Source organism: Cricetulus griseus, chromosome 10, assembly GCF_003668045.3.
Source record: "Cricetulus griseus strain 17A/GY chromosome 10, alternate assembly CriGri-PICRH-1.0, whole genome shotgun sequence".
Lineage (NCBI taxonomy): Eukaryota > Metazoa > Chordata > Mammalia > Rodentia > Cricetidae > Cricetulus > Cricetulus griseus.
The window spans coordinates 8,747,081-8,819,169 of NC_048603.1; the positions used below are offsets into that span (position 1 = coordinate 8,747,081).

Consider the following 72,089-nt stretch of genomic DNA (forward strand, 5'->3'; position numbering starts at 1 on the left):
CACGGTATAAGAAAGGATTCTTTGAATGGTGAATCATATCAGAGATGGATAATCTTGGAGCAACTTAGTGAATGTTCTTTTGCCCTCTGAAAAATACAAGCACACACACACACACACACACACACACACACACACACACACTCTCGCACACTCACAATGGAACATCTGTGTTCCATTGTGAAAGAATGGGGTCATTCAAACAAAGCTGAGAAGGACTTAAGCATGAATTTCCCCTCATATGTCCAAATGCTTTTTTATCTGTTTGCTAGTGGAGTGTTCCAGGAACTGGCCAAGCCTGTTTCACCAGTTCCAGGCCTGTCTGAGATTATTTGGAATTGAAAGAATATCAGGGTAATCTGCTTTACACACAAATAGTTAAGTATACTTTGCTATTATTGAAAAAGCAACAATAAGACATATTTGAAGCAACTACTCCAAGCAGCTTCCCAACTTTCAACTATTTGTTAATAACTGTAATTTTCTCCCATCTAATATTAACATGAAATGAACTCATTAATGTCAGTGTAATCATGGATAACATGATGAGTTAAGTCATTTCTGTAACAATCCACATTCAATTTCTTATTAAAAATCGAAAAGTATCTATTTGTGCATTTACTTATAATTATCTGGGAAAACAATCGGTGGTACATACCAGATAGCAATGTATCAAAATGAATTGTTTGGGGGCAAATGGTTTAGAGTCAAGCTATACCAAAAATGGGATGATTTCAAAGAAAAGAAACCACAGGACCTGGCACCTTTCAGTTTGATGCTTTATTGCTCACCACAAACACACAGAAACAGGACAGTTTCCCGCTGTAGAGAGGACTCATAATACTGCACTTCCTTAAAGAAACAAAGGTCTTTGTTCACATGGACACAGTGGTTAAATTCCAAGCTTAGGGGCGAGTCAGCCTATAGCTCTCTCTCCACAACTGTTGTAAAAGGAAACCAAAACATTCAGAGGCTGCCTGATAACAGCAACATGCAAGTCAGTAGGTTGAGCGAGTACAAAACTATTCACTGCCTTTCAGTTTAATAGTTTAATATGGAGGCTTAGGTTAACAAAGGGCCTATGAGCTAGCTTTGATCTCTATGTTTAACTGGATAACGTCATGGCTGATAAGGACCTCTGAATCCTATATACAGAAATAAATACTTCCCCACATATGATGACAATGTGCTATAGAAAAGATATACACAGATGCAATATAGTTTTTACTTGGAAAATTGTGACTCTAAGAATACTTTCAGAATTATTATGCATAGAGGACAAATCATATACCATATTTTCTGTAGATAATAAATGAAATTTACAGGGTTTAGAAAATATACAGTAGCTTACTTTTATATACACATCGACCTACGGTGTCTAAGCATCAGGAAATACTTCATTTCTTTTCTACTAGTTGCTTGCCTTAACTAATTCCTGATGGCTATCCTGCACTGGAAATATAGTCTTAATATCCAGAGTTGATTCTTTTTACCAAGCACTTACTCATCTCCTTTCTCTTAATGTGGATTGTCTTTTCTTAACTTCCTGAACCAAGTCTATCCTCAAAAGAAATCCAAGCTTCTTTCTAAAGTCCTTCCAATGACTGTAGGACCTGCTGGTATTCTTGTCCCCAAGAGGAATTCTAATGTGTGTAGTACGAAATCATATAACTTGTCTTTCTACATGTACTCTGCATGTTTTATTCACATTTCAGTGACAATATGTTGTCACTCCCTGAACACACAGACAATGTAATAATCTTGATCACCATTAAATTGGGGACAAATGTGAGGGTGCTATTGAAGTTTGTACTCATAATATATACACAACGGATGGTTATCACCACCGTCTGACACAATTATAGAACATTTTAATGAGCCAGGAGAATGGCTTCAGACAATAAAAACAAACTATGAACAAATTACATAATTGCAAAGGTAAATCTACAGGAAAACCAGGCATAATGAAGATTTTAGGTTATAGTTCTTAAGTTGAAGATTTGCTTATTGATTTGCCTATTCAGTCATTCAACAGAAAGTCAATGTCAAGGTCACAGTCAGAGTGTAATTTGTGGAGTACAAAGATGAAATGAACTTGCCCTAATGGCATTTTCTGTTTATTTGCTTATTCAGAGCTGTTCAGCATTCAAGATTCTTGAAGGATATACGAAGAGGCTCAGAACTAAGTGGTTTTCAGGCTGTTCTCAGAGTCATTAAATAAATGACAATTTCTTGAGACAGAGACAGACAAAGCACATATTAAGATAAACTCTCTGGTAATTTCTATGTCTATCAACACAGGAGTGGCTTGTACTCATGACTAAAGATTAAATGTTTGCTTGCTTACTGTGCCATCATGTACCACTTTAGTAGCATGATGTCCTTACTGAGTCTGAATGAAGGCCTTTGGTCAGCAGGAACCACCTTATTCTGAGTCATATTGTACTTGTTTCTTTTCTGGAAAGATTTCACCTTTATTAGTATCCACCCAAGATGTTCTTGAGGATGTTCATATTTCCTCCTGTTTGGCGGCCAAAGAATAGTCATATGCACAAGAATGGGGTCCATTCTTCTGTAAAGAAAGAGAGAGTCATTTACAGGCTTGCAGGAATGCTGACTAACGCTACTGGTTATTCCAGTCTCTTTGTATAACTTTCAATGTCCTTCACGTTTCCCCCATTCCAGTTGAGTCTACAGTTTGAACCTCTATCAAGACTTTAAAGTCATCATTATGTGAATATGTGATTTATTAGCCACTAAATTCTTTTGTCTCGTTACAACCATTCTATTTGGTTAGCATGAATTTGCTTCTTGTAAAAGGAATGCAATTTACATCTTGTTTGATCTGACAACATTGAGTGCAAACATCCATGATTACTCTTGTCAAAGGAGATTATTTGGGCTTTGAATTAAGAATGATATGGATGAGGCTTGTCAGTCAATGCAGTCCATTTGCTATTGAAAATCTTAATAGTGAGCTGTTCCTAGTATGCCACTATCCTGGATGACATCAACTGCTGAGTGACTTGACGTCATAACTATAAAATAAATCTACAAGGAAAACATTCTAGGGTCCTTGTGGCCTTCTTTCTTTTTGTGGTAAGTGAAAATTAGAGTTAAAAAAGTTATTTCTCAAGATACCACTACACATAGTCCACTAAAAATAGAATATATAAATAATCCTTCTATCAAGTCATCTTAAGTATTTGCAAGTAGACTATTGATACCTGCTTTGGCTGTAGTACTTATGACTCTAATCTGTATTCTAAATACTGCCTGAGAGTTGCTTATTGAGGTTATATCATACAGATCTGACTCATATTTCTCTCATAAAATTTAGCAATGGCTTTATACACATTTAAAGTTCCTTTTCTGGTTTCTGACTGGAACTTGTGAAATGTCAAGTCTCTGGTCTGTGAAGAAAACAATCCATATTAAACAAGTCAACTCTACACTATTCCTACTGTATGAACCATGACAGAGCTAAGTAGGGATTTTAGAGGCAACAGACTAATTTTTTCATTAATTAAAATAAATTGTTATATTAAAAGACATTTTTAAAGAAATCAAATCTTGTGCATATTCAACAGAACATTTGTACTTTCCCTTAAGATACTTCCGTCCAATTTACTCTTTGAGGAAGTTAGCCAATTTTTCCTGATCTGAGGGAAGTGATACTTGTGGAAGGATCAGAGTTTGAGAGGAGGGAAAGGGGAGACAACATTACCAAAAGAGGAATCTACAAGATTTCTTTGTGTGTGCAAGTGTAAAGCTTTATGTTTGTATGGTTCAGTGTTTGTTTTGGTGGATATTTATTCATTACAAGTTGAAGAAACCCAAAATAGATTGCCTCAGGGGCTCAAGTTTGTGACCTTGTTGCCAGAGTGATTCTTAATATTTGAAATATTTCTTCGACATGGGGCTGACTAGATGCTTCTGAGTCTTCTATTGTAATATAAGTAAAGCAGAGTGTGAGAGAAAGACACCATGCAATAGGGTTCAAGCAGAGGATTTTTTTTTTTAATTAGGGAAAAGGACCATAAAAAGGAGAAGGGGGAAAGGGGAAAAGGTATGGGGAGACCAGCCTCTGAGACAGGAGCAGCAGGAGAGAGGACAGAGGAAAGAGGGGAAGAGAGAAGGAGAAGGACCTGTAGAGGCAGAGGAAGAAAGACAGAGACAGAGAAGCAGACAGGGAGAGAGAGAGAAAGAAAAAGAGAGAGGAGGATGGGAGGTGGGCGGGGCTCTTTTAAAAGGGAACATAGTGAATGTGCACAGGTGGTGCTCTTGGTGGCTGTAGCTGAGGGCAAATCCTGTCAGAACCCCAAGGACAGGCCGGTACAGATTCCAGAATACTAACATCTTCTCTCAGTCACATATGGCTTCCTGACTTTACATACAACATCCCATTCCCTCTAGGAGTTGAGTTGAAAGGAACAAGATATTAAATTTTTATTTGTAAAATTAATAGATTATGGGTTAATAATTTATTTTCCTCTTAAAAGTTAAAATTTCTAAAACTTATCGTTTTTACAGATTTAAAGTAATTTATGATGACATCACTAGAGAAGAGACCAGACAGTGTAGCTCTTGCTTTCCTAAGACATATACTCTCCAGAAAGCAACTCCACTATCTACTTAAAACTTAGATTTCACATGTCTTTACAGGGATTTACTAAGTCATTTGCACAAACTACCCATTTCCTTTGGTAGATTATCAAAGTGTATGCATGATTCTGTATATTTCATCTACTTAAAAATGTTTGGGGGGCTGGAGACATGGCAGGGGCCTGCACAGATGACTTGGAGGGCTAGAGAAATGGCTCAGCAGTTAAGAGCACTGGCTGCTCTTCCAGAGGTCCTGAGTTCAATTCCCAGCAACCACATGGTGGCTCACAACCATCTGTAACAAGATCTGGTGCCCTCTTCTGGCCTGCAGGCATATTTGCAGACAGAATAATGTATACACAATAAGTAAGTCTTTTTTTTTTAAAGAAATATTTATAGAATTCAAATTTGTCCTATTTATCTTCAGCATGTAGAATACTTGTGATCTACACCAAACTTTAAAAGTACGGAGGAAGAAACCCTAAGAGGGAATTTATGTTTGCTTTGTTATTCATTCATGTTTGCCCACTTTCCGGGTGTGCAGCCTCCCCAAAGTCCCTCAGCAATTAACAGAATTGCAAGTAATATAACAACTCTGGGAGCTTTCAGGAGTCCCTTAATACGATTATTTCATTATACCAGCAAATTTTAATTTTTAATTTAGCCCTGCAGTGTCCATTGGACGATACATAGTTTTGATTATCTATGGAGATACTTTATGAGTTAATGTAGCAAGGTATTGGAAGCTTCAGAAAGTTATACCACCTTTGTGTAAATTTAGCTATCTGTTGGGCATTACACAGAAACATGGACTTTTATAATGGCATTTTCTTTAAAGTTGAAACATTAAGGACCGAGTTCCTGTGAATTTCTCATCTATTCCAAGAGCAAGACTAGCAAATAATTTTTCAAAAATTAAGAGGGGAAAACGGAAGCTATATGTTACACGTTCAAAGGTCAAAAGAGTGCATTTTATCTCGTGTCTATTATGGAAAACCTTGTTTTCAGTATCTGATATTGGTATGTGTATGTGTGGCCATTGGGTCACAAGAATTTAATTGTCAACTTTACAAAAGGAAAACAATATTTTCTGTGTAGTGGCCACAGTCTTTAGGAAGACAGCATGGATAGTTGTCAAGACATGGTAACTGACATGGTGCTTAAGTATCCACCAATATGCCATGACACAGTAGATACTCAATAATATTATTTCTCTTCCCTAACGTAGAAGGTTTAATATATTTCAATTCTCTTTGTACATAAATCTATGCACATGTGAGTGTGTATTTCTTTGTACCCAAACACTATTTCCCTATCTATATTACTCCAATAATAATAATTAATCCAGAATAGGAATTAAATTAAAATAGATTGCTCAGTGTTATGCAGATAGACTTCTGGTACTTTCTGTGAATATCCGGTTACATCTTTTTACTGAGGTCATGGGAGGAGAAAAATGTCTTCCTGGAGTAGATGAGGAAGATTTCATATAAGCCTACCTGGATGGCAGGTTCTCCATGAGGCCACTATATTCTCTATTAGGAAGGTTTAAAGGGTTAATTATCCTTATCAATTAAGTTTCAAGGAAAAAACCATATACTAAAGACATAGGCTGGAGAGAGGAGAGTGTCAGCTTTATGGGGCACTTAGAAATACGGCTGTTTCGACCCAACTATTAAAAATTGATGACTATGAAGCTATCGCCAAGACCAATTTATAGTCTTCAATATCTGTCTGGCTATACCCCAGCAGCTGAGTCACTTAAGTAGGATTAAAATAATACCTATAAGCCTCCTGGGTAGATGCAGGTTCACACCTGTGTAAGGATAACTGGGACACTAGGTCAAAGTTCAAAGTGTAAGGACGAGCTAGCAACGATAGGAAGACGTCGGATTTAAAACAACCTCAGGAGGCTTGCCGAGCTTTGATTTAGGATCTGTAACCAAAATATGCTAAGCACCTAAATAAGGTAAGTATGAAAAATGACAAGGGGGAGCGATGCAAGACAATTGCAGGCAAGCTAAAGCCTGAGTCAGAGTGGGACATCCTCACCTTGAGGCAAAATGGCCAGCATTTGGCTGACTTCAAACAACAGCTAAACCTTGGAAACTGCTTCAGATTTTTAAGCTTGGTTCAGCTGGAAGAATTCACTTGACACAGGTCAATAGTTTATGCACAAGAGTGTTTAAAGGAGACTTTGCAAGTTTCTGTGTATTCATTTGGGCCCTAACTAGGGCAGGCGGCTGGCGTGAAGCACACGTGGCGGTAGGGCTCAGCGGCTTTTGGCAGAAAGATTTATTGTTACATGAAACCATGTTTTAAATACTCAGCCTAGTGCTTGCTACATATTTGAATTTCATTGTATGTTAGCTGGTATCTTGATAGTTGTTTAAGCTGAGTATGCCTTTATCTCATCCATTATTTAGGAAACCTGAAGAGCTGATAAAACTTATGTTCACTTCAAAATCCATGTCTATAATTTTGGGGTATTTTGAGTTTCTAGTCCTTTTTTTTTCCTTAAAAATATTTATGAAAGAGTACTGTACTTTGTTAAATGAAACAGTAAATTAAAACATTTAAAAATCACAACTTGTTGAATTCTCAAATGTACAGCTATTTGGAGCATATGTGTGTGTGTGTGAAATCACATTTGATAAGGTTGCTGTGGAGAATTTAAATTGTCACCTAGATTTTATGAAAATGTTTTTACCCCAGGAAAGAGAATTGATTTCCCACACTAAGAAAGCCAATGGTCTTTTTGTTTTCACCATTTATTCCCCTCCAGAGATAGACCCCATTTTTAAAGCGATTCTAGTTTGGAAAGAAGGAAAGTGAAAACACTATCAAGGTTTAAAGCATACAGGGTTCAAGATTTGTAGGAGCAAAGCCAAGACTGTCTGCTATGCTTCTAGTGTAGGCATTGACTGTTTTCTCTCTCACAGATAACAGCACAGCTTCTCACTGACTGTGATTCACTCTCTTCTCATTCGTGAATCAGCCCTGACTAAAGGTTACCTCAGAAGCCAAGCAGGTGTCATCAAATGACACTTTGGTGGTTGACACATAAGTTTCAGTGACGGTGATGTCATCCTGCTCTGTGCTGAACCGGTCTGACTCCTTGATGACGCTGTAATTTAGGGCCACGCTGTAGCTGGCAGGTTTCTCGGCGGGCTTCTGCTTGCAGTTACAGAGCTTTCTGAAGGCAGCACGGAATTTCTGAGACATGAGGTTGTAAATCACCGGGTTGATGGCACTGTTGAGATAAATGCAAATTCTGCAAAAGAGCAGGAACCAATTTTCTTGGAAAGGGCTGGAGAGAAATGAGTTGACCACCACGAGAGTCCGGTAGGGCATCCACAAAAGGGCAAACAGAATGACCACCACTACCAACATCTTGGTGACCTGCAGAGAGACAGAGAGAAATGCAGTGCAAACACCAACCACCAACGGAAGCAAATCAAGGCAACCCTACCACCATCTTCCCTATCCACGTCTATGTTTTCCAAGATGTAGTCTAAGACTGTCTTTCAGTGAGTAGAGTACTACCCTTTAGCTATCATGCCCCGCCTTCCTTCCACCATCTAAAGTTACTGCTACTTGGCGTGATACTCCCAAACAGTTATTATCTATTTCAAATATTTCATATGAATGAAACAGTCAATTGAATACCCCTTGAGAAATTCAGCATATTGATAAGGAGAACCATTGATAAGCAGCATATATTGGTTATTTGTTTCTTTACATTGCTGAATAATATTTCATAGTGCATATATATATCACATTAGATTTATCTATTCTTTGAATCTTTAGTTGTAATCACTAAAACTGCTCTGAAACATCGGAGTCGAAGCTTTAGATTGATTGTGGCTATTTCTCTTATCTTTTACTTGTTTAATCTAGAGCAGTGAAACTACTGGTTTGCACATTTTTACAGTCGTATTTTATACACTAATATGAAATACTACTTCAGCCTTTGAAAGATATTGGGAAATAATTCTCATTATAATACATAGTGAAAAATGCTAATCGACTTTACAGAGATATTTAGAACTCAAGAAAGGCATAGAGTAAAATAAAACTAAAATAGTTGGGATGCATATTTCTTATTCTGTTCTTGAAAATAGAAGAATAGGGGCTGGAAGGATGGCCCAATGGTTAAGAATCTTTGCTTCTCTTCCAGGGACATGTTTCCAGCACCCTCATCAGGTGACCCACAGTCCTTTGTAACTCCAACTCTAGGGACTCACAAGCCATGTTCCTTTTCTAGTTTGCCCTGACACTATGCACACACACACACACACACACACACACACACACACACACACACTTTCTCAAACATGCCTGCTTAGAGTGCATTCAAAAGAGAAAGAGAGAAGTGGGTGTAGTCATGGAAATATTTGTATATATGTATTTTTTTTCTGGCAAGAAGAGTGAGAAACCATGGCTTAGTGGAGAAGGTTGAGGAACATCAGTTTCTTTCTTTCTTTTAAAGATAGACTATAGCACAACACTTTTGTTTCCTTAGGAACCAGTTCCATAATGAAAAACAGATTATGACCCAGGAGAGGATGAGGAATAGGATGCTCGAAGGAACGGTGTTCAGGATGGAAATGGTATCCCGTCCACCATCAGTGGGGATAGGATCTCCTTCAGCCACATTTAAGAGATCAACAAAATGGATAAAAAAAAAAGCCAGCTAAAAAATTATTTTTAATCATTCGGTAGAATCCAAGAGCATTCTAGCATTAATTATTTGCTGAGGTCTTTGGAATTAACAAAATTCTATCGCATCACAGGAGCCTCTTGGGAGAAGGATTGCTGTTTCCATTTTGTTGATGAGTAAATGGAAAATAAGCTCATAGAAGCCAAGAAAAGAAGCATCCAACTCATCTACAGGTGACAGAGCCACTGTTGTGCCAATGCCCTTGACTAGTTCTCATTTCTTTTCAAGGTGATGATGAATTTAATAGATTTATTAAACCAAGACATGTGCTTGCTATAAATATTGTAGGTGAACTGTCTGGAAGAGATGATATTGTTACCAGACATCACTGATAACCCTGAAATCTGCATCCCGTCCACTCCATGGCTTTTGGCTCCAAATGGGAGTCTTTTTTTTGTGTGTGGTTTTTCGAGACAGGGTTTCTCTGTGTAGCTTTGGAGCCTTTCCTGGCCCTTGCTCTGTAGACCAGGCTGGCCTCGAACTCACAGAGATCTGCCTGCCTCTGCCTCCCAAGTGCTGGGATTAAAGGCGTGCACCACTAACGCCCGGCGAGTCTTGCATTTAGAGTCCTGATTAGGGAAAAGACAGTTGTCACAAGGCAGTCAGGAGTCATTCACACTTCCCAGGGAAACAAACACACAAGAAAATTGAAAGGAGGGAAATAATCACAAAAAATAAGGGAAACTGTGTTTCTTAGGACACAGTCCAATTAATTACAAGTTGTTTATTAGGTTCTGATTTCATGGGACCTGGGGACATTTTAATGAATTGTCACAGATCATCTTATTAGTCTTCCTGGGAAGTCATGGGATTTTGATTCATACCTTTGTTCCCTAGGAAATTCAGTTGGGATTCTTGTGTTGGTTCAGAAACATACCTGAGCTTCGATTCTGTGAATGATTCAGAAGGGGAAAAAATTCTGTGTCTGGTCACGGGACTTGCTGCTGTCAGGTAACAAAGAAGATGGTGTCGCCTTTACCTGTTTGTTTAATGAATGGTTTTCCAGGAGTCATAGCAGGAAATCTTAATTAGTGAGCAGGTTCTTTACCAAATTTGGATTCCCTGTAGTAGAAGTTCAGTGCTTGGCCTCTCAAGAAACATAAATCAAGAAGATGCTTCCCAAGAACATCGTGGGGACAAAAGGTTAGGAGAAGTCGTCAGTACAGAAACTTGATACACAGCAAGTGCTCAGTGAGTGGTTGTATTGCTGGGTAAATGTTTATTCTTACCAAATATGTGCAAGATAAGAGTCCTTTAAATTAGCAAAGTGCTGTGGTTCTTGCACTTTTTTTTTTTTTTAATGACTGGGAGATTCACTTTCAGAACACCTCATTCTGGAAACAACTGTTGGTTAATGAATACAAAAGAGTTAGCCTTTAATATTCTAATGCCACCCTTTAAAGAGCAACAATACATTCTGTGTCTGGATTCTATCCATGTTCTCTGGCTTTCTGCATATTAACAAAGTGTTCTGAAACTGGATATATTTTGCTCTCAGCCCTCAGCAAAATGACCAATGACCTTTTGCATTTTATTATATTAATTGAGGCAGTTGAAGGATGAAGTGACTTGATAATTAAACAGCTCTGAGGGTCGCCAAATCTCTGTGCTGATTGGGGCCCCTGGGGTTTCTTCTTGTAGAGTGCTCTGCTTTATTTTGACATTTGTTGGGATAGTCAGACTGCATGCCATAGCGTGAGGTCGTTAGTGGTGCTTAAAAATTGAATGATGAGACTGGACAGTGTCTTGGAATTGGCTCACAATCAGTGAAACTATCATAAAAATGAGTAAAGACTGAGTGTGATTCATGGCAAAGAGAACACAGGCTGTCCGTCATTGCAATCCACATCACTTATAGATCTCTTGACTGGAAGCCATGCAGAAATGCAATTCCATGGCTTTCTTGACTTCTGTCACCCTTTATTGAATGTTCTATTCAGAATCATCGTATTGGCAAGAAGTAGACAGAGTACATTATGAGTTTTATTTTGATTAAAATGTCTATGAGTTTGTAAAGGATTCGTAATAGAAAAATTTTAAATTGTATTTGGTAATTCTTTCTCAAGAGACAGGCTTGAGGGAAAGGGGCCTACTGGTAGATGATTTTAAATATATAGGATTACGAGAGGGGTGCATACAATGAGTTTTTTTTTCCCTCCATGGTTCTAGAAGCAGTTGAGGTGGGTGTTTTCCTCAAATACACAAACAAGAAGATGAAACTGAACTTTAAGAGTCAAGAGGGCCGCAGGGTTAGTAGGGCCGCAGGATCGGCCATTGGAAGATATCAGAGTCAAAGTTACATGCAAATGTATTTCTATGCAACACAGAGTGTGACTCTTCCTCTGTAGCAACCACAGTTGCCCAGGAAAATAGCCAAGTGTCACCCAACGCAAACACGCAAGCCTTCCTATGCTAAACGGGGCAGAGCTTTACCCAGAAGTCTGTTACCGAATGAGCGCGAGGCAAGAAACACACGAAGAGAGGATGGGGGTGGGACTTGGAACTGTGTGAAGCCGAGGTCCAAAGATAACTGACACCGAAAGGTCTTAGCACACGAGAAAGCCGAGGACCTTTTTTATAGGGAATGTACAGTCATTTCCAAACATATTTTCATATAAAACGGCAACACAGGATGCTGACAATATCCTTCTCTAGCAATAGGAATGAACCTATTAAAGGGGAGAAAAATCATTAAGACATCTGACGTAATCTGTGCCGGCCATCCCATGTCACATGTTTGTGTATGTTCTTGATAATCCGCCCTGCCTCACCTGCATTGTGAAGGATAAGACTGTTGGCAGAAAATTAATGCACTAATGATGGAAGGCTACCATGAGAGGATATGCAGAGTTGACAGCATCCTCTTTTTCCTCTTTATGAAATACCTTACATTTGGAGAGAAAATATTCTTTCCCGATGTTTTCAAGGCAACAGACAAACAGAAAGTTCCGGCTTCACGTTGGAATTGGTGGAGGCTGTGTGTTAGAGGGATGCCAGCATGAAAAGTTATTTCTCAACTGAGCCACATGCCTGACAAGGCTCTTGCTATTCTCACTGTGACACTAAATCCTGTTGGGACATGTTTTTCTTTTCTTTTCTTTTCTTTTCTTTTCTTTCTTTTCTTTTCTTTTCTTTTCTTTCCTTTTTTTTTTTTTGAATGCTTCTTGTTTCAAGGTTCGTCTGTTACAAGTAGAAGCAACTGTGTTCTAGGCAACAGCTGCAAAACTTCCCAGAATAGTCTCATGGCTGTTTCAGGATCGATTGCTTTAGTCTTGCTAGCGCTGTGTGGTGAAAGGCCAGCTCCTCTCCTGTTGCTAGGATGTTTTCTTGTTCACAGGAGGTGACTATTTGGAAACACGCTGGGAAAGGGAAAATCTCAGCTGGCACCATTGAGATTCAAATTACAATAACATCTGAATTTAGAAAATAAAATGTCATTTGGATTTTCTTTTTATGAGCCACACTACAAAAGTGCCACATTTTATCTGGTTTGCTATTGAGCCTTGCCCTGTGCTATCTTTTCCGGGTAATTTACCAGCAAACTGCTAACTGAAGAGAAAGGCTGCCTCATACATCTTACTTCTGTTTTCTTAGTTTTGCTCTTTAGGGTATGGTTACTGATTCTGGACATTTTTCTTCTAGGGACCAGCTTAGGAATTCTAAATGGTCAGGCATCTTGGCTAGGCAACCGGGATTTTGGCTGCTCGCTGTAACTCTTCTCTGTAGGTTCTTTCTGAAGGTGGTATCTCCCCAAACTTGTCCCTCTCCCTTGCTTTTCTGTCTATACAGCTATGTTCTGGAAAGGGGAGATATTGTAGACTAAGAGACATACCAGACATCTGTTGTCATTTATTCATCCACTAGAAGGCTGGAAAGCCGTCTTAAAAGTCTAGAGTCTGAATGGCAGAGGAGAAGAAAAGTGAGGTGATATGTAAAGAGGGGTAAAGCTCTCAAAGTTGTCAAGAGTTTTGCTGGCATTTAGTTTTTTTTTCCTTCTAAAAGTCTTGGACAGCATCCTTTATCAATGGACTGGCAGTGTCTGGGCAGCATCCAGCTCCTTCTGTACCGTGTCTCACTCAGTCTGGACCTTGGTGAGACTTGACATGGGCTACAGAGCTGATTTTCTTGCTATCCTGGAAGACTCCACAGAAACAAACTGCAGGCCAGCTCTATTTCATGCCTTCAACAAATCACAAAGCACCCTGGTCTCATATTTGCTTTCCCACTTATTGTTCTTTATCCTTCCAAGAACAATAGCTGGGAGGTGGTGATGAACGCCTTTAATCCCAGCACTTGGGAGGCAGAGGCAGGCTGATCTGTGTGAGTTCAAGACCAGACTCGTCTACAGAGCAAGTTCTAGGATAGCCTCCAAAGCCACAGAGAAACCCTGTCTCAAAAAACAAAAACAAAAAACAAAACCAAACCAAACCTCAAAAGAACAATGGCTCCCTTTCCTACCTAGAATGGCGAGTCCTACTCTACTCTGCTTGCATGAAGCAATATGACCAACATGAATGTCTGGCATGAGAGACAGGTAGAACAAATATTCAGGAAGTGAGTGGGGCGTTTTGTGATGCTGTGTAAAGCCTTACTGCCTCCATGGAATTCCAGAGGCTGGTTCATACTCCCAGCCCCAATCACACACGTCACTAGAATGCTGTGTTCCCTCTCTTTTCTGGTATGTAAGAATTTGATGGCAGGAGTAACATTGTGGGCATATTTTTATCTCTATCCTAAAACAAGGTCTTGCACAAAATGTTTGATATTAAAAGTTGAATTTAGGAAAAGAGATTCCTTCTCAAAAAGAGAGATGATAGATCAATTTATGCTGATCCCCCAAAAGTTTTTTGAGGCAGGGTTTTCATTCTGTGAAAATGAGGCATTATTGGGTGTATTGTTATAAAAAATTTAGGAAGACTAAAGAGTCAAGGAGATTCTTACTTAATGTGATCTACTCATGGATCATGTTCAATACCAAACGCTGATTGATGCTATGTTACCAAAAACTTAAGCGAGATGGGATTTGCCACAAAAAGTCTCAATTATCATCCTGACAGCTGTTCTTGTTCTATCATATCTGCCTGCTGTCACAGTCAATCAATTGGGGCATCCCTGTTACTCAGAAATTGTAGCAAATTATTTCTCCTGGTGCCATCCTGCATGTAGAGATTATAACTTCATCTTCTAGAGTTTATTAATCTGGGATTCTCTACTACAGTGGGCAAATCATCTTCCTTAGGCAGATTCAGAGTTAAGTTTAAGGAAATGATGTACACACTAACTGGCACTGAACTTTTTTCAAACTAGTGCTGTGACATGTGGGTGATTTTTCAAGTATTTTATCTAATAACTCATGGGTCTATGACATAGATTAATAATTGCAGACTGAAGTTTGACATTTAATTTTTGGCATTGATTTTCTAGCAATTTGTAAATGTTGTCATGGCAAAGCTGTGCTTTAGCACAGCTTTAGCAAACATGGAATTCAGTTTTCTAGGAGAAGAAGAACCCTAAGAATGGTTAGACCAGCAGCTGTGTAGAGACAAGCACAGAATGCCTTGGAAGAGACACAATTTCTCTGTGAATTCTCCCAGAGAATGGATGGGGGTGACGTCCTGCTTCTCAGCTTTCCCAGCAAGTTCTCTTAACTTACCAAAAAAAAAATTTCACCTAGTCCATAGCAGTCACTCTGGGATATATCTTGACCAGAGCATATAGAAGTTATGAGACCCGGGCCATTGCTATTTCCAATTTGCATCTTTTTCCTCAGTGAAATGGTGACAAAAATTTCATCTCACTCCTATGGATATTGTGTGGAGAAGAGCAGTAACAGAAGAACTCATGTCAGTCCTTGGAACAGAATAAATACTGGAGAAGCCTAAGATGCCTTTAGAAAAAATGTTGTTTACTGTGTGTGCTCCAAGCAATGTTGGAAATACATCACTTATATTGGTTCATTTAGTTTCTACAATAGCACATAGGAAAACACTCTGACTACTTTCATTTAGAGAATAAGGGAACTCAGGCTCCAGTTCCACTCATGAATGGTAAGATCAGTATCTAAGTCAGTCAGAAGAGTGCCATGTCCCATCTCTCCTGAAAATGTAATTTCTGTTCCTCAGGTTGAGAGATTGCCATCCTTTCTTCCGAAAGTGCTAACACAATGTTTGGATAAAAGACCACGTATCACAACATCTCTCAACCATCATTCTACCTAATGGTCCTTATGCCGTCATTGGGGAATGTTTCCATTCTTCATTAGAACACATAAGGCATTTTGTTTTAGAACGAATGCTAAATTTTATGAAATAAAAACCTAGTGGTATTACTAATGCCATATTTCTTTGCTTAAAAGTTTAACGACCTCTGTAGACCAACCTGCTGTTTTGATGTTGAAGCAATATGAAAGACTTGGTTGAGTTTCAAGCATTGATTTCTTCCCATGTGCCTAAAGAATTATAATTTCAGGACACTTTAAAACTTGTCATTTTTAAAATGACAAATCTCCTACTCTGTCATTTTCTTATTACCCTTTTATTCACAAGTCTTCTTCAAAATTTCATGTGTTACATCTTGGCATAGTACGCGTGTTTACTAAGTTTCTTATTCCCTTTCCTAATAGAATGTGAGGTGCATGGGGTGAAAACTTGTTCCTGCTGGGCTCTCAAGTTTTAAATTAGGCCCTAGAATATTTAAGGAGATATTCAACACATTTTGTTTTGACTAAATAAATTAAACTATATCTATAAGGAAAAGTTTCATTCTTCTTGGGCAAACATAGCCCACTCCATCTTTGCCTCATGTTCAACGCACTGATAGCATGGACCGGAATGTGAGGTTGTGAGCTCAAAGGCTGTGAGTACAAATTAAAATTAGACTTCTTTGAGGACCTTGAAAACTGTTAAGCCTCTGATCTCTATTCTTTAACAGTAATACGAGCAAATGAGAGGGCGCGTGAAAGCCCCTGAGCACCGCATCTGACACACGGTAAGAACTGAACCATATCACCTGCCATAAAGCTTAAAACGTGCCTGTTACCGGAGCAACTGGACAGATGGTCCTGCACTGACACTGTCAGGAAGACTAGAGGAGGAGTGTGGTGTCAGCCAGTGAAGGAGAGGGTAAGCGGGCATGTTTTCACAGTGGTTCTCAAACGGGGACCAGGAAGTGTGAGGAGGGCTTTAAGACAAAATTGGAAGGCTCTCCAAAAATCTGTATGCTCCAGGAGAGCCTACAATGTTGCCCCACTTTCAGAACTTGAATCAATCACCAAAGGGACAAGTCTCTGTGTTTCCAGGGGTTTAGGATGGAGGAAATGGTGAAAGCAAACGCATTGCTAAGACAGAATATTTTCACATCTTTATGATGAGTGTAAACATGTCAAACACAAAAACCATTGGCTGGCGAGCACACAAGAAAATCACTATTTATTTCAGTCTTATGCATTGTAATTCCCACAACAATAATCTGTGATCATTTACCAGGCTGTTTTACTTCTCAGTGCTGACATTAAATTTCTGTTTAGGGAATGGGTCTTTGAGAATTTTATGCTTGCTGGTCATTATTCTTCAAGGTACTTTTATCACAAAAAATTATGGGTGTTTCTGAAAGAATAAATTTCTCATTGTTACAGAATATCTCGATTCTGTACTCTTAATTTAAAAGAACATGTTGGGTCAAGTTTAGGTCAGTCAAAAGGCGGCCTTCCGGAATAAATGGGAGCCTATTGCTGAAAGTTTGGCTTTTTAGATAGCAGAATTATTTGATTCCAGACATTTGCAAAATTGCTACTTCTTTTTTAAATGCCTTTAAGAGGTCTTCGAAGACCACTAAGATTCATTTGAGGTAAATTAAGTCTACCACAGCCCAATAGTTGGTATACATGACTACTGAAGCATACTAAGAAAATATGTTTCCTTCTAGTACTTGGGCAATGATTGCATACAATACGGTTTCAAAATAGTAAGTGTCTTATAAACTGACAGTATGCATACACACAGATATTTGTTCATTTTAAAATATGATTATGACAGGGAAAATAAGCCCAGTGCACTTCAATAATACCTCTTGAGCATTATTCTGAGGAGGAATAGGCTGGCGATAGAGACTGTTTCTCAGCAGTTTAAAAGGTGTGACCACCACAGCAGTTCCCTAGCCTCCAGAGTTTGGGCCTGCACTGGATTTTGAGTAACTGACACAAAAACCAGGAGCATTTCCCTAAGGAATAAACAGACATCCTGTGGTCCTGAAGTATGAGAGTGGAACACAAACAAAGAACTCCCGGCTTATGTCTCCAGTGAGCTCAGAGCTTTTTGTGAGGCAAACACACAGAATACTCTTGTCTGTGAACACCGAGTGAAGCACTCTTGAAGTCAGCTTGCTTTATTAAGAGCATTTGTGTATCACGGTGCCGCGTACCTCTGAGATGAAGTCAGCAGCAAAGTCAAGAACCGTGTGCTTTTATCCCGAGTCTAATTTCGTTTAAGTGGGTTTCCTGGATTCTTTAGAGACAGAATGGGAAGAGCCAAGACATCTGAGTTGAAGAGAGACATGCATGCTGGAGATGCCGAGAAAAGGAGAGACCTCGATGGCCCTGTGCCTCAAGATCCTCGCATCATACAGTGCCACAGATGAAACAGTACTAACTAGTGTGTTCCCACTGCAGCACCAAAGAAATCGCCCCCAGGAGAGTACATCTGAGCTTGCAGGGAACAGACTGGTTCATCCAAATATGGTTTAGCAAGAGTGAGTCCAGGAGAGACTCACTGCAAAGTGAGCGTTTACATGGCACTCATAAATTCAGACGTCCGGTAATTGGTGATCTTGCCAGCTCGGTTCTTCTAATCACGAATGGGACTCCACCCTGTTATCATTCCTATTCGTTACCTACCATCCTATTCGTTTTCTACAGCAATGGAGAGCTGTGTGACTCCTCTCCATGCCGTTTCCTATACCGGTCCCATCAGGAAAACAAAGACCAGCTTGCAAGGACTCGGTGCTTTGCTTTCTCCCGGGTAACTGGACTTGACCTGCAGCCATGGTAACCCTCTCTTCTCATTTCACACACGGTCCTGCTTCCATCCACTCCTTTATCCATCTGTTTACTGACAACTTACTGGACACGGCCTAGTGGACTGTGCAGTACCAGGCACTGCGATTGGTTCAGTGAATCAGACACACGATTCCTGCTGAAAGGACAAGGGCGATTTTTCTGTTCCCCTTCTTATCTCCTATAGCATCAGTATTAGGTCTTGTTCTACATCTACAAATAATTCTTTCTACTCTACTGGCTCTTTGTCATGAAGAGTCAAAAAGGCTCGGATTCATCTACCGTCAGAGGTAAAAACTGAACAGAAACACCTGGCCTAATGAATCCACGTTACGGCTGTTCTTTCACCATCAGGCTTGCCCATGGCTACTCTTTCTGGTTCTTTCTCCATCCATGATTGATCCTCTCCCTGCGGCATTATTCGTTCCCCTCAGTGCTTTACAGCGGCTGCACACACAATTTACCGCCAGCCCTTTGAAATCTTATCTTTACAATTTCCTAGGGATCACTATTGAAACAGTATCCTTGACTTCTCTAGAAGCTCACATTGGGGCATTTTCTTCCCTCACCACAGTTTCTTTATCCCCAGAAGTCTGGCTATTTTAAGGTTTCTTTACTGTACCACAGCATTTCCTCCATTGATTGTGCCGCCCTCACCATCGACATGCTCAGAACTCCGTATTTATAGGATAACTGTATCTTCTGAGACCCCAGTCTATGTTATTAATTGTGCCTTTGTGGACTCTAAATACCTCAGAGGTGAGGCACATTCACCTCCCTCTGAAATCTGTTGTCCTCTATTTACTGTCCTCTTTAGGGTAACGTGCACTCCCAATGAACAACTGTGTCAATTTATGGTTATTGTTTCCATATTCCAGGTACTATGACAATTGCTTAAACGGGTTTTTGTACTAATCCTAATTACTTAAACAAAGGCACTGCTATTATCATTTTTGACAAATGTGCAAGCTGGGGCTCAAGGTTATAAATTAAGTCATTCCTATAACTTTGGAGGGGCCTATGACCTAATGTTGTAATATTCTAGAATGCATGATCACAAATTCCATACTACTTTATCTTTCAATTGTCCAAGCCTCATTGCTGAATTATTTTTTGCTCATTTTCTACCCATCCAAGTCCATTGATTCTACTCCAAAGGTGCTAAAGGTTTTTCGAATCTGTTGTCATTTATCTTATTTGGGTACCCCTTTGTATCATGACTGACTTCGCAGCAGATCCGCCCTAAATAACGTCTTTGACACTGGATCTCAATTATTTTCCTATATCGAAGACAGAATGATATTCATAGATCTTGCTGCAATGTAGGCTTTTGCCTTGCAATCTGCTGGTGATTTTTACAGCCTTCACATCTTATCCAGCCCCCTAAACAGACTAGATAAATAGCTTTTTCAGACCATGCTGCGTCTAGAGTAGGATCTCCACTTTGCACTGCAGGTGGTTTACCCAAAATAAGTGATTTGATGGCTCTTGACATTGAGCTGTATCTAATTGATTCCTAAAGAAATTCCAGGAGATTCACCTGGAGCTTTAAGATCTCTAGTTAAATGTTTCTCCTATAATTTTATTATTACCCTGAGCCTACTTCCATCGTTCTTGATAAAATACAAAATGTATCAGGGAATTCTTTTTTTCCTGCCCTGTCTCATATCTGTGTCATCCTTCAAAGTGGAAGCTATCCGAGCTAAGCATTAGCAAAGGAACATGATTGATGGGTGTCAACCCTGAACTCTGATGAACACCTGTTATCACTTTATGATTCTCAGAACTCTTGCCTTGTGCTCACAGCCTCATAATGAGACTGCATATCTTACTAAGAGAACCACTGTTGCCTGAATAAACACACCGAGCTCACCTACATTCACAATCTCCATATCAATCAAACAGTAATGGCTCCAAATGGACAGGCATAGGGCACTTTACCCTCACAGTTACTATAGAGTTGTACCCAGGGTAGTCTGGCAGAGGATGTAACCAGAAGGCAAATGTGTTGTTTATGAGAGGCAGTAACACTTTATTTTCTAAAATGCTATACATTTTTGTTTCAACTCTACATGGCTATCTCTTTTTTAGATTATGAATTCAATTTGTATGTCTTCTCCCTTTAAATTTATTTGAGGTTTTTCTTCATACATCACAATGCTACTCTACAGGGTTGTCCTTGACTCAAGCACCGGGCCATGCCTTTTGCTTTAGATAGGTCCACTAACTCTTTTCACTGTGTCTTTCATGCTCCCCAGCTCATTATTTCTACTATCCTTTCCCTCCAAATTGGGAACTACCCCTAAAACTCTCTTTTATCTTCTGGGCATGTATTGATAGGGAAAATAGTCATTTCATCTTTAGGGAAGTCTCTCATCCTTTGTGCTCCCTAACTGTACCACAAGTTGTTAGTTTGCCCTTCCTTCTTTGAATCCAATGCTTGCCACTCCTTCTTTCCATTATTCCAGTGACTCTAATGTTCACATCTTTGATGCTGACAACTCACCATGTCATATTCTCAACCCCTACATATTACTTGGAGTCTTAAGGGAAACTTATGCTTAATGCCTCATCATTGATAGTGCTTTTGAGAATTTCACCATTTTCAACCACCTCAAAATCTGCAGAGTAATATTTGATTCTTATATTTCCTTCATCCTTCATGAGCAGGGTTCAATCATCACTTATTATGGTCATATTCATCAAGAGGCGTCATGAAATATATGGTGTGGTGGGAGAGTCAGGTATTGAATAAAATTACCAACAGCAATATGGTGAGCTATATCAGTGAAATAAAGAAAATGGAGAACCCAAAGTTCTTCTGGGAAGAACAGGAAAGCCTGACCTGAATAATGACCCACTAAAGGATGGATGGAGTCTAACACACTCAATAAGAAGCCATAGAGTGCTTAGGGATAAGGGATGACTTTACTGGTGTCAAGATGTGGTAGACCAACAGTTCCCAACATGTGGGTCACGACCTCTTTGTGTGTTGAATGACCCCTTCTCAGGAGTTACCTAAGACCATCAGAAAACACAGGTAGTTACGTTATGATTAATAACATAGCATAATAATAAAGAGTCACAGCATCAGGAAGGTTGAGAACCACTGTGGTGGAGTGCCGAGGATGGGGGAATGAGTTTGAGAAAGTAATGAGAAAACAGATCATTAATATCCCAACATACCATGATAGCATCTTGGAGTTTCAATATATAACAGATGAAAATATTGGGTGACCTCAAAATGAACATTAATGGCATTATTACATTTTAAATCATTCTAGTACTGCTCTGGGATGAGTTGGAAGAGGAAATGAAGAGGCAAGGAGATTCCTTAGCCTCCAGACCTCTATGGTTAACTAGTGGCAAGCTCCATTCTCTCATCGTCAGACAGGCCAGGTTGGTGAGAATGGCCATCTCACCTGCTGTGCATAGAGGAAAGCAATAGAGTAGGGTTTGAGGCAGCTGCTACAGGAGGGGATGTTTCGAGTGTGGTACATTTCAGAGGAAAGAGAGACTTCAAGAGAAGAGGGAGTTTTGGAAATGTCAGCTTAAAAAAATTAAGAAAAGAAATGATTATAGTCCTGAAAATACTTCCAGAGGTCACTGAAGGCCTATTTGGAAGGGAACTTCAAGAGCGAGGTGACTGCTGTCAGTAGGTGGGGTTTCTCTAGCATTGTTCAATGCTTTATGTTTGCTTTTCTGAATTCACTGCTCCACCATCAGTCTCTGACCCCTTAGTTTATTTTCCATGTTTCCATAAAATGAACATTTGTCCTATACGCCAGTATTTCTCAGAGATCCTATTTTCTTACTGACATCTCCTCTATTGATAATTAACACCATTTCACACTCTTTCTTTCCTTTATCCTAAATGGCTTCACTTCTTTCATTTTTCTTAACTATCCTTCCCAAGCCTCCATTTACCTTTCACACTCCCAGCTCCAAGAAACCTATTTAACTTCTACCAAATTAATCACTAAATTTTCCCTTACCCTTATGTTATGGAGCAGAGGTACTATGTTCAAACCCTAGTTTTATTAGTAGAGCTGTGATCTGGGGCAGATGACTAAAAATTCCTATTCTATAATTGGTTTCCACTTCTTAAGATTGTTGTGGAGAGTTACTGAGTTAGTATGTTTGCTCAAAACACACAAATAGTAAAAGACAGGGTTTCTCTGTGTAGCTTTGGAGCCTATCCTGGCACTCGCTCTGGCGACCAAGCTGGCCTCGAACTCACAGAGAACCGCCTGCCTCTGCCTCCTGAGTGCTGGAATTAAAGGTGTGTGCCACCAGTGCCCGGCCTGGCTTGGTATTCTTAATATTCAGTTAGATATGTTGACTGTCTATAATAGAAATATCAGTCTATAGTTTTGATGTTTTATGAATGAGTAAATAGGTGATATTTTAATAATAAGTGCCTGCACTAGACACCACAGGCTAGAAAATAAAAACCACAGCACCTGAAATGGATTATCTCTTTTTGAGTTGTTGACCAGTGAGTTACCAATACAGCCAAACAACTAGCCAATATTCTTGTTTACTCTCCAGAAAATGACAGTAAGATCCTATTGCTGAAGGCACCACAGATCTGAATAATAGAATAGAGAAATCAACTGTTACCGACTTAGAAGATTTTAAATTATGGTCACGTGAGTGGGTGATTTGTCTTCTTGTACGTCTATGAGTTCTTGCTGTACACAAAGGCCAGAAGAGAGCCTTAGATACCCTGGAATTGGAAGTATAGGAAATTTTGAGCCACCATGTGGGTGCTAGGAATTGAATTGGGTAGAGCAACCCAGTGGAGCAACCAGTGATCTTAATTGCTGAGGCAACTCTCCAGCCCTCTGACCTGGAAACTTCATCCCTACTGGATGGCCTTCATAGTACCAGAAGGTTCCATGTATACTACAAGAGGTTAAAAGCAATCACCAGCCTTACCAAGCTGTGAATCCTGGGAGCTCAAATAATGATTGTCCTAGAGAGACATGCCCACTGTCCCAACAGTAGCATGAACACCATGGGGATAACAATCACTTTTTGATTGGATTTAAGACCCACTCCACCAGATGAAACCCATTCCTGGCACTTTATGAGGACCAAAAACCTGTTGCTAGACACATCATAGGACCTATGAAAGAGCCTACTGATATTATTCTAAAAATGAATATTATATTACATTAACTCCTAATGACTTATTGTCATACCCATATATTAGTGCATTTCTCAACCCTCATTAGACAAAAGTTCTTTCTGCAGTAGACGATGATCAATAAATAGACCCACAATAGGTCAAGGTTCAGAGAAAAGGGGGCTTTAGAATCCTCAGCCCTAAATAGGACATCTATATCACATCTCCTCTTCCCAAGGCTCAAGGATCATCGTAGAAAATGGAAATAAGACTGTAAGAGGCAGAAATGGTGGGTGACTTCAAGAAAGCTGGTTTCTGGGAGCTCTGGAGCAGCTGCACATCCGAACTCACAGTGGTTCTGACAGTACAGACTCAAGCTAGGCAAAGCCTGATTTTGGAGGTGGGCACAGAGTCTCACCCTTCACGGAGCTGAGGCGCTCCTGGAAACTGATAACTTCTGAGAGAGGGTTAGCCAATTTTCTTTAGGAATATGGCCCATGGTTGGTTGACTATACTCCAGTGGAAGGGTACACATTCAAGAGACCCTGATTGGTTAAAAAAATAAGAAAAAAAAAGACACCAAGTTGGGGGGTGGGAAATGGGGGTATATCTGTGAGGAGTTGTGGGAGCGGTTAATATGATCATAATAGATTGTATGAAATTCTTAAAGAAATAATACAAACACACAATGTAGTTTGAGAACTTTGAAGTACTATATTACTTTGGAGCAATCTAATGAATTAATCTTGTTGATATTTTGTTCATTGATAAAAAGCATAACAAGTGGGTAGAGGAGCTTTAAGCTTGACCACTTGAATTCACTCCCCGGGACACATAATGGAAGGAGCGAACCAACTCTTGCAAATTGTTCTCTGACCACCATATGGGCACACCCGCACAGTGAATGCCATAAAACTAAGAATTTTTTAAGTATGATGAATTAACTTAGCGGAAGCTATAGAGGTAGCAATAGTAATCTGAGACTGTGCTTTTCTGGCTATAAAGAGAGCATGCTTCCCTGCTGCCTAGTATATTTCTAGTGTACAGAATCCTTTGATTTTCCTCAGCTCAAGCTGAGACCTTGAAGGCGACATCATCGAAGTGTAAAAGGAGAGAGTGCCTTACGGGGAAGGGTACAGAATCATGTAAGTGAAAAATCGCACAGCATAAAGTTGATGTGTGTGCGTGCGTGCGTGCGTGCGTGCGTGCGTGCGTGCGTGCGTGTGTTTGTGTGTGTGTGTGTGTGTGTGTCTTAGTTGATATATTTAGATCTGTAGAGAAGAAATAAATACAGATAAAAAAATGCTCTTCTGCCTGCATTCTGTGCTATGTGTATCCCAGCATTTCACTGCATTCCAGTTAAGATTCTTCCTTACCTCTCAAAATTTGCTGTTAAAGTCTACTGACTTTGCTTGTACAAATTTCTCATTTCTCATCCATAGCCCTTCCTACATATTCCACCCATTGCTTCTCATCCCAGGTCTTCTTGCTGGATTGCAATAACATCATTTCTGGCCCCTTGATTCTTGCTAACTAGATCACATCATTTGAAAGCCCAAGTTCAAAAAGTCAAGTGCCATTTTTTTTAGCCACCTCTAGGAAAGGCTCAATGACCAAGTTTAGATGCCTTCAGATGACACAAAGTGCCTGCCAGGGCCTTATTTTGGACATCTTGTTTACACAGATGACTTCTGCTTCTGTAAAAGTCTTTATTCTTTGTGTTGGCTTGGCAGACACTAGTTTATTCTTTAATAACGGGAGAAGGTCTCACTGCAGTTGAGGCTTACTCTCCAGCCTGAAGTGCCATAATCACCCTTTATCATTGCTTCTTCTGTGCACTGAAGTCTTAACTGCCTGCCTCTCTCTTGCTATTAGTGTCAATCTTTGACATCTTACAGTAAGTTCTATACAACAGTGACTATTATGGCTTCTCCGAAACAGCACCTAGCATGAAATTGGTGCTCAATAAAAGATTATTGAATTAAATAAACAATAGGTGAGCAAAGCCAGGAAACACGATAAGGTTTTCAAAGGCAGCCGGAGGAGACTGGAAACACTTTTCATAGGACACAATGTGTGTGAAGTATTTTAGGGAACAGTTACCTGGGTCTATTACTGTCTTTGCACTGGTGTGCATATTGGTTATCTTTCCTGGGCTGCCATTGCTTTAGTTCTTTGCTCCTTCTGCTCAATGTAGCTCCTCCACTTAGGAGAGGATTTTTCAAGCCTGTGGGAAGGGCAACTGGATTTTGTATTACAAAGTGAATTACTGTCTGAGTCTGCAGTGTTTCTGAGTTAGCCAAGTCAGAGTTGTCAAAAAAAAAAAAAAAAAAAAAAAAAACAAAACAACCTTCCTAAAAGGTCTTATCTACTAAGTTACTCACCATCCATTGATTAGTTTGACCTGAGTTCTTTTGGATTTTAAAGAAGGATTTAATAGAAGAGATGCAATTTTTACTTATAATTAGTGAAGGATATGGCATACATAGGTAGTATTTTTCCCATAGAGCAAAACACTCTTGGGGATGACTGAGACCCTAAGCACACATGGGTGTCCTTTTTACACTTTCACTTCAATTACGTATGAAAAGTGACGTCATTGAGGTAGAATCACACAAGCAGAAATACGCTGGTAAATATTACACATTTATCCAAAAAGGAGAGAAGACGTCATCATTACATTTATTGCTTTCTTTAGTAGTGGAGTCACAATAAATAAGGTCAGTTGCAAGCAATGTTGTGACAGTACTGGGTACAGAGGTGGAAAGAGACCGACAACCGACCTACCGACTCTTACAAAACCTATGCTCCCAGGCTGCAATGAAGCTACCATATTCCAAGCTCAGCGCCGAGACTATCCTATTAAGGATATTGGAAGGTAGAGAAGACAGACGGGTTAATAATTCTGAATGGCTAAAGTTACTAAATCAGAAATATATGCAAAATCCTGTAGAAGCAGGGGAAAAGCACTTAAGTGTGTACTGCCTTACAGGGTGCATGAGAGATTGATTTGAGATTTGAAAGACAACTGGGAAACTGCCACACGAAGGAGGATCTGGCTGAGAACAGGACATTTTCAGAGACCCGAGAAGAAGCCAGTGCCGCTGGACCATACAGTGTACGTTGAGAGGGCCGTGGGAGCGTGCCAGGATTGTATTTGTTATGGTAGGTAGTTTAAATACTAGGCCTCAGGGAACCCTAAAAACTATTTTTCATGCTGTGGCTCTGCACGAGATCATTTAATCAGCAATGTGCACAGCGTTTTGGTCGAGTGGAAGGAGGCTTGGAGAGGCTGGTGAGGGGCTCATGGCAGCAGAGCAGTGAGAGGTGGTGGCCTGGAACCATGGCCGCTGCGGGAGTGCTGAAATGGATCAGCTAAGCAAGTTACCACCAGAGCCAGGTCCTCACCGCTGCTTCGATTTAGGTCCAGGCATAATAGGAGTAAAACGTGCTTACACGGGCTCTTCGGTTTCTATCTATATGCATAAAACAGGGAAGGGAGAGGCACAGACACTGCACAGTCCCCCATTTAGCACCCACCACAGTCTGTCGTCTTTCAAAGAACACAGTGGTTATGAGCATTTACTCAGGGGGGGGGGGGGGGAGACGGGACAATAGAATCTTGAAATTCGCAGGCAAATGGAAGGAACTAGAAGAAACCATCCCGAGTGAGGTAACCCAGTCACAAAAAGACAAACATGGTATGTACTCACTCATATATGGATTTTAGACACAGAGCAAAGGATTACCAGCCTACAATCCTCATCACCTAAGTGAACTAGGAAACAGGAAGGACTCTAGGAGAAGAATGCATGGACCCCGGAGAAGGGGAAGGGGCAGGGTAGGGGAGAGGGAGCTGGGAGAATGAGAGGAGGAGAAGAGGAGGGGAGAGGAGGAAATGGAGGAGCAGGAAAGTTGAGTCAGGGGAAGAATAGAGGAGAGCAGGATGAGAGATACCATAACAGAAGGAGCCATTATAGGTTCAGTAGAGACCTGGCACTAGGGAGATTACCAGAGATCTACAAGGATGACACCAACTGACAATCTAGGCGATGGTGGAGAGGCAACCTTAAGTATCCTTCCCCATAATGAGATTGACGACTACCTTATATGCCATCCTAGAGCCCTCATCCAGTGGCTGATGGAAGCAGAGGCAGACACCCACAGCTAAACACTGAATTGAACTCTGGAACCCACTTGCAGAGAGGGAGAAGTGAAGAGCAAAGAGGTCAGGACCAGGCTGGTGAAACCCACAGAAACAGCTGACCTGAACAAGGGGGAGCACATGGACCCCAGACTGTTGCCTGGGAAGCCAGCATGGGACTGATCCAGACCCCTGAATGTTAATGTCAATGAGGAGGCCTCGGCACTCTAGGGGGCCCCTAGTAGTGGGGACTTACCCCTGGTGTAAGAAGGGACTTTGGAGCCCATCCCACATGGAGGGATGCTCTCTCAGCCTATACACATGGGGGAGGGTTTAGGCCCTGCCCAGGATGATAAGAGAGACTTTGGGGAACCCCATGGAGGGCCTTACCCTCCCTGGGGAGAAGAGGGGGTATGAGATGGGGGGGCTGGTGGGAGGTTGGGGAGGGAGACGTAAGGGATTGACGTGTGAATCAGCCTTGTTTCTAATTTGAACTAATAAAAAATAATCTCTTGGGGAAATATAATTATACAAAGTTGAAAAAAAAGAACATAGTGGTTGATTCAGGATTATTTGTATGCATGACAAACATGGAGATCCTTGGAAGTAAAAATAAAATAAAATTAACAGCTGATATCCCTATCTCCTCCCCATTTAGGGTGGTGTTAGCTACTTCCTGTTTGGGAAAGAGTGTTTAATGACATTATAGAAGGTATTGACTAAAATGAAGGAGGAACTTAAAATTTTGCTAAATGCTAATTCAGAGGTACATTTTCTCCTACTCACTAAAAAGTAAATGAGGCTAAGAGTATGTTGCGTATCAGTCTCTACTGCCTGAAAACTTGGAATTTTTTAAATTTACTGTATAGATAAATGTGGTTTGTGATTTTCAAGAATAGCTTTAAGATCTTCTGGTATATCAGCCAAGCTGAGAATTCTGCAGTGGTTCAGTTTTCCTCTTCCATAGACATATAATCACACACACACACACACACACACACACACACACACACACACACACACACACCACATATACACACACACACACACATACACACACACACACATACACACACACACATACACACACACACAACACACACACACACACACATATACACCACATATACACACACACACATACACACACACACATACACACACACACACACACCACATACACACACACACATACACATACACACACACACACATACACACATACACACACACATACACACACACATACACACTCATACACACACACATACACACACACACACATACACACACACACATACACACACACATACACACACATACACACACATACACACACACATACACACACATACACACACACATACACACACATACACACACACACACATACACACACACATACATCTAGGAGATACAGTGATTAAACTCTCTCTATATATAATATATATATATATATGTAATATATGTTATATATGGTACTAGGAGATACAGTGATTAAACTATATATATAATGTTTGATGGTGAAAATTTGGCTCAAATCTGCAAACAAACCAAACAGGGTGTACTTATCTAGGATGAAGGACTCAAAGCACACAGCTGCAGAGGTTATCATTTAATGTATTTATGGAAAATGCCCCTGAAACAATCAATGAATCAGGAAACAGGAAGCTATTTATTTTGATTTTTTGAGACAGAGTTTCTCTGTGTAGCTTTGGAGCCTATCCTGGCACTCATAGAGATCCGCCTGCCTCTGCCTCCGAGTGCTGGGATTAAAGGCATGCGCCACCAACACCCGACAACGGGAGCTATTTTTTAAATACAATCCAACTGGCATACTTAGCTACCTGTGTGTTAAGTAACAAACTCCTTTGTTTTTTGCACCGTAGATTTTTTTTACACTAGTATGAACATAGCTGAGTCCACGTGACTGGAAGAAATTAAATAATTAAGCATGGTAGACAAGTCTGTGTAAACAGCCCTAGTAAACGTGGGAAACATTTTTCAAAACAGGATTTCTCTATGTAACAGTACTGGCTGTCCTGGAACTTGCTTTGTGGACCAGGCTGGCTTTGAACTCAGAGAGCCACCTGCCTCTGCCTCCAGAGTGCTTGGATTAAAGGTGTGTGCCACCAACTTTACTGAAGGCTCAGTGCTAAAAAGCTGAATACTCATTGCCTTGTAAGGGCGATCTTTGCCTAAGTTTCTGGGTGAGACTGAAGATTATATTATTATTATTATTATTATTATTATTATTATTATTATTATTATAGCTGCATGAGTCATGCGACTTAAAAGACTTTGTGCTCCCAAACACTACATCCAGGCCATTCCACAATTATGTCTCTGTCTCTTTCCTTTGTGTTTGTTTGTTTATTTAGAGTCTTGATATGTTCATTAAACTACTGAGCTACTCCACTAGCTGGCCTTGAACTTGTCTTCATGCCCCACCTTTCAAGTACAGATATTACAGGGCTGAACCACCACCATGCCAGACTTCCTTTGTGCTTTATTCAAGATCCTTTCTTCTTAAATACATATTTTTAATTTTTTTGAGGTCATAATTACATAGGTTCCCTCTTCTCCCTCTTACTTTTCCCGTGCCTCTTCTTCACCTTGCTGTCTTTCAAACTCATGGCCCTCCTTTTCTTAATTGTTGTCGTATGTGTGTGCATATGTACCTGCATGCCTTCCTAAATGTATAAATACAGCCTGCCTCATTCCGTATGACGGTACTTATATATTGTCAGACCTGTCGATTTGTTATTAGAGAATCAATTAGTGTGTTTTTCCCTGGAGAAGAGTATTTCTCCTGCTTTCAACATGCCTTACCGGCCTGCAGTTCTTCGTCTAGCGTTGAGGCCATGTGAGCCTTCCACCCACCATGTTAGCATGGCTATGACCATGGATGTCTTCCTGGTCTCTTTGAGGAGCACGCAGTAGGAAGGGAAGACGGCTCAGATGGTAAAGAGTTTACTGAGCAAATGTGAGAACTGGAGTCCACATTTGCAGCACCCATGTGTGGCATTTCTTGTGTGAGTAACCCCAGCGCTAAAATTGCAAAGACAGGAGGATCCTTAGGAGCTTACTGGCCAGGTCCAGACAAATCAGTGAGCTCTCTTAGTGGGAGAACTTGTCTAAAAAATAAGGAGCCGGGCGGTGGTGGCGCACGCCTTTAATCCCAGCACTTGGGAGGCAGGGGCAGGCGGATCTCTGTGAGTTCAAGACCAGCCTGGTGTCCAGAGCGAGTGCCAGGACAGCCTCCAAAGCCACAAAGAAACCCTGTCTCGAAAAACCAAAAAAAAAAAAAAAAAAAGATACCCTTTGTCTATCTTTGGCCTTCACACACACATATTTATTTATATACTACTACACAGGCTCTTGTGAGTACACACACACACACACACACACACACACACACACACACACACACACACAAGGGGCGGCATTAGCAAGAGACTGGAGAACGGTAGGAGAAGAGAGCAGGTACATTGCAGCCTTTGTTTCCTTGAGCACACAGAATGGCGAGGGCTGCGTCAGAACAGATGCAGAAGAGCAAACATGGATCTCGTCTAGTGCATCTCATTTAATTTCAGCAACAACTGTACAAGTCAGCTGCGGGACCCATTTGATGGATGAGAAGACTGGATTAGAAAGACTGATTCAGTTTGATTGCTTTTACTTTTTGGGTCCTCTTTGAGAATAACTTCAATATTTTGGGAGCAAGAGTGAAAAACTAGCATAAATGACATTGTGGCTATAATAGTTTAAACTGATCCTTTAAAATAGAAGAGATGTAAGGGAATGACTGACGGCCTTTGATAGAGTGTCCCCCCTTTCCTTATTTCTAACCCCTCATGTGTACCACATGACACCATTTATAACATTGTAAATGCCACCAGCACCATCGCTGTCATCCCCAAATGGCCTGTGTCACTTTAGAAAGGGAAGCTGTTTCTTGGACTTTCAACATTTTCCCCCTAGTAAACACTTTATAGAAGGAACACCTAGCATTTTGAAGACAGGATAAATCAAATAAACCTACAAAAAAAAATTGACAAAATCTCTGGAAGATTCTACTGGGATTAGGTCACACTTTTCCTACTCCTCATCCTGTAAGACAAGAGCAATTGCTAAGTGGTACCACTAAAGACAAAACCAGAAGCCTGGCTTGTAAAATGCTTTGCATATCCCTGTAGACCACGGAAAGCAAATACTTGAAATGAATTTGCTTGTTGAAAGTACTGACTTTTACCGATAGGGTTAGAGTTTTACCAAAAAGGACTTCTGTGTTTCCAAATTTAAAATCCAATAAGTTATGCAGAAATACACAGCCAACAATAGAGGTAGCTTCTCACGAGAGAACCGAGGAGCTGAACACATTGAGGGGTCTTGTGGCTTTGTTTAGGTAGAGCTGAGATGTAACAAATGCCACCATTTCAACCCTGGCCCCTCAGAGTCGAACCACCCAACTGTGAAACAAAAGACTAATTCAATCAGGCAATCCCTTTGCATAGCTCCCAGCCACACAGTGGAGTTGAATTTAATTTGTCTCAACGAAGGTAGTTGACTAAAATCTAATCAAGTCTTTGAGTAATAGGAAAAAGTTTTTGATCTAGATTTTTTTTTTTTTACATTGGAGGTAAAAAAACGAACAAGCAAAGGAAGTGTTACATTTGTCTCCCACAGAAAAATAATCTCTCTTTTTAATTTGCTTCAAAATGTAACCCCCTAAGCTAGGTACATTTGATTTTAGTAACTTGGCTAGAAGGTCCTGGCCCAGATAAGTATTTATTAAAATGCAAATTATACTTGCCTAAAAGAAAAAAAATTAGAGAGAAATATGAAAATGAAAGTCCTTAGGTTATAGGACATGGAGATTTGAGCCTTATGAAGGATTAAGTCTTTCTTAGAAAACGGAGAGCACAGAACATGGGTCGTTAAAGTTTGGAACACATTGGCCTCACTTGCAGCTGGGATCCCATTCCCCAAGATGGGGGATACGTCTCTTTTGGTTTCAGCAACAACAGACGTTGATGTACCCATTTGGTTGATGGGAAAACCAGGGCTTACAAAGACTGATTAAGTTTGATTACTTTGTGTGTTCTCTTGGTGAATAATTTCAATATTTGGCAATAAATATGAGCCCATTACCATATTGAGTGGCCCCTTCCTCATCCCTTAAGTCTTATATGTTCCCATTGATTTAAAGTCGCCCTATTTAGTAGTGGTTCTCCACCTTCGGGTAGCGACCCCATCGGGGTCAAATGACCCTTTCATGGAGGTCGCCTGAGACCATCGGAAAACACAGATATTTACATTATGATTCATAATAGCAGCAAAATTACAGTTATGAAGGACTAGTGAAAATACTGTTATGGTTGTGGGGGTCACTGGGACATGAAAACCTGTATTAAAGGGTCACAGCATTAGGAAGGCTGAGAACCACTGATACAGAGGCAAGCACATTGCCACCAACTGCTCACATGGGTGAGTTGAGACGCCACTCATCTCTCAACCATCAAATCTACCTTGCTCTCCCATGCCCACCGTTAGCATCCTTTGACAAGACTGTGAACATGTAACATAATTAGCAATCCAAAGTGCATTATCAGTGCTGGTGGGTGCTGATGACCGTAATGGAAGGAAAGGACGTTAGGCCAGACAAACAAGCTTCAAAATATATACATAACGAAATGTCACTGTGAGTATAAGGAACAAATTTTCTAACTGACCTACCCTGCTGCTATTAACTCATGTTCGGTCAGCAATTAAGTTACGCATATTCGTCATTATCTTATTGTATTTGTTAGTATTTTGTAGGGAGCCGTTCCTGCAGGCACCATCATTGTAATGGAGAATGCAGGAACGGCCGTTCCTGCATTCTCCATTACAGTATTTGTCTTGGCAGAATGGGGACCCATGTGTCTCTCTCCATCTCCGTGAACCAAGCTTTGGGTAATGTCCAACTACACCTTGTGGTAGGGAACATCACTGTCTAGCTGCAGAAGCAGACTTGGTAGGAGTTACTCATGTGCTCCTTCTCTCTTAGGGCAGACATCTTTATTTCCATGAGTTTGCCCTGTTGTGTGCATGTATACATGTGTGTATACTTATCTAGTCACAATTCCTAACATACCAGGTAACCTAAAGTCTCAGATGTAATTGTATAGCTGATCAACATACATGCTCTTAAAAGCATATTCAGTTTTCCCTATATAAATACAATGAACTGCTTTTCTTGCAGAAAATGAAAAGAAAAACTCAGGTATTTGAAAGAAACCTTATTGCCGATTTCATGATTTCTCTTTTCATTATGAGAATAAATATGTATTGCATATTTATTACATTCAAGAGAGAAGATGGAAGAGCTGAGTGCTAGGCTCATAAGTATCCCGGGCTAGTTGTGCAGACACAAACAGATGAGCATCTGTGACAGAGCCTCTTATCTTTACATTATCTTATAAACAAGATGCTTTGCCTACTAGTAAAACCATTATCCCAATGCATCCACACGTGCAGTTAGGTTATCTGGAAGCCTGAGAGAGTTCCAGTTGTGCTCAGCTAGAAAGCCTACGTTAACAAATTGCTTTTAACTGATTCAGCTTGACGTTGGTCATTATTCTGAAATAATTTCTTGCAGAGGAAAACACACTTCCAGTTTCTGCATGCTAGGATAACTTCAAGAGAGCCGGAGAAACGGCTTGAGAACTGTCTTTCATCAAATCAACCAAATAAGGGCTGGTGGTTCCCTGTCTTTTGTGGGATCAGTTATGAATTACTATGCATTGTAAGAACAGCTTCATTATTTAGATTCAATGATCCATTCTCAGATTCCCTTGTTAACTGTGGAGTAAAATCCCTGAAAGGTAATTTTTTGTCATGCCACAGAATTTTTTCCCTACAGAGGCTAGAAGTTTTCTAAACGTTCAGTTAACATTTTTGGAGGGGCACAAGTGTTTCAAATCAAGATTTCTAGGGTTCTGTCTACAGTCCCTTATGTCTTTATGTCTTTACAGGGAACCACTTCCTGCTAAGGTGCTATCAAATCCCTCCTTTTATTTTTAGATCTGTAGTTGATCCAGAGCTATATTTAATATGCAAAGCAGAAGCTTACACTGGGAAACATTTGCATGATTGTATTTTGGTTCTGCCATCCATCCGCTAAGTAGGACAAAGTTGATCCCATCTTACCAAAAACTCTCTTCCACACTTCCCCTCTTGACTTGGGAGGGCAGCTTACCTGCTTCCTGGAAGATACAGTGCTGCTGAAACATCTGTTAGTGGCATTTAAACTCGAACTCTTGTTCTGATGGGTTGAGTCATTCTTCCACACCTTAGAGTTCTCTTTAGGGTCTGAGGGGATGGGGTTTAAGAAGAGGATGCGAGCTATAAATCCGTAGAGCACAGTGGCCAGGATCATTGGTACAACATAAAAGACACCAAAGTCCATTAGGTAAATAGGTGAGTAGTAATTCCTGGAGATCTTGTAGCCACAGGATACCACAATAGCATCTTTGTAGGTGCTAATATTGAGATCCAGCAGAAAGAACCAGAGCATACAGTAAATGGATGTGAAGGCCCAGACAAAGATAATGATCTTTTTGGCTCTGGAAAAGGTGCAGAGAAACTGGGCTTTGATAGGGTGACAGATGGCTATGTACCTCTCCACGGTAAAGGCTGTGATGGAACAGGAGGACGCGTTAATTCCTAAGTACTGGAGATAAGTAATGCAGAGGCAGCCGGCATAGCCATAGACCCAGGAGCCGTAGATGCTGTCGGTTATGTTGGGGAGGCCTGCGGCTACCAGGACCATGAGATCCGCCACGGCCAGACTCACCAGGTAGCAGTTTGTCGGGGTCCGCATGTGCTTGGTTCTCGTGACCACCAGGACCACCATAATGTTGCCCACGATGCCCAGTCCACAAATCAGGAGGACAAGGAAGATAGTGACCACCTGGTACTCGAACGCCACAGCTGCTTGTGGCTGGAGCTCGGTTTGGTTCAGTTCACCGACTGTCTCATTCTCCATCTTCAGCGGCCTCAAGTTTCTCTGACCCACGGACTCTTTAAAACATTCCTCCAGCCTTCACCTTTATTGGAGTAGTTCTTGCCCCTATGAAAAGTCACACACATGTTCAGTCACAATGCCAGTCTGTAAAAGCAAGCAGCTCAGTGGCAGCTCGTTTCCTCTCTTTACACCCTGGGGTTTCTACAGTAACGGGCTTCCTATGTACTTCTGAAAACTCCCTATTTTGCAGTTCTAGGCAGAGTGAAGTAATTGTCTTTGGACCACATCACCGTAAGAGGCACCGGCTAACTCTCTCTTCACAGGGAAAAATGCTTAAGGAAACAGAAGCAAAAAAGGCCCCTGTTTTGAAACTGGGTCCAGTTTCTAAAGAAAACAACAAACACAAACAATTCCAAACTTACCAGAAAAAAAAATTCATGTGCTGGCTGCAAAATAAATACAAAGGAACCTCTCAGACGCTCGGGAAAAGTACAATGAAGAAGAAAAAGGTACCAGTGGAGAAGCCAAAAGGCTCACTGCTCAAGCCCGGTAGGAATTTAGCTACTGCCTCTCAGCAGCACTGGAAAAAAAATGCAAGCCTTTGCACCTAAGTTCCCCCAGCCCCCAGCCCCCAGCCCCCAGCCTCAAAAGAAGACAGTTTCTTCTCTTACCTTTTCACTCTGTCACAACGGAGCCTTGCTTCTCAGGCTAGATGAAAGGGTAAGAGGTCCAAGTTTCCCGTCCTGCAGAAAATCGTGTCTAGTCTGTCTGGCAGGGAGATCACTTAGCAGAGGCTGAGACTTGTGAGCTGAGCGGCAGTTACTCTAAACCCTCACATCCCTTTTCAACTCAGGACAGACCCTACAGCCGCAGTAACAGAAACAGCAGCAGGCGCAGCAGTGAGGCTGTCAAATCATAGATCGTCCCTTAATGAGAGCTAGCGCTCTCTCTCTCTCTCTCTCTCTCTCTCTCTCTCTCTCTCTCTCTCTGTCTCTCTCTCACACACACACACTCCGAAGTGCCTGTCAGTCCTGACTGATTCGCAGTCTGTTGAAGAATTTACTTTTAAACATGTGGCTGACTCAAAGGCTCACTGTGGAAGGCTGATCACAGGTAAAAGACAGAGAAGCAGACAACCTTGTAGGTAAGGATGCTCCAAGTTCTGCACAAACTCCTGTGCCTGAGCTGCTCTGAAATGGTTTTTCTTTTTTTTTCTTCTTGCTCGACAAGATTTTAGGAGGTAGCAAAAGCTTCTGGAAAGAGCCCTGAAGCCTGCAATCTCTGTCTGCAGTAAGATCAACTTCTCTCTCTGCTATGGAAACCCTGGGACTGTTTCTTCAGTAAACCAGTAAAACTGGCTCCCTCCTTTCATATTATATGAAGGAAAACTAACTTAAAATCGATTTTTAAAACATGTTAACTGTGAGCTTCTGAGGCTCACACAAGGGGTTTGAAGACTGGGAGCAGTGGTGCATACTGGCAATCTCTGATTTTGGGAGTCAGGAGCACTGTTAGTTTCAAGCCAGTTTGGGCTATATATCAAGACCTTGCTTCATGCATAACAAACAAATAAATAAATAAGTAAAGTCAACAAACAATATGTCAACCTAAAGCCACTTGTGGAAACATGTAGGGCTCAGGGGTTCTCCGTTTACTCCAGGTACCTTTGCCCCTTCCATTGTTGCCTGAAATGCCAACCACAGGAACTACCCACGAAAGCTTTAGCCAAGTATGTTCCTAAGCAGGAGAATTATCTAGTGAAACTCTAGCTCAGGGTCATTTCCGCTCTCTAACGCCACCTGTGGCTAGTCTATAACATGACCCTTTTCTCTGGACCCTGACTGAATGCACCGAGAATGTGTGCTTTTAGCTATCTTACCATGAAAAAACAGCCATTAGCTGGAATGCCAGCATGTGGCACCAAGTCTCTAATTTAGAAGATCAGAACTTCGGGGAGTCTCTTTTAAGTGTACAGGATCACTGGGACTTCAGAACTGTGCCCAAAGACACTAAAGATGAGCCAGAGGCAAGGGAATGACCGCTACTCACGGAGGAAGCCCTTAGTATCCATTCTTTTTCCCCAATCACCCTTTGTTACAAAGTAACATCCCAGAAGTCACATTCAGGCTTCAGGTGTGGATTGTTTGACCTGAACCCGACCAACTCCAAGTGCGATTTTAAATAGATTATTTTTACCTTTCAAAATTTAGAAATGATGTATTAAAAATCACTATCCTGAATAAGTGTTCTGCACCTCGTTTTGTTTTGCTTTTCCTCCTAACAGATAACAGTCAAGTTCTGACTACGTGCTGGATGCTCAGCAAGTGAACATCACGTTTTACCTGCAAATAGCTCAGTTAATAGGGGAAACAGACTTAGGAGCAGTTAGGTGAGTTGGACATTGAAAATGGACACTTGGTACGTTGAGTTATAAAACAGAGGCGCTCTGGATTGGCTTATGGTGGACTCAGGGACCCCACTGAGCTCTCGCACACAAGGCAACATCTGAGAATATTCTTGAAGCAAAGCATAACTTCCTTTACAAGAGGGGACAAGAGATGTCATTGTGACTAGTGATAACGTGATAGTCAAGGCTGTGTAAAGTGGCAAGGATTTCCTGGGGTCGGGAAAGACCTAGAGGCGTTGAGCTGTGATGAGACAGACATTGGGTGGCTGCCAGGTGGCTGCCAGGTGTCTATGAAGGTTCTCCCTGGGCTGTGGCCACATTATCCTCCAGTCCTCTTCCTTTCCCCCTTAAACTTGTTCTTTACAGTCTGGAAAAAGTTCTTCACACGCCTGCCTTTATTCCCAACCTTGTCAGATCATTATGTCCCTACCTGCTTTCCATCACCATCCTCCTCCTTACCACGTTGTATTGTTCAAGTAACTGTGATTCTGCAAAGTTGATTTTTGTTTGTAAACCTTAGTGGGCTAATACATAATAGTGTTTTCTTGTTTGCAACAAATAACGCAAAAATAAGGCAAGCTGTTAGCAAACCTTTTATTTGCGTTAAGATATCTTAACAGTAGCATATTAATTTCTAGCCAATTTTGGTCTTTACATTTTTTAAGTTCTTCTAACTGAAGAGAAATGAAGGCCACACACAGATCTCAAACCCACCTTCTGCCTGGATTTCTGGCCCTCTAATCATTTAGGCTTCTCAATTATGTACCACACTTTTCACAAGAAAAACCAGTGTCAAAATTCATAGGGTACCTCGCAAGATTGTCCCTAGCTGGAACCTTTCATTTGTTTTCTGACCTTGCCTTAGACTTCCCTTTTGAGCTTGAGAAAATAGCAAGCACTTCTTTTGGCATACCATATTCTCAGTTAGATGCCTTGCTCATGGTATTTGGTTTTTCCTTTCCTGGTTGCCACAAGAAAATCTCCACTCATATGACCAAAACTCTTCCCATAGGACATGCATGGGTGTGTGCTATCAAAACCATGGGGCAATTCATAAGAGAGTTATCTCCATGTCTATGAGTGAGCTTTTATAGCGGATAGGCGGTTCTTTAGTAGTCATGACAAACCCACTAATAGTTAACAAGTATTTATGCTATCCACTTTTCTCGCTTTAGGCTACTGGAGGCCATGGGAGGTGGCATCAAATTGTCATAGGTAACTTGGCAAGATTTAGAAATGGGACTAGCTCAGAAAACAGAGATAGAGAGAGAGAGAGAGAGAGAGAGAGAGAGAGAGAGAGAGAGAGTGTGTTTTGGAGAAATTTTCTGAGTTCTAGAAATGAGAACTAAGATCTCATCTATCAAATTAGGATTCAGATTCAGATACTATCTCAGGGTTTCTATTTCTGGGAAGAGACACCATGACCACAGCAACTCATATGAAGGAAAACATTTCATTGTGGTGGTGGCTGACAGTTTCAGAGGTTCAATCCATTATTATCTCGGTAGGACATAGTGGCATTCAAGCAGACATGGTACTCGAGAGGTAGCTGAGAGTTCTAGATCTTGCAGGCAACAGAAACTGTACTGAGATACCTGGTGTGGCATAAGAGCTCTAAAAATCCATTCCCCACAGTGACGCAATTCCTTCAACAAGGCCACACCCAATTCCAACAAAGCCTAATAGTGCCACTCCCTTTGGGGGGACCATTTTCTTTCAAATCACCACAGACACTGTACACTGTACAAAGATTCTGGTCCCTGGGTCTGAGATGGGAAGCCTAGTGTTCTGGGGATAGATGACAAAGTCAGTACAACTTCAACAACACAGGAAGGAATTTGATGTTTCCTCTCTGCATGTGAGGGTTTCATTGCAAACCCTGGAGTAAAACAGACACATCATCTTATTTGTTCAGAACTGTAAAAGACACTGTATGTGTTATCTGAGCTGGGCACAAGCTACTGATTTTCATATTTTTGTTCCTTATATATTTCTATATTATCTGTGCCATGCTTATGGAGAAACTCGCACCTTATATTTAAACACAAAATTGAAATGAACACACACACACACACACACACACACACACACACACACACACACACACACACACAGAGCTTTCATTCCTTGTGCTGTGCTGTTCTGAGCTGGCCAGATGAACCTCATATTCAGGAAAAGTTAACACTGTTTGACAAAGTTTCCCTACAGTGTTACTTGAGGATATGACCTAGCAAAAGCGTAGACTTTAATCAAACTGTCTAGATTGTGAGCGCATATTTAGTTTGATTTATTGCATGTTTTATGAAACAATAACTTGATTTTCCAAAATGCATGTAACTTGAGGAAGTTACTCTAAGAAAACTAGTGGGAAATCTGAATATTTTAGTGGATTGTATCTAGACTTTTCTTTGTATTCTAGAAATTTTAAGTCAAATTCCCCTCCATATACGAACACCTGTGCAAACTTTTACTGATGAGATGGTATTTCCTCACTGAGCTCCTCAATATAAAACTTGGCTGTTAGTTACTCTCCTACTCTGATTTTTGTTTGTTTGTTTGTTTGTTTGTTTGTTTTTTGAGACAGGGTTTCTCTGTGGCTTTGGAGGCCATCCTAGAACTAGCTCTTGTAGACCAGGCTGGTCTCGAACTCACAGAGATCCACCTGCCTCTGCCTCCCGAATGCTGGGATTAAAGGCGTGTGCCACCACCTCCAGGCGGTATTCTAGAAATTTTAAGTCAAATTCCCCTCCATATATGAACACCTGTGTAAACCTTTACTGCTAAGATGGTATTTTTTTTCCTTACTGAGCTCATCAATATAAAACTTGGCTGTTGGTTACTCTCCTAGTCTGATGTTTTTATTATACCATATGTGTATACAAACGAACACCTCTGTATACTGTTTCCCTGAAAACCATATGGACCAAACATATGCAAATATGTGACTCAAAGAAACTTCACTAGAATGCAAATTCTGTAGAACAAAGGATTGCTTTTCATGAATTTTCTGAGCTGCGGCAACCACGTAAGCTTCTGATAGTATCACAAGAAAACTTCAACCACCCTAAAATGGACTCTGTGCTCTGCTCCTGAATAAGTTTTATAGTCAGCTAGTCATGACTCAGCTTTTTATCTCTGGAATATGTTTGCCTTACAGAACTTTCACATAAATGAGATTGTAGTACATGCATCTGTTTTTTTTTTGGAACAGCATAATTTAAATATATTTAACAATTACTTGACATAAGTCTCTATACTTTGTTCTTGTTCATTGTATGAATACAAGGTTATGTCAATAACTTGTTTATTGGTCCACTGATTTTAGAACTCTTGGTTTTCAACATAAATATTAGAATAACAAATATCCCTCTTCAACATCAATGAATTGCACGAATATGTTATATTTTATTCTCACTAAGTTCGCTATATTTTCTGTGTGCATGTGTGTCCAGAATCAGTCACGTTCAGAGGCTCCAGAGGATTTCATGTGTCTCACTTACTCTGTGACGCTCCATTTTCATCCCTTGAGACAGGATCTCTCAATGAACCTGCAGCGAGGCTGACATCCAGAAACCTCCATCAACCTTGCCCCCAGTCTCTACCCTCACAGGCACATTCATCTTTTTATATGAGTTTGTTGGGGATTTGAACTCAGGTCCAAAGCCTAAATGCTAAGCACCTACCCACTGAGCCATCTCCAAAATGCCAGTTCATTGTACTTCCTAGCTTTCATTTTACAATATAGTTAATACCTTAGGAATGGGTTATTTAATTTCTAGATTCTTGTAGGTTTTCCAGGCATGTTTTTTTTTTTTTTTGTTATCTACTGTGTTTTTAACTCCATACTATGTATGATTTCAATTCTTTTAAATGTATTGCGATTTATTTTTGTGGCCTAGAACATGCTTCATCTTGATGGATACCCCATGTGCTCTGCTTTGGCTTGACAGAATGCTCTATAAATATTGATTAGCTTGAAATGGCTGATAGTGCTAAGTATTCCACATCCCTATTGATTTTTCTGCCTGCTTGTTCTGTTGATTTCTGGGATACAGTGTGGAAGTATACAACAAAATTTATGAGTTTCTCATCCCTTTGTTGCTGCCACGCTGTGACTCATGTATTTTGAGGCTGCGTTATTTTGTCTCCTTGGTGATACAACATTATGGTCTCTACAGTGATGCGCCTTAGCCAAACCACCACAAAGCTCATTGGATACAGAAAGAGATATTTTTGTAAGTTTGACATTACTTTGAAGGTGTGGAGTTTTAGCAAGCCTAACGATATCAGTTTTATTTTTCACAATCCCCTCATGTTGATAGAGTAGTAAATAGAAGCTTCCAGTGTACATCAGCCGAGTCCTGACAAGTGTATGGTATGTCACAGCTATGCTAGAAATTAAATTTCAAGCCAATTCAATGAGGAATCAGGTAACTGATTTGCAGTGTAACTTTGTATCGTGATACATTGCCTTCCCTCTGTGCTACACTGGCTTATGTATTATTTTCCGACAGAAAGAACAGCACGCAGTATTAAGCCAGGTAGGCAGTTAGGCTTTTTTGCCCCACAAGATGCAAGGGAGGCAGTAACCATGACTAAAATTCAGTCAAGGATTCCAAATGTTAATATTAGTTTGATGTTACTTCACAGGTTGCGCTAGCATTGATGTTTAAGCTACTCGCTTTCTATTGCTTTGTGGAAATGTCGGCTGACATTCCATAGGTGGATTTGGTGAGAGCTTGTTGGGAGTGGTTGTTATAGGCAACAACATTTTATTTGAAGGAAGTAAGCAAAAGCCTGTCACATACAGAAGGACCACACTTGAAGTAACCAAAGGCCACTCGGATACTGGAAATCTTAAACTACTAATATAACACAAATAAGACTGAAGGCAAGATACTTCTGAGGTATCTTGTTATATTTCCCCCTTAAATTTTCCAGCCCAGTAGGAGAGCATCTGTAACAAAGCCTGGCAGAGAAGTATGGCGAATGAAGTAAGAGTCAACATTAAGACCATTTCTTGCCTGCCGTGTAGAGGTTTGCCTCTGTACCCATTCACACTGGTCGAGTGCCAATTACTTGGCAGGCGCAGGCGATACGCCAGCCCTTGCAATGACACACATAAATATAGAATGCACCGAGGAGTTCCTAGCCTGGCGTTGGTGATGTAACATAAACTGCCAATTATAATGCAAAGTGTCCCTTGCTCTCACTGAGGTATGTGCGCATTGTCAAGGGGTTTCAGGGATAGAAATGTATGGCATAGAGTAGCTTTCCAAAAGCAGGGAGAAGCCAAGAGGATACAAGCAAAGAAGGAAAAAAGAAAGTAATAGAGAGATTGAAAATAATCCTGGGACCAACCAGCTGGGATATAAGGAGGACCCACACGAAGCAAATACTCAGAAGAGAACAGCAAGTGCCTAAATCTTGTTTTAATTGAAAGCATCATTTTTAGCCTGGTAGTGGTGGCGCACGCCTTTATTCCCAGAACTTGGGAGGCAGAGGCAGGTGCATCTCTGTGAGTTCGAGGCCAGCCTTGTCGACAAAGCTACGAAGAGAAACCCTGTCTTGAGAAATCAAAAAAGAAAACAGCGTTTTTCATTTTACATACCAACCCAAGTTTCCTCTCCCTCCCCTCTCCCCTTCCCACCCCATCCACTCCTCAGAGGGGGTAAGGCATTCCTTAAGGAGTCCAAAAAGTCTGGCATACCAAGTTGAGGTAGGGCCAAGCCCCTCCCCCCTATATCAAGGCTGAGCAAGATATTGGACCATAGGAAATGGGCTCCAAAAAGCCAGTTTATGCCCCTGGGTTAGGTCTTTGTGTTACCCCCCTACACACACACACACACACACACACACACACACACACACACACACACACACACACACACCAGATCAAGCCATGTAACTGTCACCCACATTCAGTGGGTCTAGTTTAGTCCCATGAAGGTTCCCCAGTTGTCAGTCCATAGTGCCTCAGCTCCCACTAGCTTGGGTCAGCTGTCTCTGTGGTTTTTCCCATCATGCTCTTGACCACGCTTGTTTATATGATCCCTACTCCCTCTCTTAGCTGAACTCCAGGAGCTCAGCCCAGTGCTTGGTCGAAGGTCAGGTAAAGGGGTCCTGCGGTGAGCTCTGCTCCATAGCCCAGGCTGAGGGCAAATCCTCCCGGGGACTAGGGCTTCATTGCCAAGGTCTAGGCTCACGGCTTGATCTTTATCTCCATCCTGGTTCCCTTACTGCCCATGATGCTGAAAGTCATTTAACTTCTCCGTGCCTTGGATTCCGCACATGCACGGTAGGACTAGTAAAAGAGTCATCTCTAAGGTTGTGCTGCTGTTGGCTTTTTTTAAACAATAGGTGAAATTACAGGACTAGAAATCACTAGAACTGTACCTGACAGAATGCATACTAAGTGTTAGCAGTTGCTTCAGTGTGAATAGATGGAAAAGGCCTCTCTGATTGTATTGATCACTGAGATTTGTTCTGGACTTGGTCTCAGTTTATTCGTACACACAGGGCCAACTGCTAAAAGCTCAGTGCTCATTTGTAATATATAGGGCAGAACTCAAGTGCTATAACGTAGACCCCTTTTTTGATGAAAATCTTCTTGAAACAAAGGGCTAGGTTTATTGATCCTTCTGACTGAAGCTGTACCATCGGCCCATTCTAGAAGGAAGCAATTGATTTTCACTTGAACTAGCAAAAAGGGATACATTAAAAAAGATACCCTTATTGACTAGCAATGGCATGAAATGTTGGGCTGTGAGATCAAGTTACAGCTGCATGAGAAATTAGTTTCAATCGCAGATGATATGATTAAGTGCTATTTCACCAGTTCCCAGCTTTGTTTATGTGTATAAATCATAAAGAATAGTTAGGTTGATCATAACACTCGACATTGTCCTAAGAACTTGATAATGATATTCAGTTCATTCTCATAGCAATCCCAAGAGATAAATCTTATTACTAACATAAATTTGCAGATGAAGAAAGCAAGAGGTTGAAAAAGCTCCAAGGACAGAGTCAATGCCAAGTTGGAAATCTGGCTCTAGAAGCTAGGAAAGGTATGAGCGTAATGTATGCCCTGTGTCTCACTGTGGGCCTTCAGCAAAAGCATTTGTTTGAAAGACACTCTGAGGGGGAGAAGAGGAGTGTCTAGACCCGTCACGACCTCTGAAGACAGTCAACCATCTTGGCAAGAACACCTAGCGCCAGTGTACAGGTTACTTCTGGGTTTCAGCCAAATGATCTAATCAATTTAAGGATGAAAAAGGAATAAAAGTGCACATAAAAGAATAAAGCATCAAAGTCCCAAAGGGAAGGCTTTTAGGGACTTGTAGGATGTGCCAGCTCTCAAAGATCAGTATCATTCACCAAACATTTTTTTAGACGGCAAATATTACACACCTCTACATATTTCGCAGACAAAGATAGACTAAATAAAGCCCTCTGTTTACAAGTATTTTATTGCTCTAATGGGTAAATAACCAAACACACAACACGAGTTACAACAAGACTTTGTAAGCGTGATGATGGGAGTACAAGAAATTATGCAGGGTCTTCAATTATACATAACAGTGAGCACTGTTCTGGACTGCAGGGTCAGAGAAAGCTCATGGGGAGTGTTAAGGCTTGACCTCAGTATTGACACTAGAAAGAGGAGAAGTCCATTTCAGGCTGTGGGAAGAAGGCATGCAATAAAGGGAAGGCATGGCAGAGTAGATCATGGCTTGTTCCATTTTACGCACCAAACGCCATGCCTTCCAATGACGAGAATGTCACCGGAGATAACTATTTGATATTTCCCATGTCTTAATAACTGAAGAAAGCCTGAACCTTGACAAAGTAGGTGTTTCCTTTTCTTTCTCTTGCACTATGTAAAACTGGATGCTGTTGAGACAGGAAAAAATAATGTGTCCCCAATATTCTGCCTATTCTTAATAAATCTTCCCTGAAAAGGGCTAACCTAAGGGGCTGTACACTTCAAAGTCTGAACTTCCTATTGATCTATGTATGCACTTTCTTTCAAGAGAGATGCTGTGAGCAGCAACTTTAATCTTGCCTCACTTGTTTCGATTTGATTATGTCAAGTGTTTACCATTTCCTCCCAGGGAAACAAGTCAGGAGAAGATTGTCTCCTCCTTCCAGACACAGTTTTCCAACATGTCTCAGTAAGCAACAACACTCTTGACCACAGTGTGCTTTGTAGTGATCCAGTTCTTTAAAACAAATGGCCCCAGCTTTGGATGAACAAGGAGGATAGATGGTCTTATAGGTCATGGAAACAAAGTACTCCAGTCTTCCCCGAAATGTTTCGGAGACAGTGATATGGCTCAGAGACTAGAAATGTTTGAGCACAGGCTTGGGGACCTGAGTTTGAGACCCAGATCCTCCAAAGTTATAGGAAAGGTGATTAGCACCTACAATTTTCCTTTGACTTCTGTATGCACCTATCTGCTCCCTCAATCTCTCTTGTCTCTATCTCTCTCTCTTACACACACACACACACACACACACACACACACACACACACACACACACAGAGAGAGAGAGAGAGAGAGAGAGAGAGAGAGAGAGAGAGAGAGAGAGGCTAAAACAAAAACTTCAGTAACCCATAAATCAGACAGTCCTGGGCTATTCCCTTCCATTCTCTGTGCGTTCATTTTCTCGTTTGTGAAATGGTTAGAAGAAGTGACATGCCCTGTTTTTTAATGCTGGATTTTCAGATCACTTCAGGCTCTGCTGCAGAGTCTCAGAAGTCACAGGAGTCTGGTGGCCTGCAGTCATGCCTGGCATCTCCCCCAGCTGATTATTTGAGGAAACCGAAGAAGCAAAGGTGAGTTTCTTCCCTTGGGAGGCAAAGCTTTGTTTTGATCTCAGACCGTGTCGTCGTCGTCGGACCTGCTGGGTGTGTGCCCAGGTTTTCATCACATCTGTAAAACTTCACTGCTTCTATCTAGTTCCTGGAAGCCTGCAAGGGTGCTGTCTGTGACCTCTGCTTGGCTGTCTCTATTGTATTGCTTCACTTCCATTGTGCAAATAGCTAGCCTCTTGTGTGTACAAGGCTTACTGTCACTGCTTGGGTGTTTATGAAGGTTAAGAGTTATATAAAGAAACAGATAAAAATCATACATTGATGTCAAAGAACCAAGAATGGGACTGTTGAATCTCTGTCAAAACATAGACACATCCCTTGTGGGTGGAGTGATAACTCCCATTTGGAGGTAATCATACTTACCCATTTGTTTCTCTGTTCTTACTATGCATATTAATCCCAGAGAAAAGAAAACAGAGCTCCAGAGTCTAAAGATGTCTATTTTATGGTCTTTTCATTGTAAGTTAACACCTTTTATCCATTATCCACTTAATTGTGGTTTAGGAAATGGTGAATCCTGCTCTGACTGGCAGTTGCTATAGCGATTCCTGGGAGACAAAAGCCAGGCATGAAGTATTCAGGTGAAATTTTTACCAAACTAATGTTTAAATTACATGTGGCTTTTACTTTGTTTATTAAAACATTTGGAATCTGCTCATCTGGGAGGGTGCAGCACTACCCTCCCAATGGCTCTGCCCTCTCTTTGATTGCTTTTGTGTGCACATCGGTGTCTTTCGCCGGAGTGGCTCACCGTCATGGGCTTGGCTCATCTTTTGCTGAGGATGGGTTGAGCCACAGAGAAGGCAATGGCCTGATCAGCCTAAGGCTCTTTGTTTTCTGAGTAACTGTTCAAACTTTGATTCTTTGATAGGAGCACTCTAACAAAAAGGAGTTTTCAAATTCGAATTCCTCTCCTTCCACTTAGAACACTGGTCAACATGGCTTGTATGTGCACCCACATGCATGTGTATCTGTGTGTGTGCACTGTGCACATCTGTGAATGTGATCTCAGAAGAGAACATTGGGTGTTCTCTGACTTAGGCCTTTGAAATGGGGGTCTATCACTGGATCTGGGGCTAGCGTTGCAGCAAGCAGGCCCTAAGCCTTCTGTCTCTGCTCTTCCCTTGCCATGCAGAGGTCACAGGAGTGTATCTCTCCAGGCCTGGTGTTTTGTGTGGGTACTGGGGTCCAAATTCAGTTTCTCACGCTTGCATTGCGAACACACTTACCCAATAAGCCATATCTTTGGACTCTGCCTCCAGATACCTTTTAGATCACACTAATCACAATATAGACAACTACTTCGTTGTTCAGTTGTGTATAGCATGTCTTCCCCTTCTCTGCTGGTGTTCCCCACTCAGCTCTCACCTTCTACACTTCACCACAGGCTAATCAGCTGGTGGTGTGTAACAGATCTCATGTTCTGCTGTGTTTCAGTTCAAGAAGAAGATATGACCATGGAAGGGTTGAGAATAGGTGGGTTGGAGGGTTGGCTTGGGCAGTGTAGATGACTAGATCATTAGGTGGGGACAGGGAACTTGTTTTTATTTCTGCATATGTGTCTTTGTGTGTGAACATGCATGAGCTCTTGGGCTTAGGGAATGCCAGACGAGAATGTCAGACCCTCTGGAACTGGTTACAGGTAGCAGTGAGCTGCTCCACGTGGGTTCTGGAACCAAACCCAGGACCTCTGAAAGAGCAGCAAGTACACTCAACTGCTAAACCGCATCTCTAGGCCAGGAAAAGGGGATTTGGATCTTCTGCTTTTCTCTTGACCAGGGACTTCATGGCTCAGGGGCTGATTTTTTTCTGTGATGATCTAAGGAAGCAAATTTAAGGGGTTTTCCCATCTGCCAACTTACTTGTTGGGTCGACTCAGTTCAGCCAACGTAGCTCAAAACCAGTCTTCAACAATACACACAAGAATGAACTTGGCTGTGTGTCAATAAAACTTTATGAATTTGCAATGAATTTAGGATCTCGGGTGATTTTTATATATTACATAAAATTCTCCTTTTGATTTCTCCAGTTACTCTTAGTTCATAGACAACTGAAATAGAGAAGCTGCTGCATCCAGAAGGGAAGTGTTTAACATATTTGGACGCAATGTCAGGAAAGTGGGATTCGGATTCCTACTAGCTCTTTGGAAGCCTGCGTTATTTTTTTTTTTTCTTACTCAATTTACCTTGAGCAGTCCGTCTCCCTGTCATGGTCTCCCAGTATGTACCAGGAAGTTGCTAATAATGCAAAAGCAAAGAAGTTTTTTTGAGGGCTGAACAAGGGAATATGCACTGCCTAGAGTTGTTCTTCACAAGGTGTGCTAATTCAGAGATGCAATTATGAGTCACAGATAGGCCTCTGTGCACGATGGGAGATGGACGACCTTTATGACTAGTTAAAACAGGAAGACGTGATGCTGGAAAGAGCTCACACAGACTAGAGTAAAGGTATCTCCACCCCTCCCTCCTCTTTCCTGAAGTCAACAGAACATCATAAAACCCTTTTATCCACCTGTCCCTGCCCACCTGCTCCTGGCCACCCTCAATGGACCATTTACAATGAATGATTCTCCAAGGAAACAGCTGCTTGTTCTCTGCATTCTGGCACCTTCTGTCACACCAAATTTAATCATTTTTTATTTGCTCCCTACTGCAGTTTCTAAGTGTTGACACAGTGCTTTCAGGACTGGTCTCATCATTTTTAGATCTTATGATGGCCATGTTTTATACCTCATAAATCTAGACAGGCAGAGTTTTGCTGAACATTACGCAGCTGTTGGGCAGCCAAAAGTGCCCTATCGGAGTCACCCATTAAAAACACAGTTAAAAGATACTTATATTTTCTGTGATTTAACCATTCCCAATTATTTCTTGTTCCTGTCCCTTTAGGAGAGTTTAGGGCTCAGGATTTGGTGGTGTGGGGGTGGAGGTGGGGGACAGTGTAGAAGAGAGAGTTATATCCTATTTGCAAGGAGTTTGCAAATAACCTAGAGACTGTCCAATTGGTGGTCTGCATCCTTTTTTATAATACAGTGGGATTTAAAAGTCCCTAAGCAGTTTTCATAGGATACCAAAACAAAAGCTGATTTAATTTTCTTTTAAAAAGGATGAAAGTCGCAAAGAGGAATGCAGTAGTAAAAGATTTTCTTTAACTTAGAGGACCCAGGCATCGGTTTATAGAATTTCAACATGGAGACCACTGCCAGTGTGTTTAGTTACTTCTTAACAGATGTGGCTGATGTTTTCTGAGATTGGTCATTGTCAAAGATTAAGCCTATGGTAGGAAAATTAGGATATGTGCGTTTTAGGAGTGAGGCTGCAATTAGTTCAATTATTCATTCATTCTATGCCTGAAAGCCTGAGTGCTGAATTCTTGTTGTGACCCTAGAATTTAGTAGCGCCAGGTGTCTTTTGGTAGATTATTTTGCTCCTATTTCTTACCTAGTTTCCCTTGAGGTAAGGAATCAGGGCACAGTGATTGCATTCACAGCGTAGATTTGTGAAGAATGGAAATAATAGGAATTAGGACAGACTGAGAATGGTCCCTGGCATGGAGCAAGAATTTGATGTGTTGACTTTGGAATTAATTTTTCATTTGCGTGTCTTCGGAATCCCCAGACCTGGGCTCCCCTCCTTTGTAAGATACGCAGTCTTGGTCAAGTTGCTTCCCTTCTTGATGCGAGGTTTCTCGTCCATAATGCCTGGATAACAACAGCACCTTTGTGGTGGTGCTGAGCTGAGAAGAAAATGTCATAGTGCATTTAATGCATTTAAATCACACTGCTCAGCAAAATGCTGATATCACTACATTTGTTACTTTTCAAGGGTAATTTGGGATGATTCTGAGACAATTTCCACTCCCAAACTGGAAAGTCCGCAGGTATTTGAGACGTATACAGTGCTTCTGAAAGTGAATAACTACAACCCGTCTTCTCCCTTAAAGCCAGGATCTTCAGGATGCTTTCAGTTTGCATGTGTTCTGACCAAAACCAGAAGGCAGGCAAGCTTCATTGCAGCAGGAGCCTGAGACATTCAGAGGAAAGTGGGTATAGTCAGTCAGTCACGCATGAGTTTGGTCCTCTGATATTTACTAATTAGATCCTGTTAAGGCTTAAATATAAGATGTCTGAACTGTATCATGTTTTGAACAGTTGACCTCTGACTAGTGGTGTTGTTTTGGGAGGAGGTTCTGGCAGCTAAGAGGTGACACTTGGCTAAGGGAAGGTCCTTGACAGAGTCTGGTCCCTGTCCTTGCTTTTGTTTCTCTTTCTTTGCTTCCTGGCCGCATGGCGTGAGCTGCTGTGCTCCGTCATGCGCCTGTCTGTTGACGGCACCTCTAAAATCGTGAAGCAAATGCATTCTTTCTGTAAGTTGTTAGTAGAGGCATCTGCTCCAGCAATGAGGAAGTGACCAATGCAGATTCACAGTATCTCCAAAGCACTAATCTTCTTGTCAAACCGTCCTTATCCCACCTAATTAAATAGATGTTCAAAGAAAGTATTTGTTTCATACCCGGCACATGAAAAGTTACAGACAAGGTTCTGATATTAAAAAAAATATATATGTTGAAAGAAGTGAATACCACTGCCAAATAGATAATAACGTAATAAAACCAATCATTTGTTGATTTAAATAAGGCCTAATCTCTCACCCTTTATAGACAAAAAACGTTAACATTGCTAATTAAAATTTAACATTATTAATTTTGAACTTATGAAGAGTGAAAGAACAAGAATGATGGTTGAGAACAATTTATAGTTTTGGTTCACAGAAAAAAAAAAAAGAGTCATTAAAATTGCCAGGACAGTTGCATTTTAAAAATACAATTCATGCGACAAATGATGCTCAAATAATTGAATAGTCACATGCAGAAACCAAGACTCTTAGTATGTAAAGGCATTCTATATCAAGGAAATACAAATTACAATGAAAGACACAAATCCAGAAATCCAGTATCAGATGGTGAGGAGGCTATGGAGGGAAAAAAAGTGTCTAAGAAACACAAAATGATAGAAATACATGGGGTGACCATGAAATTTCTGACAAAAGTAAACACATTCTTATCATAAATTCAACGGCTATAATCCTTGATATTTACTGATAGGAACTGAATTTTACCTATTTAAATTAATGTTCTAGAAATAGCAATATCACAAAGGCAGCAAAATGACCAGCGATCGCCTAAGGCTGTGTTCTGGGGGAGACGGATACACAGTAGAGAGGATTTGGGGGCAGTAAAATTCTCACGCATGACAGTTGTGTGGTAGATGCGTGCCATCATATACTTGTCACAACACATGAAACACCAGGTGTACATTGTCATGTAAACTGGGAACCCTGGGAGATGGCACTGTGCGGATACCCTTTGTCAGTTACAATGAACGGACCACTTTGGGGCGGGCAGGGTGTTGATAAAGGGGGAATACACGTGTGTGTCTGAGCCACTCAGGAAGCCTCTATACCTTCCTCTTACTTTTCTGTGAAACAAATACACTCACAAAATACTAAAACCATGAAAAGGGTAAAATGAATGAGTTTGTCTAGTCTTTATGTAAGAACTTCCTGTGAATTATTGAGAGGAATTTCCCTTCATGTTCTAGTGAAAGCACATGTTTTTCTAATATTATATGATAAGAATTTGTGGCCCCCAAATTTGGAGAAAGTGTATTAAATAAAGTTATCTATTTTAATAATAACTCAGACATCTCATCTCATGCCTCTTTATGAAATGTTGACAGAATAAATCAAGTACCTCAGTAAAAGAAGAGAGTACACAACATATCCTCATGTATTCAAGCGTAGCATTCATCCCGTATGTTTTATTTCACTAGACGTAACTTTGGAAGCTCATGGGTTAGCATTCATGTGGCACTCACTAAGTTGGTAGCATTGTCTCCCACACATTCTCAAGGTCAAAACCTAATGCTGTACCAGGCGCAATCGTGCCTCCCATCTGCTGGAACTTAAAGGCCTCCCAGAGACACTTTGACTTTGAACTGGCTCCAGTGAGTTTGTAATAAACATCTTCAAAAATATTTTTAGAGGAAACTTTCTCAAAGCATCAGATTAGCACTTTGAAATAGGAAAGAAAAAAAAAAGCCTTGCAAATAACGGGAAAAAGGGGACAATGACAGCGGGAATCCATTGCAAATGTGTAATTTTCAGTCTTTCATCTCAGATTTGAAAGGATTTTGTGTCTGCATTAATACAGTCTTCCCCTCTGTGCGGCTCAGGCTTTGGTATACATTACTCCCAGCTCTTGCCTATAAGGCTCCTGTAACCAGGAAGAGGGACTATATATGGCATCCCCAAGAATGTGCTGCCTGATAGTGAATGTGTATGGAGAAGAAAGTGAATAGCAATGGCCAGTGTCAGCTGTCAGAGTGTTTTACCTGTAGGCATGAGTGGAAACTCAGCAGAGTGTCAAAAGCCCATAGGAGCTGCAGTGAAATATCCACCCTACCCACACCTGTAGTGCTGACCACGCCCATCTGGGCGTGGTCACAGGTAAGGCCTGGGAGTGAGTTCAGGTCTGGGGTCCGCAAGTGGCTCGCTCTTGCCTGGCATCTGTACAGTCATAGCGAGCAGCCTGTGTGGATCCTTGGAGCGGGTGGCCATCAGCTTCTTGTGTAAGCAACTTCTCCCCGAAATAAATTATATTTACCCTATATTTAAACCTAGTCCAGTGAATTATTATCCGTGCCCCCACAATGAGGTTTTTATCTGTGTGTGTGTGTGTGTGTGTGTGTGTGTGTGTGTGTGTGTTTTCTTCTTGAGATAGGGTTTTCTATGTAGCCCTGGTTTCAGAGACTCTCTATGTAGAGTAGGCTGGTTGTAAACTCAGAGATCCACCTTACACTGCATCTTAAGTGCTGGGATTAAAGAAATGCCCTCCGGCTCCCAGATACATGTGAAGTTTTGCAACATTTTAGAGCTATCTTGGAGAAAACAATTACAGCTGTGGCCAATCCTTTGTATCCGTTCCTATCCAGGAGTACGGATTCATGGATTCATGCCAAATCCCCAAGCAATGTAGCAACATTTCTAGAATTTGGGAAGAGTTTCTTTGAGGGACCGGTTCAGAGCTGACATTCAGACAAGGCTGGGCTCCATTCAGGGCTCTTAATCATGGAGCCTATGGATCCATTTGTACCAGGGCTCACTCACATGTCCTGTCTTGATTTGCATGGTGGTTGAGTAATAGCCTATCTGTCCCCAATGTGGAGTAAAGGCTGACTTAAAATATTCAGCTTAGTCAAAATTACATTATTTGAGAATCTTTAAAACTAGCCAATAACTAAATCTGCTTGTTTGTTTTTTTTTCCTGCATTAATTGCATCATACTAAACCTCACCAGTCAGGCTGACACAGTTCCATGTAAAGTGGATTATTGAAGAGTAGAAGTTACAGGCAACAAGACGATAGATTTTAGATTGCACAGTCCTGGTTGGAATCTAAAAGGACTAGAAACTGCCCTTTGATTTCTCAGTTACTTTTAATTTGTCATCAAAACAGAAATGTTGACTTGGGAACATGTGTTCAGTTCTTTCTAAAATATTACTGAGAATTTGTGCTTTTAAAAGATTTAAGTCATTAAGTATAAAAGCCATTTATTGTTTGAAGAGCAAGCACGTGGGTGTTCAGGTTTAGCTCTATTGCTTATGAATATTCTGGAGAAAACATTTGACCACTCATGTTCAGACTTATTTGTTCTCTAATATCATGTTCCTTCTTTAATTACTCCCAGAGCCTTATGGCCAAACCCTACCTAAAGCACACTGAACCCACTCTATAAAACTACTAGTATCCTAGCTTTGAAGCCAGGAAAACTTAAGCAAGCAAGACAGGAAATTCAGCCACTTACACAGAGCTGAGGCCGGGCCTTGGGTCCTTCCTGAGCTCTGGCTTCTTGTCACGGTTTGTGTCTCCCTGTGCTCACACAAAATAGACTTTCCTTAGGATGTACCCATGTTGCATGCATTTGTCAAGTATTGCACAGTGGCTACGTATCATGTGTAGTCATTCAAATTTTGACAAACTATGCCAGAGGGTGATCAAAGTAAAGATAGGGCATTCCATTGATGTTAGGATGCTGTTTGGTCTGGCATGCCATTTTCGGTAATGAAGATAGAATCACGTTGTTATGGCAGCATAATAAGGTGTTTAAATATAGTTTCCTTTAAAGCCATGTTTTTAAAGGGATGCCAAATAGCCCAGGTTCACAGGCTGATACAAAGCTGACTCGGTGGTGACTGTAAATTGCACCTTAATTCTTTTGCTTCTCGTCCACAGGAGTCTCATTAGGTTTGCCCTCCTAACCACTTTTCCTCTTTCCCAAGTGTAATAATGCTCTCCAGTGAGCCCTATATGCTTGCCCCCCCCATACATCCTACAGTCTGTTCAGGTCTTGTGTCTTGTAGATGACCAGACGCCAGGCTGTGATTCATTTACATTACTCTCCGATTAAGGTTCGAGTTGCTCTGGTTGTAACTTCCGGCTGGCTGATGGGCATCCGGGGGCCGACTGTGCTCTCAGAAGCATTCTGTACAATTTTAGAGCCATTATCGTTTCGTGTCTTTGCTCACAAAATTTGCAGTTCTCTGTTTTAGACGCCGCTTCACTTTAAGAGCCTGAGAACTTTGGCATACGCTGTAAGTGGAGAGCTGCAAAAATTCTTTGTTGACAAAATGAAATGAAGCCACCTGTCCCAAAATTAACTGGAGAAAAGGCCACCATTATATTTGACAGCAATTTCATCTCCAGGAAAAAAAAAAGCGTGTTTCATCTTGTGCAGCATGATTTATGTGGAGAGGATTTCCTCCTAGATGTTTTAGCAGGTGTTGCTATCTGCCTCCCAATATTCATTTTCCCTGAGCAGTGTCATCATCTCTGACCTATAATTCCTAGCTGCAGATGCTCTTCCAGACTTCCTGGAAGGCTAAAGTTTCTCTGCAAACTAGGAGATGAGACCTTTGGATTTTGTCTCTTCCTAGGAAGCAGAAGAGAGACCTCAACATTTTGCATCCATTATGGGTCATAAAATAGCTTTTAGATGCTGGCTTATCTGGCAAGGGAAAGCCTAGCTCTCTGCTGTTCTTGAAGAGAGCCAATCTCAATTTCCTACATTTGTAATTAATTATTCCATGTTCTGTTTATTATAATTAATGCTTCTATTGTAGATTATTATACAATTTATTCTTTTTTTTTGTCCTTTCTGTTCTTTTTCTTTTCGGGTTTAATTCTTTGTAGTCAAACTTTCTTCTAACCAGTAGAGGTTGACTGATCATCCATCAGTGAGGGACAGGAGAGGGCACCAAGCTTACTTCCCTGAATCTGCAGCATCATTATTGTTATCCCAGTTTGCCCTTAATAATTAAACACACAATAATACAAGGTAGGAGAAAGTAAAAAAGACCTGGCTGCCATTTCCAAGAGAGAGTTATTATCTCACTGGCAAAAACTAAATACTAGTTACTAGATAACTGGATGCATTAAGCAATAGGTCTACACTTATGCAAGACAGATGGGATCTTATTTAAAGCAGAAGAAATTTAAATAGTAACACCTTAAGCAGCTGGTCAGAGCAGCAAGTTGGTGACCGATTTCCCTTACACAGAGAGAGGGGACTCATGCTGCAGAATTAGTGAGACAACCCAGCTAGTGTGGGAAAGCAGAGACAGCAGACTGGGTGGAGCTGAAGCTCCCTTGTTACAATGGTCACCATGGCTACACAGGATGCCTCGGCTTCCTGGCTGAGGGAGATAGTTTCAACTGTATTAACATCATACAAAAATATTTGGCTTGTTAATGGAGGTGGTATTAATATTCCAGTATGTATTTTGAAGAAGACAATCCATGAAAAGGTTAACAAAAACAAAAGTTCTTTTGGTTCCAGATGCTGAGACCATATGAATACCATCGTTCAGAATAAAAAGGGCACTGGGATATCATTTTTTTTTGACTCTAGTATTTACTTGAATGTGAAAAGCCTTAACATAAAATTTGGAAGAGATGTTATTGAAGACTAAATGCAATTGAAAAAATTGGTAGAAACACAATTTTGCAACCTGTACTAAATTTTAAGACCAGGACAGAGAACAGGGGTGCTTTATCTTCATTGGCATTCTGTCTACATGACCATAAAAGACCTGCTATGAAAGACCAGTGTTTTTCATTTTAATATATAAATACCTGACTGGAGTGCTAGTATAGCAGAGTGAAAAGTGCAAAATTAGCCTAGTATTTAAAATTAGTCTAAGGCTGTTTTTGGTGTGCTTCATTTTCTAATGATTTGGGACAATTTAACAACAAATTGGAATGTATTTGTCCAGTATTCGTGACATGAAAGGACCAGGCTTTCTAGTTCTTACAAGATGAAGAAGTTGTCTTGGATGAGAAACTTTCAGTTGTGAAACTCAGAAATCCCCAAGAATAGGGGGTGGTGCCACCTTCTGTTAACCATTTGTAGGTCTTTAAAACAAAGCAGATGTTGGCTTTAAAGGCCACAGAGATACCAAGAGACATTAAAAGATCAGGCTGCTACTGGGACTGAATTAATAAACAGACAAGAGTATTCCTATTAAAAGCTGGTGGAAATAAAGACAGAAATGTGTGAATGTTCAACTCATTAAAAACTCATGATCATAAACCCTGCTAGAATGCACAAGCTTGAGGAGAAGGACATTAGTGACCAGTGAGGTTTGAAATATTGTTCCGACAGAGGTAGGATATTGTCCTGTGACTGTTTAATGGGGTATTAATGAAGCTCAGAATAAAACATCATTTCTCCAAAATCAAATAGAAAATACAGCAGAATTCCTATCAGTATACATGCATGGACTTAGTACAGTCAAATTTATGATTTCTTCAAAGAGCTAACAGGGATTGTAAATGTATCTGAACCAGACGTTATTACGGTCATTTAATCCCCAGTACAACTATGTGTAGGAGATATTGTTCAAGTTGTTGTTTTTTATCACTGAGACAAATACATGAGTGAAACAATTTAAAGAAGGATTTGGACTCATAGTTTCAGTTCGAGATTGGGTAGATCTATTGCTTTGGGCCTAAGGCTGGGTAGAATATGAGGACGGGTATGTGGCAGAGTCTGCTGACTTCCTATTGAACACAAACAGAAGGAGAGCAGGCAGAACCAGGACAAAATATGACCCTCAAGGATATTTGCCTTCTCCCCACTGTTCTACTTTGTCTAGCTAGGCCCACCTCTGAAGGTTTCCATCACTGTCTAAGAATGCCAAAAGATTACAAATCTATCAAAGGTAGGTCAGAGATGTCACCATCACAGTGCATCTTAGTGACTGTATTTACTATCTGGCAGATAACCCTTCCAAGCATGAGATTTGGAGACACATTTCTTATTCAAACTGTAAGTAACACCCATTGTCTCCATTCCAAATTGGGGGAAACTGGGGTAGTTTTAACACAACAAAAGCGGGATGAAAAGTCAAGCTAATGGTTGTGGCATCCATCAATGTGCTCACTCTTTGGGTTGCAGGCAGTGAAAAGTGTGACAGGAAGTGAAGTCTATCTGTTGATTTACAGCTTTTCTTTGATTTGTGAGTGCTGCCTGGGTCTAGCAGTATGCACCTGTATTCCTAGTACATGGGAGGTGAATATATGCACTCAAGATCATCTTTAGCTACATGGTGAGTTTCAGACATCTGGTCTACATGAGGTCCTGTCCCCAAAACAAAAACTAGTAAGACACATGCAGTACCTTGTGGAAAGGACAATACCTGTTGGGTACCAGGGGTGAAGCTGCTGTCTTCCAAGTTACATTTAAAATTCTAATATGCTTGTGGGTAGAGTACAAGCCATGGGCTTTGGAATGCCATAAATTTGTACTCTTCTTGGCTTTGTTATTAGAGAAGTGTCTGTCTCTCATTTTTCTGAGACAGACAGACAGACAGACACACACACACAGAAAGAGACAGAGAGAGAGAGAGAGACCCAACCATTCTAACTTGCAGAAATACTTGTCAAACTGGATAGCTTTATGCAGAAGTATGGAAATCAAGCCTCTGTTTTCATCATGCACAAAACTTAACTTCAAATGGATAAAGGATCTAAATATAAGAACTGATACCCTGAATCTAACAGAGGAGAAAGCAGGGTATGATCTTGAAGTCACTGGCATGGAAAAGACTTTCTGAACAGGACCATGGCACAAGCATTAAGAAAATCATGGGATCTTATGATATTTTTTTTCAACTAAAGACACCATTGCTCAAGTAGAGAGGCTGGCTACAGAATGGGAAAATGTCTTTACTAACTATACATCTGAAGAGGGTTAGAATCTAGACTACATAAAGAACTCAAAATTAATGCCAGGGGTGGCGGCGCACACCTTTAATCCCAGCACTTGGGAGGCAGAGGCAGGCGGATCTCTGTGAGTTCGAGGCCAGTCTGGTCTAAAGAGGGAATTCCAGGACAGCCTCCAAAACAATACAGAGAAACCCTGTCTCGAAAAACAAAAACAAAAACAAAAAGTACTCAAAATCAAACAGCAAGAAAACAAATAATCCCTTACAATGGGATGCAGAACTAAATAGTAGGTTTTCAAAAGATAAGTTATAAACAAACAAGAAACACTCTTAAAATGGTCAACATCCTTAGACATTGGGGAAATGGAAATTAAAACTGCTTTGAGATATTGTCTTACCCCACTTAGAATGGCTAAATTCAAAACACAAATGGTGACAAATACTGACATGGATATGGGGAAAAGGGATCACTTATTCACTATTGATGGGAATAAAAACTGGCAGTGCAACCATGATGGAAACACGTGTGAAGGCTTTCCCAAGAGCCGGAAATAGATTTAACATATGGTCCACATATATCACGGTTGGGTATGAACCCAAAGGACTCCATATCCTACTTTAGAGATATCTTCTCATGTTTGGTTGTCACTTTTTTTTATTATTCACAATAGTCAGAAAATGACAACAGCCTAGATGTCTATCATTTGACGAACAGATAGTGAGAATGCATCATAGTTACACCATAAAGCATTATTTAGCTATTAAGGAAAAGGGAAATTGAAGTTCACAAGGAAATCAATGGAGCTAGTGAGAACCATTCTGTGTGAGGTAATTCTGATCTAGAGAAGCAAGCGTTGCATGTTTTCTCACACATGTAGATGTTATGCTTGAATCTTGAGATATGTGTGATGCATTTGGAAGACACGTGGTATCAGGATATGGAACAGGAAGGGTTCAATTGGGGATGGGGAGGGTACAGGAGGAAGTGTGGGAAGGGATAAAACAACATTAACATGAGAGAGAGAGAGAGAGAGAGAGAGAGAGAGAGAGAGAGAGAGAGAGAGTGCACTAAATGGAGTTACCCTATAGCAGTGCTAATAATCCTACTAGACACAACAGGCTAATGAATACAAAATCTAGCGTCAGGAATGTTTCATGTCCTTTGGGGATGGTGAACAATGAGGTACCATAAACTCTCAACCATTTCAGGGCATTACCGTTGCTCCTTGCTACCGTCCAGAACTTGGTGGTAAGACCACATTGTTGAATGCACCGCATACTTGAGTCGTAGAATCTGACAGATCATTAGTGTGGATTTGGGAGTGTCATCTTTACTTGCTAGCTTTGATAGTGCTAGCAGGTGGTGTGCAAGCTATAAGAGAAGAAAAGCCATCACCCATCCTACCTAGCTGTGCAGTGTTCAGACTACAATACAGACCAGGAATACATGCCCATTGGTGTAATGATGGTACTAACAGGAGTAGCAAACCACTTTCTGATTGGATTTAAGTCCCACTCCACAAGGTGACACTCATGCCAGACACAATTGTGTCAAGAACCTAGGGCTATTCAGGTCATAGTACCTAGGGGAGAAGCCACTATTATTTTTCTGCGGAATGGACCAATTCCTACTAAACCAACATTTAATATTTTATTGTTATATCCATAGATCAATATATCCCCCAACCCTCAAAGGAGAACTTCTGTTTTCTGTAGAATATGATTAAAGCAGAGATTATTATCATGTGAAGGTGCAGAGAATAAAACTCTGCAGAATACTCAGTCCTAAAAGGACTACATATTCGGACCCACTATGCCACCAAGGCTCAGAGATCACTGAGGGAGAGGTGGCAGGAAGAATTTGAATGAAGAATCTAATAGCTTGAAGTGCTAGATGGCTAAAAGAAAACCTATCTGGGACATAGTAGGACAGTTGCACACATGAGCTATATGAATGTCCAGCTGTTATAACAGCCTACATAAACACTCTGCAAATCCAATCCGGCCCAAATTCCAGCTTGGAGAAAGTAGCTGGATACAACATCTTACCCTTAGCCATGTAGCAGGTGGAAGTTGCTAGTTATTGGAAAAGGAAGGGTAGGTTATCTCTAAGAGTGCAGTCACTGGTGAGAAAACCACTTTTCGGTGATAGACCATACATACAAGAATATTTTGAGCAGCAAAACTGGTTTGGACAATTAGATGCCTATACATTAAAAATAATTAGGCTTGCAGGCTTTATTAAAATAGACTGTTTCTAATGCTACTCGTGTGATGAAAAACCCAGACAGAATAGCTGAATTTCAGTGATTTCGTAAGAACCATTCAGGAATTATTCCCAGTCATGTGTTGCAATCACTTAAAGCTGGCAGAGTTAGTGGTCTAGTGTCTAAGAATTACAATTGAAAAGTTAGAAAAAAAAACCCTAACCAATAAGACACGAACCCAGGTTCAAATGAACGCTGGCACTTGATGGTTTCTTTCCTTTCAGCTTTTCAGGATTATCTGAACAAGGCCACAGGGATCTAAGCAATGCCAAAGGATTAATTGTTTCTTGATCTAGTATTTTGAAATCAATACTGTTACTCCTAAAGATTCGGATGGGAAAGATGCCCAACTACTGTAATGACTTCCAAAATGCAGTTGTTACCAATCACACATGGTTCACATTGCCTTCTTTAGGCTAGGTATTGGATTCTGAGGACATTCTGAGGGCTGTCCTGTAGAATTCTACTTTTCTCTGTTCTAATTCCTTCTGCTTTTCTACTAGTCCATTTACAGCGCCATTAGAGAAATTTATTATAACTGGTTATCTCTAATTAAAAAGAAACATTCAGAATCCATTGCTGTAGGCACACGAAGGAAAATGTTAATTTTAAGACTGATTGATACCATTTCTCAATTATAGGATGGTTTTATGAGCTTTCCAACCATGGCAGCTAGGAGCAAGCCACTAAGCATGGGGAACACTTAAATAAGTTTTAAGCAAATATGATTATTTGCTTAACTTGGAAAGATAGGCATGTTTATTGGGATACCTTCATAAACCCATAATGACTTAGAGAAGGTGGCTAAGTATAGACAGAATATAACATGCTAGAGAACTCTCACCCAAAAGGAAATAATTTATTCTCAAATTCATGGGGAGAAATTGTTGTGCTCATCCCATTTGGCTCAGAATCATACTTCTGTCCTCCGTTTCCTACTAAGTCCCCTAATTCCAACTCCGATGGAACATTTTTTTCCCATTAACTGAATTACCTAATCATTTGGGCTAAAACCTTCTTGAGTTTATCATTCAACTATACACCTATTATTTTGATATTCAAAGCCCATCTAGCTGTACTGTGTGAGAAGTGAGAAGTAGGATATCCCCTACAGTCACAAACATGGTACTCCCGTGGCCACTTGGGATTTACATCTAGGCCAGAAATGCATCTTGCCCCTTTCTCTTCTTGTGTTTCTTCTCAGCTTTGCCCCTTGAGAAGACAAGCCCATTAGATTGATAACTGACATCAAATGTGAAAGTGTTTGCAGTAGTCCCAGTTCTGTTGACATGGATTTGTAACTACTCTCTAACTTTGAGCCTCCACTGTTTTCCCCAAATGTAGACAGGGTGCTCCTGCCTTGACAGCCACTGCTCCTAAGGAACAAGAATCCCAAGTTTGCTGGCAGAAGAAATGGGAATCTGGTGCAGAATACAGAAGTTAAAACCAAGATACTCACTTGGTCTCTCAGATGTACCAGCTTAAGGAAGGTCAAGACAATGGTCTCTCACTTTAAGGTACTGTGATTACTTTTTCTTTCATTCATGTTCACTACAAGACTCTTAAGTTTATATTAATGATAGCTTCCTTAGCACTTGAAAACGAATTTAGTAGAGAACCAGTAAAAATACACGTTTAACTGATGAAGACCACCCACTGTCACAGTACATAGTAGATACTCAGTAAACATCCATTTTTTAACTGATGAAGAAGACCAACCACTGACATAACACATAGTAGATAGTAGATACTCAGTTAGAAAATCCATGTTTAATTGACGAATGAAGCAGATCAGATACTGACATGATTACGAATGTAATATGATCCAAACTTAGAGAGGCACCTTTAACAGATTGTCAGTGTGAATACTGTCGGGTGGTTTTCTGCATTGTTTAGTCAAATCTCACTATCCTGGGAAGGAACCACCAACATCAGCAGTTGATAAAGAGTAGTGTACCCAATTCCAGACATCGAAAATATCCCATCTTTATTTACAGTGCTTGGTCATGTATTCGGTCATGAAAAAAAATAGAAAAGAAGACTTTACCGCCCACACCAGCTTATTGTGGACAGACCTTTAGTTTTCAAAAGAGGAGTTAGAAGATGATACTATTGGATATGAGCTAAGTTCCTACTATGGGATGCTGAAGTAACCCTACTGGCATTAATTTCCTCATTGAAACAAGACTAAAAATTTACCTCCCATCTTTATGGTACAACATTCTTGTCAAATTTAAGCTTTCAAATGTGTTACGTCACCTTCTTTTATTCTCGTTTTCTTTTCAGAAATTCTGGAATTTTCTTTCCCTTACTAATAAGGATACTATAATTTGTGCTATTAAAAAATAATAAAATCCAGTCTGACAGATTCTGATGTACAAAGAGTTATAGCCAAGAGATTTAACTATGTTGGGCTAAGCTGATTTCATAAAGCAGTCGATATTTATGTAGAAAGTTGAAGGATATTATAAGAAAAGGTAACAGTATGCTCCTAAGCATTCATGCATAAAACGGTTTAGTTTTAGTGTGTTCAGAGAACTGCAAGTCCAATGGGATAGGACACAGGTAAAAGTGTTGTAATCAGGAAAGCAAAAACAAAAACAAAAACAAAAAAAAAACAAAAAACAAAAAACAAAAAACTGGTAATCAAAAATCGTATTTAAATGAAAAATGCTTGTGCAAATTCTAAAGGAAGTAGAGAGCTGTCAGGAATGTTTTGGTAGTTACACATTGTTTTGTGGGTTTTACAGTGACTGCTCCGGTGATCTGAAAGATGGGTTGACTTGAGCCTGGTTTGAAGCTTCCCTTTACAATTAAGACCTTCATCTAAACAAGTTATCAGTGTGCTAAGACGTTTAAAACTATGTATTCATTCAGCTTACATATTATATATTCAACCTATTGGGGACTAACTGACCCCTAGGGAAACAACTGTGACTAGTCTTAACCATTTTGGCCATGCCTACCTACTGTGATCCTGGTTTTTCCTTTGTGATTCTTTCATGCTCCTGATTCAGAACAATCTCCTTCATCCCTCCCTCCCTCCTCCTCTCCCTCCCTCTCTCTCTGTTTGTGTGTGTGTGCATGAGAGAGACAGAGACAGAGAGAGAGAGAGAGAGAGAGAGAGAGAGAGAGAGAGAGGTGGTGACCAAGCCTAAAAGCATGCACTGAAGGCAGTGAGGGGTTGAAAGGAACCCCCACCCCCCTTCTAAAATACACGGGAGTCAGGCAGGTATAGATTAACAATATCTGATTCTGGCTTTCTGTGTTGTTGAGTTAGCAAGGCCAGAAAACGAATTCTCTCCCTTCTGAGTGTACTGTAGAAGAGGAAGACTGAAGTCTCTCATTCTTCATTACTGTATTTATTGTGCTGTTTTTATAGACAGAGAGCACAGCCATTGTTCACTACTGCTACAACTACCTTTCAGACCAGATTGGTCTGACCTCTCAGATTTGAGACCACACTCAAAAGATTTCTTTTTGACAAGAGAGCACAACTCTTCTCAATAAATGTGGCTCACTCTTGGGTAAACGATGTGGCGTTGGCTTTTGAGGTAAAATTTGCATACAAACCCAATTTATTTTGGGTATACAACTCTGTGGATTTTTTTTTAATTACATCACACATTGTGTGACGGTCACACGTCACACAGAACATTTCAGCCATCCTAAAATCTCTCTGTATCGGTTTGCTATCGGCTTCTCCCACCCATTCTCAGCTCCAGGCAACCCCGACTCCCTGTCTGTCGCTATAGCTTCCCGGCTCTTTCATACCGATGTTCTTCCATTAGGCACAGGCATTATTTTAAAGAAAATATTGCTATATCATGTGCACATCCTTATTTCACTTTCTTCACTTAGCACAGTGCATCTGAGGTGCATCCGTGCCCCTCTGCATCATTATTTTTGCTTCTTTCCATCGCTTAGCAACATTGCATTTGGTATGAATATCTAACAGTGTGTTGATACTTGTTTACTACCCATGGACAGCTGGCTTGTTTCTGGTTTGGGGCTTTACCAAGAAAGCTGCTGTGAGTATTCAAATATGAGTCTTTGCTCGTCCCTATGTCTTCTCTTTCTCTTCTGGAAATACAGAATTGAGTTCAAAGGGGAGGCACGTATCAGGCATTCCTAAAATGAGAGTACTGTTTGCTCTGTCCGTTATTGCTACACGAGAATTTTAGTTGTCATGCATTCGGACACCACCACCACTAAAGGCACTATGGGCTTTTAGTCGTGGCCATTCCAGTAGTATTTTGTGTAGCCTTACGCTTACTGAGAAATTAATGAAGATGCTAACATCTTAACGTTCTGATGTACCGTCCTAGGCTTTCTGTGAAGTACTGATTAAAATACTTGAAGTTGCTTGAGAAAAATGAATTTTCTTATTTTCTGCTCAAAAGAGAAAATAATACATCTTAAATGTAAGTTATTTCGTGGGCAAATATTTTGTAGCTATTTGCTCCTAATATACCTTTCTTCTTCTTAAGTTAGTGTGTACTAGTTACACAGAACATTAAGTGCTAATGATTTTTTCACCCGTGCATGTGTTTGTCTCTTTAAAATAATGTCTTGTGAGGCAACAGTAACAATTTGTATTTATTTATTTATTTATTCATTTATTTATTTATTTATTTTTGAGGCTGACTTAGGACCAACCATGGAGCCAATCAGGCCTTGAAATTGAACCCAGTTTCCTGTCTTCCTGATTGCTGGGTTTATAAGCATGTGTAACTAAAATCGATTGAAAAAATCAATTTTTTTCCTCTTTCATGATTCTATTCTAGCTAAACATGGCCTAGCCAAAGGTCACAAGTATTGTCCATTTAATGTGAGAAGTTTTGTAGTTTTGCATCCTATATTTAAGAGTATGACACGTTGTTAGTTGATTTGTTCATGAAGAAATACGCTCAAGGTATTTTCTTGGTTTATTTTGCTTTTTTATGGCCACTGTGATAGACATTGACTCATTTGCTTTATACAGTTGATTTGTACTTTTAGGATACATTTTCTCTTAATGTTTCCATTTTTAAAAAAAAATCAGTTTTATTCTTATCTTTAAAACTTCTCTAAGTTTAATTTGGTTTTCTTTTATAGCTATGGAGGGAGAAGGGAGGATAATGCAGTCAGAAAAGGAGGAAGAAAAGATAAAGAACACTAAAGATATTTTTCTTTCTTTTTTTTTTTTTTGGTTTTTTGAGACAGGGTTTCTCTGTGTAGCTTTGGAGCCTATCCTGGCACTCGCTCTGGTGACCAGGCTGGCCTCAAACTCACAGAGATCCGCCTGACTCTGCCTCCTGAGTGCTCAGATTAAAGGCATGCGCCACCAATGCCTGGCAACTAAAGATATTTTTAAAAACCATATGGAAACATTATTTTATAAGCATCCTTAAAAATACATATACAACATAACACACACACACACACACACACACACACACACACACACACACACACTAAATAAAATTATGACTCATGTTGTGACAATGTTCCTCCAAGGACCATAGCCTATCTAGCAAAATCCCCAGGACCAGACACAGGTAATCTCTCTTTGTGTTGTTAGAAGAGAAACTCCCCAGACACTATAGGCTATTCACATTGCCATTGCTTGCTTCCCAGGATTGAAGGTAGGACCCTATTGCTGAAGACCCTACAGGCTTTAGACATAAGACTTGGAAGAATCAAGATAATACTGACTGGAAGCCTCCTCCCTGAAGACTAGCTCTTGTATTATTGGAAGGTGCTATATTGGCCACCAAAAGAGAGAAAAATCAATCAGTAGCTTCATTCAGCCATAAAACCATGAGCCACACAACATGATCAGCTTGGCAAGACATCCCAAATGGTGCAACGGTGAACTTTTATCCTAGAAGTAAGCAACAGCTCAGCTGCCTACTCAAACTTAAGACCTATTTACTAGGAAGAAATTCATGACTGGTACTGTAAATCTAACCAACTACCAGTGGCTGCAGACATCATGGACCCTAGGAGAGAAGCCACCACTCCTGTCATTTTTCTAATCCAATATAATTAATAAATAGATTCTAAATACTTATCCTTATACCCACAGGTAAGTGTGGCTTTCGCCCTTGGTTTTTTGAGACAGGGTTTCTCTCTATTGCTTTGGAGCCTGTCCTGGAACTCGCTCTGTAGACCAGGCTGGCCTGGAACTCACAGAGATCCACCTGCCTCTGCCTCCTGAGTGCTGGGGTTAGAGGTATGCGCCACCAACGCCTAGCTCAAAGAACCTTCTTTTTGGAGCACATGGTGGCTACTACAGAGACCCAAAACTTGTCAAAAAGAAGAGATTAAATGATCACAGGGTATCTAGGACAATGGTACATCTGCAGTACAACCTCCATACTTAGAGTTCAGGGAGCCCTGTAGAAGAGGGGACAAAGTGATCCTAGGAACTGGAGGACTAAGCCTTCTGCCAGGTAATATCTTCCAGGTGTGACAGGGATGCTACGCGCAAGCTGTCTCAAGATGATCTGCATAATGACAACACCAGATGACAACCGATCTCAGCATCGAAAATTTCACAAGGTCCCACACCCAGATGAAGAGCTAGAGACAGTCAGTGGCAGCTGAAGGAGGGAGAATCTGTCTGTTGCACAGGCTATTTCCATTCTCCTCGCTTGCCTCCCAGGCATTGGTTATCAAGTTCAAGCAATGCAAGTATATGAGAGCAACAATGGATGGATTCATTAGATAGTGAGTGTGTATGGTGTGTTTATGTGTGAGTGTGTGTAACAGTAATACTTATAGAGCAAGAGATCATGAATTTGAGAGGGAGTTGGAGGGATATGATAGGAGTTGGAAGAGAGAAGGGTAGGAGAGACGTCAGTACAGTACTCATGTATGAAATCCTCAAAAATCTGTTTTACTAAATATCTAAAAACTTAAAGAACTTATGTTAACTGGTTGCATGATGTTCTGACACATAAGTAACGCTTAAATCTTGTTAAACTAATGTGTCTCCATGATAAGTTTATTGACTGTTATCAATAGGTATTTGTTGAATAAGTGTTCAGTGCTCCAAATTTTCTACTAAACCTACCCCTCAAATTTCATGTTATGATTTGATTTTCATCCAATTAAAAATATATCCTAAATTCACTTCTGTTTTCTCCTTTGAAATGTGTGTTGTTTGGAGTAGAATTGCTTACTATGCAAGTGGGAACAATATCTTTCTGTTATTGATAGTTGTGCAGATTCTGTTGTGCTCAAGAAATAGACTTCTATACAGGATTTCAGTTTCATTTGAAGATTTACAAAGACTTACTTTGTGAAGGACTGTGTGAACTCTTTGGTGTTTTCTATGTACTCGTGATCAAGGGGTGAACTGTAGCTGTTGGGTAGAATGCAAATGTCAAATAGGAATAGGACAATAGGCTGACAATGCGCTAATCTGTACCCTTGAGGGTTATTTCTACTTGGTCTAAACACTCCTGAGAGGCAACTGCTGACATTTGTGTGTTGCTTTATGTATCTACTTAAATCTTACCACTTTTTCTGTTTCAAAGCTCTAATCACATTACTATTTTAATGTATGTTTTATTTTTAAGTGACACGGAAATCATATTTATGAGGTAAAACAAGAAAATGCTGTATGTGTATATAATATTGAATGGTTGGGTTGAGATAAATAGCATTTAGTCTCTACTGTTTCTTTGTGTTTGGAACCTTCAAACTGCTCTCTTAATTCTTGATAAAGCATGTAATATATTGTTATAAATTATAGTGAAATTTTATTCTGCAAAACACTAGAACTTTACTGCTTTTATCTTAATTAATTTTGTTACTCATTACACAACCTGCTCATTTCCCATGACTTCTTTCTTTTCTCCTTCTCTAGAAATGACTATACCACTTTACTCTTATTTGAGGTCCCTGTTTTTGTTTTCACCTGCTTTTTGAAGGATTCAGGATTAAGTCCAGTGCCTGATGCATGACAGGCAAACTCTCTCATAGTGAGTGGTGCATATCCCCAGAAAAGTCAGTGTCTTGTAGGTCAAAAATTAGTTGCATTTTATTATCTTGTTTTAAACCTAATCTAATAATCTCTGCATTGTGGAGAAGGATTAGACCATTACAACCAGTGACTATATTCTGGTGCTCTTACAGCATCTAATATATATTCTATTTCTACTTAGTGGTTTTCTTCTGTTGTGCTATTTGTTTTCCTGCTTGATATTTTTTATTAAACACCAGACATTATTGAAATTTATATTTTCAGAATTATATTTAGTTCTACTATTTAAATGGTGCTAGGCTTTGCTCAGTCAATGTTTACTTGCTTTTAGTCTTACACCTTCAGGGACTGTTTGTGATACTTGTCTGGGATGATCAGGAGAAGGGTTCATTTTTCCAGGCACATACTACAGGGAGTTTGCGTGTGTGCTACGATGGGGCTGGACTATTGTTTTATTAAATTTATTTTTTAGATTTCATTTTACATTCCAACCACAGTTATCCCTCCCAGCCCTCCTCCCGTCCACTTCTCCCAACAGGTAAGGGCTTCCATGGGGATTCCACAAAACCTGCTACATTAAGTTGGGGCAGGAACAAGCCCCACCCTCTGCATTAAGGCTGAGCATTGTATCCCCTTACAGGGAATGGGCTCCATCAAGCTAGTTCGTGCACAGAATCCAGGAGAAAGAAGGGAGGAGGGAATACATGAGCAAAGGAGACCGAGATCATGATGGAGAAATCTACAGAGACCGCTGAACCAGGCTCCTGGAAACTCATGAAATCTGGATGAAACCTGTGGGGCCTCCACGGGACCAAGCTAGGCTCTCCGTATGTGGGAGACAGTTGTGAAGCTTGGGCTATCCAAGGGGACCCTGGCAGTAGGACCATTGTCTTTTTAAGTTCTTGTCTTGTTCATTTGGGTTTTTCCAAATTGGAGTGCAGTTTGCACATGCGTGCACGCAAGCTTCTCACCAATCTCTGCTGGCTGAACAAACACATTCATTAATTTGTTTATTTGTTCAATTAAGGGTGGGGGGAGAAGCTACCATTGAATTAAAAATATTTGTACTTGTTACCATGTAAGTAAAACTATTATAAAATTTTTCATTGATTGAGTTGACAAAATTTCCATTAAGTTTGTAGTATATAATTTTAGCTAGATTTGAAAGCAACTAATTTGGAGCAACTCAAAATAGCAGCTGTTTCAAAGTAGAATATCAATATTCTAAGGAAGCTATGGGAGAGTAGAAAGAACATTAATCTTCCAAGCTGAAAATCTGAATTTGAGTCCAAATTCCCTTATTCTTGCCTGAATGATCATGAGCAAGTTATGAATGACTTTCAGAGGTAAGCAAACCGTGGCCTGAGGACCTGCCATCTGTTTTGTGAATATAGCAGTATTGGAACAAAACCACATTCATTAGCTGAAGCATTGCCCATGGCAGCTTGCTCATTGCAGCAGCTGAGCGTTTGTGATGGAGTTTGAACGGCTCACAAAGTCTCCCATAGTTACTTTCTGGTGTTTAATAAAGTTCTCTGAGTGTAGCCACAGAACCTCAAATTATTTATCTGCAAAGACAAGAGTGGTCATGTCCACACCGATGCCATTACTTTAGGATACTTATTGTGATATATATGTGTGACATCTTTAGAACTGTTCGGGCCAGTTCACAGCTGACCGAGCTAGTGGGAGCTCACTGACTCCAGACTGACAGCTGGGGAACCTGCATAGGATGGAACTCTGAATGTGGGTGACAGTTGTGTGGCTTGGGTAGTTTCTTCGACCACTGGCAGTGGGCTTTTTGGAGCCCATTCCCTATGGAGAGATACCTTGCTCAGCCTAGATACAGGAGAGCCTTGGTCCTGCCTCAATTGGATGTAACAGACTTTGTTGACTCCTCATGGGAGGTCTCACCCTCTCTGAGAAGTGGATGGGGGTGGGGTGTGGGAAAGGTGGGGGGAACAGGAGGAGGGGAGGGGGGAACTGGGATTGGTATGTAAAATAAAAAGGGATTTTTTTTTTGTTTTGTTTTATTTTTGTTGTTGTTACTGGTTTTTTGTTTGTTTGTTTTTTGAGACAGGGTTTCTCTGTGGCTTTGGAGGCTGTCCTGGAACTAGCTCTTGTAGACCAGGCTGGTCTCGAACTCACAGAGAGCCTCTGCCTCTGCCTCCGAGTGCTGGGACTAAAGGCGTGCGCCACCAATGCCCGGCAAATAGGATTGTTTTTCAAAAAATATATGGAAAGAAACAGCTCCCCCCTCCAAGATTCAATAAAGAAGTTAAAAAGAAAAAATCAGAAACAAAAATAAAAGAGCTGGGCCTGGCATGTGACCCATACACAAAGGCTTAATACATTTTATTCCAAAGTTTCCACACTCCTAATAATGGTTGGCTTTAAAATAAGCTATTTTCTTACTAACCTTATCCGTACAATGTGAAACAATTATATTTTTTAAGGTGCGACTTTACGTTATTCACAAAAAAAACACTGCTGCTATTTGTTTAGTCATCATGACTTTGTCAAACAGTATGATCTTTATGTGTCTTTGTCATAAATACCTAAAAACAATGACAGTCTTTCAAATGCTGCGGGAATACAGTGTGAGCCTCACAGGTCACA

At 40.6% G+C, this 72,089-nt stretch overlaps 1 protein-coding gene across 2 annotated transcripts; it reads right to left on the reverse strand.

Annotated features, from left to right (window-relative positions):
• Positions 1 to 2,506: 2,506 nt before the first annotated feature.
• Trhr (thyrotropin releasing hormone receptor) lies at positions 2,507 to 35,681 on the reverse strand. 2 transcript variants are annotated; one of them, XM_027431396.2, is made up of 3 exons: positions 34,893 to 35,681; positions 7,618 to 8,004; positions 2,507 to 2,566 (listed from the first exon to the last, which is right to left on the reverse strand). In XM_027431396.2, exons 1-3 carry the CDS (start codon positions 35,679 to 35,681, stop codon positions 2,507 to 2,509), a joined length of 1,236 nt encoding a protein of 411 aa, XP_027287197.1. The 2 variants fall into 2 exon arrangements, with proteins under 2 accessions (XP_027287197.1, XP_027287196.1); XM_027431395.2 differs by having other exon boundaries at positions 2,507 to 2,569.
• Between the last annotated feature and the right edge of the window lie 36,408 nt (positions 35,682 to 72,089).

Excerpts from the sequence above, each read along its gene's own strand:
- Trhr (XM_027431395.2), bottom strand. The coding sequence starts at position 35,681 with ATGGAGAATGAGACAGTCGGTGAACTGAACCAAACCGAGCTCCAGCCA. Across the intron at positions 8,005-34,892 it reads CTGTATCTTCCAGGAAGCAG|GTCACCAAGATGTTGGTAGT; the intron begins GTAAGCTGCCCT and ends GTCTCTCTGCAG. Across the intron at positions 2,570-7,617 it reads ACACCTGCTTGGCTTCTGAG|AAGAATGGACCCCATTCTTG; the intron begins GTAACCTTTAGT and ends CTTTCTTTACAG.